Below are 60,948 nucleotides of genomic sequence, written 5' to 3'. Positions count from 1 at the left end.
CACCGCGGCGACCACCTCGACCGTTTTCGACCCGCGACCCCCTGAAATAGCAAAGTAATTAGTAACAAGTACAAGTGAGTTTCTCTGTTTCTGGGGTAGCAAAGTAATTAGTCAACAATATACCTTGGACCGACTCCTTAGTTTGAGTCGAGGGCGCTGGTCTTGGCCGGTCACCAAACACTTTACTCACCACGTCTTCGGCCGAGGCACCGAAGAAGTCACCAGTGTACTCGTCCCACCAGTCCCCAAATGTGTCGGTGCCCAAGGATTCCGGAACGGTTGGCCGAAGACGGAACTTCTTGCACCGATCCTGAAACTCTTGCTCCATCGACCGGCACTCCCTCTCGGAAGAACCAGAAAGACGTCCCCGGCTCAGGAGGGAACGAGAGACGATCAGGGGTACGGGGCAACCTTGGAGGTAGCCGAGCTGTCGGGCAACAAAGTGAGGCTGGTAGACCTCCCAACCGGCTCGGCGGGCATCGCAACCAAGGGGAAGGTCGCGAGCCAGTACGATTGACCCCCAGGACTGACGAAGGCCTGCGTCCTCGGCCGCGGCCCAAGTTGCCGTCGGGAGCCCGATTGAAGCAGGATACTCCTGGCGCCGGCACACTAGGAACTCGTCGTCCGAAAGGACGTCAAGGCCGAAAAAGTGCTTGAGGACCTCGTCAGCCCGGTGAGGAGGAGCCGGTCGAGAGGCAAGTTGGGGGCCGAGGGCGGCCGAGCGCTGAAAGGCGGGGACCTCAGGCCGAAGGGTGGAGAAATAGACCTGCAGCCAGAGTTGGAAAACCCAGAGGGGCCCATTCTGGTGCGGATCAATCTTGTTGATGGTCGTCTCGGCCAAGCAACGAAAGAGGTTGGCAAGAATAGCCGAGCTGAGCGCCAGAGAATGACCACTAGCCAGGGCCTGGGCCACCGGCATATTCTCGACCAAGCACTTGTTCGACTTGGTACAACAAATAAATTTGTTGTACCAATAGAAAAGGAAGGCTTCGTGTTCTCCCTTCTTGAGACTCTCCTCGCCTCGGCCGGCAAAGTGGAGAATCAGAGTGTTGTAGTTGAAGAAGTTCTTATGAAGCTTCTGAACTTCTTCTCTGGAAGGCTCTCGATCTCCTCGGCTGAGCGTTTCGACGGCCCGCTCGTCGAAAAGTGCCTTCAGGTCAAGAAGGGAGGGACATCCAGAAAGAGCAGCGTCAATTGGGAGGCCGGATGGTGGAGTCCCAAGAATAGCCGAGATGTCGAGGATAGTAGGGCCGAGGGGTCCGAATGGAAGGACCATGGTGTTGGTGGCCGAGCACCATAGAGTCAAGGCCGCCATAAGCAGCTCCTTATCCATGGTAATCTCCATGGTCGATAACAGGATGGCATCATAGATGCCGAGGGCTTTCCATTCCTCACCGAAGGTTGATCTCATTCGATCCACCCAGGCAGCCCAGGCTGTAGTGGTCGAGGGCCAAGCTCCTTGAGGCCGAGCCAAGCACCATTTGGACCAGTCGAACCCCTGGAGCAGGGGTGTTAGGCATTGCTCTTTGAGAAGATTGGTGATACACGACGGCACTGCATCCCTGAAGAGGGGGCCCAGAATCTGATGAGAGGTAGCCATGTCATTCTCAAAGCGTAGTGTTTTGATCGCATTCCGATCAATGAAATCTTTGCATTTGTTGATCTCGTCAGAGAGCTTCGAGATAAAGGAGGCCATTTGGAAAGGTGATAGGAGATAGTTTGGAAAACTGGTGAAGAAATCGCAGAAGGAAGAACGGGAAGGGTTTTGGCTTGAACAGGTCTGAGAGAATTGGGATTTTGGAGTTTCTGAAAGCGTAAGATGCGAATGGTGGAAAAGTGGGTATTTATAGGCTTTTCAGAATGAATATCAAACGTCTGAAATTCGGAAGGCGCTGGAATTAAAAAAGCACTGGTTTAATTTTGGGGGAAACTTAACCCGGAAAGATTCCAATCATTTCGGATATGTTGGGAACCTGCGAAGAGGGGATCGAGGAGTCGAAAATCCAGGACGCACGATCGCGTGCGGCGCCAGTTTCAAAGCATTAATGAGGATAAGACGTTCCAGTTAGGGCACGGTTTCGAGGCTCACGATTGAAAGTTTTAAGAGCAGCGGAGAATCGACACGTGGCCACGCGTTGGGGGCAACGAGGAAAGTGCAATCATGTCTCATAAATGCGCAGGAATAACGGTCATTAAGGAAGTAAAATCCAAAAAGCAATAAACGTTTTCGCTTCTTCAAGGTCGAGGCCCGACCAAGAGTTAACGGTCGGCGACCTCAGAAGCGAGGGGGCAATGTTTGGGCCTAAAATATTATTGCTGGGCCGAGCAGCAGGATGCGCTCGGCCCAAGGTGATGACAAATAATATGGGCCGAATAATAAGGCCCGGGCCAGCTGGCAGGGTCAGCCAAATCCTAAAAAGTCCAGATAAATAGAAAGGTCGAGGAAGTCCTGGTACAACTAGGATTCTCGACCAGCAAGGAATGAAGTCCCGAGAAGAAGGAAAATTCAGAATCCCAGTGGGAGTAGGTTTGTTCGAGGAAGAGGCGAAGTGGGACAAGGACTCCCAATCCAAATCGGAGTCGGATTCAAGGAATGGGGCACTATAAATACAAGAAATCATGCAAACGGAAGGGACCTTCAACTCAGCATACAATTGCCCTGCGCAAAACCTCTCAATCACCTTGAGATTTTTCCTTTTCTTTTTCCTGCCGACACACCTTCAGTTTGGATAAACAGCACTGTGGAAGCAACCGGCGAGCACCTTCAGTTTGGATAAACAGCACTGCTGCCGCAGGATCAGCCGACCAAGAAGCATCTTCAGTTTGGATAAACAGCACTGCGTCGAGGCCGACCGATTATCTATCCAAGTCTCGGTCGAGGAAGGTTTTCGAACCTTTGTTGGCAGAGGTCACCTTACTAAGCTTTCTCGGCATAGTTAGGTGTTACGAATTACATTGCTCGGCATACTGGTTGCCGAGTGGTTTTATGATTGGATACTCACAGGTGAGTTTCAGGGTTCGGCATTCCGACGGCCGAACTACGTTTACCATCAAGACATATATCACGTTCGAGTACCTGTGCCCATACACCTTGGTCTCGATTCGACGTGCTTATACTCTCACGAATATAATCACAGTGACCGAATCGGGCTCGGACGATTTGTGAACTCCGCAGAAGTAGCAGCCTTGTCTTCAGGCTGTAGAACCCAGAGACCGAGAGTGTTCCTTCCTCGGTCGCAATCGCAAGTTAAAGAAGTCCGCAACGCGCTCAAAGCTACATCAACAGATTTTACTCCTCGGCCAGGCTCGGCCGACGAGTTGGCACGCCCCGCATTCGACCGAATGACGTAGTTAGCTTATTAGTTACTCGGCCTGCGCGCCACGTAGGTTTTGTAATTTTTAGGATCAACAGATATTTTTGACATCTTATTTAAAAATAGAAATGGACTAAGTTACATTGGTTCAAATGCTATGGATGTTTTTATTTCCTGAGGTGGAGAGGAGAGCCACGAAGATTTGAGCAAATAGGTAATAATTGACGGTAGAGAAACATCGGCAGAGCAGACGAGACGGAGAGAGATCGAAGGCCAAGTTGCAAGTGCGTGATTGCAAGGAGCCAAAAATTATATTGAGTATCCCATTGGAAAATGTATAAGATACGTCAGGGCTCAGTAATAGACATTTCTATTCTCTCTTCACACATAATAAAAATGCATAGAACAACTGGCTTTCACCACTTCCAACTCTCTCTAATAATTATAATCCAAATCCCAATGCCTGTGTTTCTCCCACTGTGATGCCCTAATTTCTTGAAACTTCCCCTAGTTGACTGACCGAATGAGGATTCTCTTCGAATTTTTTTTGTGAGGATTTCGAAAATTTTCTAATTATATCTGTTCATTGTATATCGTGTGATTAATTTTTATCAGTTACTGTTTATATTTAATTTTAAATAAAAAATTTACAATAATTTCTAATCGTACAATATACGATAAACCAATATAATTGAAAGATTTCTGAAATCCTCGTACAGAGGACTCAGAGAGGATCCTCATTTGAGTTGACCAACCCAACTTAAAACTCCTAGTGACGAGCTTAAAATCTTCTACACTCAAAATTTGTGACTTTTTTGTGATCTATCTTATTTGTTGATACTTAATCTTTCATTTAAATCTTATTTAACAATGTTAATTTTTTTACTTATCTCCTCAATAAATATTTCAAACTAAAGATGACTTAAGTAAAAAAATAAAATAACACACATGTCGCTCAAATAAATAGAGCACAAGAGGCTACAAAGAGTTTTTGCTGCAGAAAGACCCAGCACATCATGTCAATCGTTTGGCTTATTTTAGGACAACACTTGTTTAAACTCTAATAACTTAAGTTCATGTAGTCATTTACATAATTAAATAAATTAACAGTTCATTATAATTATAATATTTATTATTAGAATTGTCGGTTTGTTCATTACGTATGAAAGATTAAACGAACTCAAATTAATTGATTATTTTATAAAGATAGTTCAACCACAAATGAGCCATTTTGATCATAATTTTTGTATGATATAAAAATACATTACTCACAAGTAAGAGTATGCTTCGACAAAAAAAAAAGTAGGCATAATATAAGTCCGAAGTATCGTCCTTTATTTTATTGCAGCTTAGCTCTTCTCGAATAATCCTAATTAAGTCCACTCTAATCAAACTTTTTTTTTTTGTTGGACAAAACTCTAACTAAAACTTACAAGCTTCCAATTCCAATTCAAAGATAACCACATAAGATGTAAAATCACAAGTGTGTTGCACTGAAAAAAATTCACGAAGACATTGTAACTGTAAATTATTTTGTACAGTAACATTTTAGAAGTGAAAGGTAAAAATGTATAACTTTTTAGAACTGAAAAATACATATATAGAAATATTCTTTTACCATGTTACACTATGTAACAAAACTCATGATCCCACATTATCTCATCCGACGATTTACTTTGTACTCTAGGAAAGTGGTAAAATATAATTAATACAAAAAAACAAATTAAAAATCGTAACCATAATTCATATAATATTTGATTCATGGAAAATATTTCTTTACGTTACATGCACCCCACAACCATACAAAAGACCTTAAATAACTTGATTTAATTCCATTGTCTTTCTTCTTAACTCGACATGTAAGTGGAAACTCAGTCTCCCAACTCCGCTGCACGTGCAGAAGATACAGCTTCAGCTAGTAGTCACATGACTTGTTGCTCGCAAAAGTGCAGCAACGTCGAACCTCCAGACCTGACAGAGAAAACAGCATTCCAGATCTCAGTGAAGACCCTGATGATAATGCCGTGGTTGCAGGGAGAGTTGAGCTGCAGGAAACAGTTGAGAAGCTCCCGGAGATCGTCTTTGGAGTATATCTCGTTCTCCAGTATCATCTGTAGCATGGAGTGTCGAAAATCCAAGTAAGGGTCGCCGGAGTCTTTCTCCACGGCCACGCTCTCGTTGCCGATTCTACCGAAGCCGTTGATTGGTCGCGTGCTCTTCGTGTCGGAGTCTGTGACAAAAAAAGGAGCGTGGTAGTTGTCTTTGTAGAGTTTATTGTAATTGTTGCGTGGGGTTGAAGAAGAAGAAGCAGGATGATGAAATTGGTTGTGTTTTACGGTTTTGGAGGAGGGTTTAGGTTTAGGGTTGAATATTTGGAAGAGCTTACTAGGTTTTCTGCAGCTGCCGCATCCTATGTCGACTGTGACTTTGCTCAGCCAGAGCTTTCTTCTGGTTGTTGTAGGCATTGTGTGTGTTTTAGAGAGAGAGAGAGAGAGAGAGAGAGAGGTTTTGAGTTGAGGGAGCAAGTGAGAGTTGGGATGAGGGGATTTGACTAAGTGGATTGGGAGAGGAGCTATCTCTCTCTCTCTCTATAAAGTCTGCACGTGAGCTCCTGAAGGATCACCTGTATGCTAAAATGACTGTCCTGTGATCTGTTTCTATGACAGTCTGATCTCAACCGCACGATTTGACTACCAGAAAGAATACACGGGTTGTGTACTTGATGTGTTGCTTCCTTGTCATCATGGTGTGGTACTAGATGCTTTCAAGTTATGGAAAGCTAATAATTAATTCACAGAGAGTGAGTAATACCTATAATGTAGAGCACTCAGATAAATCCTTCATAAATCTTATGCGAGGGAAATGCAATCAATAAATATTATATAATAGTTTTGTTGTTTCAACTAAAGACCTTATACAAAAATATAATCAACGGCTTGTCTCAATTGTTCACAATCATGTACCTTAAGTACATATATGTATCAGAGATAAAGAGAACGGATATACAACCGGTTACACGGAAGAATCTCTCGTTGTCCATAAGCAGGCAGCTCATCAAATTTATTCGTTGCTGCTAATAGTATAATTAATCAGGCAACAATCAAATCTCTGGATTTATTTTATTTATTGACTTATCCATCCAATTGAAAGTAATATTTGCAAATCCTAAAGACGAACATGGTGGGCTAGCTAGTGGCTACGGAAGGTATATCCATGACGCTTGATTGTTCTTGATCAAGCCTGCTACATGCTCAGCAACCCATATCGGCCTGCTTCAGTGCAACAAAAAGCATGAGTAAGGCCCCTCTCTTACAGTTGATAGAACAGCATCTGGGACCTGCTTGGAAATCTGGGACCCACAGAAATACAAAGTTGTAATGAGCCCAGTGCCAGCAGCAAAAGTAAAAGAATGCCTAAACCAAAGGGGAGTGCAATCTGCACGCCATTTTACACCTTCTACACACATGCATCCTTTTAAATATGAACTTCTGTTTCTCTTTTGATTTATTCAATCCAATAGTTAGAGAAAAAAAAAGTGTGGTGGAAGTGAAAAAAGGCGTTCAGAAATTGCAACACACATTTAACACTCAATAACATCAAGAACCGGAACCACTTTATCTCATTCGTACTATATCTTATATCTGCTTGGAAATAAAATTTTCTAAGAGAACCCAAATTTATTGGCCATTTAAGCATTCTCAATCAATGTTTATCGGGGACAAAACTGTGATCATACACTTTTCTCATATGAAAACCATAATAAGGAATCATCGCTAAAACATTACCCCACAGTTTAAACTTAAAAACAGGATAGGAAATGCTAAACCATTGGAGTCTCAAAAAAGTCTTATCTCCAATCAATTTATTATCTCATAGCAAAAAATTCCTCTTGTTAGCAGTGCATAGGTGACTACATTACTAAGCAGTTCTCCAAAAGATATCGATGACAAAAATCAAAATATATTCACTAAGCTTGAGCGAACAACGTATGTGCTAAAACCTTCCAGGCCCCTGATCTTCCTAGATTCCTACTCTTGGTGGAGTTGTAAGCTACTCTCTTGGTTATATTCTTTTCCAGATCGAAAAACGAAAACGAGAGTGGCTGCAAATTTCATGCAAGAAGCATACGCTAAAGGTATCTGGGAATCTCTGGGGTCCGGAAGGTCATGAGACTTCACATATGTTTTCTACCTATAGATGCATTCGCAACATATCCATTTGCACAAACAGGCGGGGACACGATATCCCTCTTAATTTCTTAAATCTCAATGACACTTGACTCCCAAACTCAACATTGATAAGAACTATTTAAATTACCTCTTCAAACATTTGCAGTGGACCCCAGTGATCATCAATGCCGAACAAAAATGCCATTTTGTGCTGCTTTTCCCTCATGCATGCCCAATCTGGTGTTTCTGAAAGCTGACAGTGTGGTCGTATGGTAAGCACAAAATGTGTTTATCACAGTTCTAACTTTCATAGATGAACCATGCAGCAAATTTGGTGTTTGTTGAAGCTGAAGATGCAAAACATGCAAAGAGAATATCATATCTTAACAAGGAAAATAGTGTCTAGAATAAATAGTCGAACACCGTCGTGGAAACTGGAAACTTTTCAGTCGAATGTATTAGTGCTACAACTTCCTTGTTAACATGAGGATAACAGATTTGAATGCATACATGAATACCAATTAGGAAAGAACTCATTCATCAAATCAGATCAAGGATGCACTCAGTAGATGCAGTAGCACAAAGCCAATACACATCCTCACAGCAGTAACTACAGTTTTTCAAAACACTATTAGTAACTTTCACAATCTATTACAATATCTTAAAATTTACAGAAAACCAAGAGTTTTACCCTTCTGAATTCTGTCATTGCCATAAAGAGGACATTCCGCATGGTATGGTACTGCAAGTACACGAATCAAATGTTGACGGAAAAGATTCAAAACACATGCATGTGAGCGTGCACACACTCACGAACAAAAAACATACTGCTTTATGGTGGCAAAATAGTAAAAGCAGTAGAACATTGGTATATAAGCTCCTTCATAATAAGAAATAACCAGAAAAGAAAAGATTTTACGACGTTTTTGAAAATATATATGACCTAAGAAGCGAACTTCATCAATCTATTACAAGAAAAACCTTTACCTTTACCAAGTGAGAGCAAGTAGCCTCAACTGCAGTAGCTGACCAGAGCTTCCCAAGGAATGTGGTCACAATTAACCTCAACAATCGGATAGGAAACAATCCCAACAGCGCAACAATTAAGCTCAAGACAACACTTATAATGCGGGACCTGAAACATAATATTCTGTGATATTATTCCTTCTGAATACCTTAATGTTAGACAGTCACAACCAATATCACTAGGATGAGTTTTAACAGAACCAGCCAATATACATTAGGACCAAGTGATAATTTCAATAAATGGTGAAAAACAGCGGGAGCTGTTATTGAAACTATAAATAAGTCATCCAGCACTCCGCCCACCTAAACACTAAACGAGAAACTAAACTTGGAGGAGTGGAGGATGACTTTTTGGAGTCAGTAACAGTTTCCCTACAATCATCAACTGTCAATATTCTCATTGAATGTTCAACTTTAATTGTCCCATAAGTGAAACCTACAAACCTTAAGAGACACCACGGAAAGTAGGCATGAAATAAAATAGTAAAACCGAAAGGTACTGCCACTTAGTACTACAGTCCAGTGGTATTCCTCTTCACTTGTAAGTGAGAGGTCTTAGGTTCGATTCTCGCCAAAGGCGAATTTGAACTACATTATTGCTAGCCCATTGTGAGGCTAAGCCCACCCCCTCCCCCTTAGTGTAGATAATATCGTTTGTTCAAAAAAAAAAAAAAAACGAAAGGTACCAGCAAAACAAGAAAACATTCTTTATAATAACTGTCTATTGCATTTGCATGTCCATCAAGCACAGAAGATCCCCCTAATGCATGGGACCAAATCAAAAGAATTCATAACAAAGAAAGAATTTTACGCTGCTAGCTTCCCGATGAAAGACTGCTGTATGGATTGTCTGTTTAAGGCCAAAAATGGATAGAGTCCAACACAAAATGTTACCTAAAATTCCATAAACAATGTTAAATAACAGGTTCTTTGTAGTAAAAAACCTATGGGTGGTAGTAATAGTATTACAAATGAGTAGTAGACAAAATTTTACAGGGTTGTTGTCACCTTCTCTGGAGATCTTTTAAACATTTCGAAAGATATATATGAACCAATAGAGTGCCCAACCTGCAGGAAACTAAACTCAGCTGTTTTATAAGAAGATAGTAAAAATCAGAAGCTGAAGAAAATCAATTTTTACAGTCTTTCAAATTCTTTCGTGTAATCCTGCGGATGAATTGGTGATCACAGAATTTGTTGAGATCACCACCTGAAGAACAACATTTGAACACAGAAAAATATGGTACACTAATAATCCTCGTTCAGAACCAGGAAATGCTGACAGATGTTCATCACCCAACTATTGATCGAAGATTAAAAACACACCCATTGAACAATTAAACCCCTTTATTTTCTACATAGGAGAAATACATTATGGATAACACCCAAATGAAATAAAAAAAAAACAGAGGAAGAGAGGGCACTCAATCACAATGCTTATGTTCATAAAAATATACTACTGTCAGTAAACAATCACACACAAAAACTGAAACAAGAGAACATTTTGTATTGACACTGGGAAATGCTTCTGATTAACGGGTGCTTGAGTGTTAAAGTAAAGGCAATGGATGTGTATTTGCAATGTTGCTGATGTATATGCTAGAAATAAAGTTTAGTGGATACAGCATTGCTGACAAGCAAATGCTACAGAACTCAAATGCAGAGATATCTAACTTGGTCCAACAATCTTAAGGTGATTTAGGAACAGATATTGCACGTATACACCCCTCTTCTCCACACAGCAGACATTAAACTGAAATTAGCAGCAGAAATTGGAGAGAGAAAATTATCGCACCAGTAATATTGGAACTTCATTATTTTGCAATTCCTGTTTGATGAAGTCCATCTGCACACAAATTTAAAACAAGTAAGCACTATATGTGACTCTAATATACCATTCATTAAGCCTGAGACACTGTTATAATTAATAAGTTCCAATATAGACAAATTAGCGAATGAGTGCCAATAGGAAAAGTATTGGAAAAGGAGAAATCGAATAGTGTTCTAAACAGAAGTCAGATCTGCAAGTCAAAGTTAGATTGCTGCCTTTAAAATAAAACAAACGCATGGAATGACATGAAAACTTATAATTTCAGATGCTAAATTCAGTAATTTGGATTTCACGGTTTGATATTATTAATACAAGCAGATCAACTGGAAGGCAATTGATTTCGGAAGAAATGACATTCAAAATGCTTCACTTCATTGTACAGGACATTAAACCACCACACAAACAACTTGAAGATGTATCACAGATCTCTGGTCTCCTTTGTCCGCCCGACCATTTAAACAAAACCATAAAGCAAGCACGGTTTACCTTATGATCAATTTGTTCTTGTAATGAGAACAGCCCTCTATGCTCCCAGTTCTAACAAGAAGAGAATATCATATAACAATCATGACCACGCCACAGACCACCGAAGCAGAGTGTCAAGCAAGATCAAATATCTTACATGGTAAATGATAGAAAGTCATCAAATAATTCTTCAACTAAACAAATGGGTGAAATGAGACTTGCAAGGACTACTATATATATAATGGAAGGTCAAAGTATGCACTTGCATGCATAATTGGTTGAAATTTACTCTTGCAACCATCTTAACAAAGTTTGTATCTTTCAGATTCAGAAACATTTGAACCTGAGGACCATAAGATGCCCACCACCCTTTTATTAACTACCGAAGGCATACATCATCGTGCCCTCTAAAATATAACTGATTCATAGACACTCCTACTCATTTTGGTTTAGCTTTTCTCTCCAAGGAAAAGGCAACAAGACCTGTTAGTGGCTTTCGGTTCTCACATCTGTGATCTGTCCATATGAATTACCTTCAAAAAGCAAAGATCAAAGAGCCCTTGAGTTGGTTCATGCACACCAACTGATAAAGTAATTTGATTTACAGATATTTTGAAGCTTAGGATACTTCAATGATTTACAATAATTGTCAGAACCCTAGTTTCCAGTTTCTTCACATTAGAAACCCAGGGTCAACCTCACTATTGGCATAATTTAACATATTCCCGAACATAATACTTGCCAATTCTAAAGGTGATTAGTTGGTTGGAAAGGAAACCAAAGTACAGTACCATGTACTGATAATCAACAAAGGGCACGTACTGAAAATTGATGCAAAGATCAATACAAGTATGACCGAACCTCGTATAAGAAAAATGTAATACCTTTTTGGTATGAGATATATGCCCAACAGCTGATGATAGACACAAGATTGAAAACAAATTAGCATGAACTTTACAACTTCCAAAATAGATAACCGAAAATGACATACAAAAAACACCCAATTCTTGCCTGTCACAGACGCAGCTCCACCCAGCAAATCATACGGCGACTCCACAAAGTCTTTGTAAAATGAAACAATACCTGCAATATACCGAAAATCCAAATAGTAAGTTCTGACAATTGAATCAATCCCAGCCAGATAAACACAAAAACCCACCTGGATTTCCAGGTATAACAAGAACATGCAATGTTGGATTGTCTGCAGGTATCTGCAGTACTTCAGTGGTGAAACTGAAAAAAATATCAAACAGCGAAAAAAAAAAAAAAAAACAAAACAAAAAAAAACATAAAAAAAAAAAAAAACCCAATTCACAAAATAATCGTCACGAAAACTATCACACATCACAAAGAATTTGTAGCCAAAAAGTAAGAACCTTGACAAATTGCACGGACGAAATGTGGCACGATTCTTCACTTGAATTACTTCAGATTCTGAATTTTCCTGCTCACCCATTTCTCTGCTTCCACAGTATAATCTGTAGCTTGCCCTTGGCCTTATATAACTACATAAGAATATCAATAACTCTTCACTCCACAATTATATGTTCGACAATACAAAAATCTCACATCGGAAAACAAAATCAAATATCAACTTATACAGTACTAATTACGCCAATGCCTTTTGTGATAAAATTCAACTTATCATGTTGTGTAAGTGGCAAGATACAAGTTACAGGACAATATCAGTGCAATAGAACTTAAAGTATCCTATTGCTAATTTGCTACTGCTAGCTAATTCTCTCTGAAAGGTGTATGAAATTATGAAAGCCTCGTACTTGTTTAGGACAATTAATTGTTAACGTGAAAACCAAAGTTAGGCTTTGTGGGTGGGTGGGTACTTAATACTTATTGCCGGTTAAAAGAGTTAATCCTGGATAATGGAAAGTAGAAATAAGGTGAGGAAAATGGAGACGTACGTGAAACCGGAGGAGAGTGAGAGAGGTGGGCTAATGGAAGGAAAGAGTCGAAGAAGCATCTCTGTTACTTTATATACTTCGAGAGTTTCTTATTGAATTTGTTATTTCTAAGTGGCAGGCTTTATTAGTTACTTTTGGATCTAGGACTTATATGTGACGTGTTTATCGTTAATTTCACGTATACATAATACTCGAGCATAGATTATTACACTCAACTTATTTATGTAGTTATTTTGTGCATGGGCTTATGTGTTTACATTTTAATGAGCATATTATGTACATTTGTAATATTTGTGGTTCACTCATATCTTTATAGAACTACTTTTATACTATTCGGATTGGTTTTTTATACTTATTTATTGTATGGTTTTATAAAACTACATGCGTTTTACAATGAGGGGTTACTATTGCGAAAAACAAAGATTATTTTTTGTAATTTCATTTTTTTTTTTACTTACACTTTTTGTTTTGCTCTCCTCTATGACTGTATGACATAGTAGTTGGATTTTGTGGTGAGCAAGAGTTTGTTGGCGGATGACAATCTACTTTTGACAATGTAGGAAATTTATTTCCTATTAGTTGTACAATATTTATCCTACCCAAGACGGGAATATCCTCTTTTCTGCTGTACTTTTATCTATGTTCCGATGTTGATGCATTGTAATAAGGGTTCTTACCGCAATGCACTCTCTTACTCCTGTATTAAATTTGTTCTAGATTTGGTTTTAATTTACTCATACTTTTTACACATCAATTGCATATTATGGTCTCGTCACATTTCTGGTGTTAGCCAACATGCCTCGATTTCGGTGTCCCCTTGGTTATCAGGGCCAGGTGTGTCAATTTGTGTATATAATACTTCTTCTTTTTTGTCAAATATAGATAATACTCGTTGCTTTGTTATAACTAGCAATTGCACACATACTAAGCATGTGATTATTAAAATTTTTAAAATAAAATTTATAAAAACCAAAGAAAATAGAAATGGTTTTCATCGCTAAAACTTTTTGTTTACGACCTTCAAACGGTTTTGGTCGCTATTGAAATTGTTCATAGTCCTTCAAAACATAACACCAAACAATGTTTTGCATGAAATTATGGATTATTATAAGGGAAATTTTATTTGAACCCATGTAACCTCTTTTTACATCCAACTTACTTTCTGCACCTATATTATTATTAACTAAACTATCAATATCTCTTTAAACTCAAATTTAATACCTAAACTACCCTCACACACCCAATTTAATATGTAAATTTATCTTTAGACCCATTTAGAAAACAAAAACTCTAAATCACTGTTCTGCAATTCATTCAAAGTGTGCTTTATCTGAATTGGATCCCATTGTTCATCCCATTGCCGCTTCACTCACTCCCATTGCCACAATAATTAAACTCTACTCCCTAACTCAAAATCATTTTATAAATACACACACAATAGTAATAATAATTATATAAAGACAAATTACATAGAATGATTACTATCTGGTTTGTAATGTTTATTAAGCTAGCCCCCTCATCTTTGTGAAGATGTTAATTGTTATTTTTTATTCTTCTGGAAAGTGGGTAGAAGTGGGCTAAGGCCGGCAAGAGCGATTTATCTAGCCGTTGAGATCTGTCTTCGGTTTTAACCTCATTGGCATTGTTTTGGTAGAAGAGAGAGTGATGATTTTAAGGTTGCGGGGAGTAGGAGGGGATGGTTTTATGCTTGTCCAAATTCTTAAATCCAAGTTCTTTATTCCTGATTCCCCAATTCGAAGGAGCCTTAAACCCTCAGTTGTCTTTAGAATCAACAATGAGTTTATTAATAAATTTTAGTTTTATTATTAATTTCACCTTGTATTTGATGGTAGATAAAAAAGATAATTCACATTTAAAATTTAAGGTGGGTGTAGAGAATGGTTATATGGGTTCAAATAAAATTTTCCTTATCATAATTATATTTAAGATCATTTAATTAACCCAATTAATAAAATAGAAAGGGGAAGAGTGGTGGAAAAAATGGACAAAAGGGAACTCTCATCGGTTCATCTTCAAGGAAGTTGCAGGAAATTGAAATCGTGGATTATTATAATTATATTTAAGACCATTTAATTAACCCAATTAATAAAATAGAAGGGGGAAGAGTAGTGGAAAGAAAGGACAAAAGGGAACTCTCATCGGTTCATCTTCAAGGAAGTTGCAGGAAATTGAAATGCACACCATACATCAACAATTGCTTCTTGGTTTCATTCACCTACATATAATATTATATTTATTTTTTATTTTATATACTATAAGTTGCTTGTGTTGAAGATACATATTTAGGAACAACTATAGTTAATAATTCCATTAATTTATATTACTCAGTCTTACACTGTGGGTTATGCACAAGCGCGACTGAATCGTATAACTAATGCATAATCATTTATATAAAAAACATTTATACAAATTTAGTTTATGAATCGTAATAATAATTTCCATTACTTAATAATATGTTGACTAGTAATAAGATTACTATTTCTTCAAAAAAACTATTAATTAGTTGTTGTCTTGTTGGCCTAATATAACAACTTTAATTAAGGGTCCACTTATCCATAATCCAATATCAATTTGATCACCTGAACTCATTCCAGCTGCAACCACTATAGGGTGATTCAGTGGTTGGGGACGATATCTAAGCTCGTAGCCTACACGGCATATTTTGGGTTTGATTCCTACTGTTAGTGAATCACACTATAGTAGCCAAGAGGAGACTAAAATGCCTCTGTAAGTTTTTCACGTCCTCAAAAAGATAAATTATCGTGACGAAACTATCAGCTGAAGATAATACCTTCAAATCTTAACTCCTCGAAATGACAAACTTGTTTTGAAATATTCTTCCTTCGTTTCAAACGTTTACTTATGTTTACTTACTTGGAATGGAGTTTAGACGGTCAACAGGTCATTAACCTTCATGCTTTGATCCCCAATTTAACTCCAAAAAATTATTTTTTTGTTGGTAAACTTCAAAGATTAGAACATATTGAAGAGAATTTTTTATTGTTTTAAGAAGGGAAATTGGTTGTTCTAATGATTATATAATATTTAAGTGCACAATTAACCAATTTAGAAAAAATGATACGTTTATACAAATGAAATGATGGGACTATAAAGATAATATAACAAATATATTAAAACGTCCGATCAGTTTGACAATCAAAAGAAAAGATAGACCGTAGATATTGTAAGTTTTCTTCCTCTCGTTAGTGTGGGATCATTGACCCAAGGCTTGGCGTGGGGAGCATTTTGTTGTAAACTTGTGATGTGGCGTGGATGTGACTAGTTCAAAGATAGTATTAGTTATTAGTCATGTTTTGAGTTTAGTATTATAGTATTACACGTTTAAAAAGATAGGTCAACCAAATGTTAAATGTCAAATACACCCTTGTTCCGTCTGATTTTTAAAGTTATTTGTCTGTCAGCTTCACTTTTGTTGTTTTGTTTTATCTTGTCTTTCGCTATTATGTTTATTTGCAGTATTTAGTTCTTTAATAATTCTTTTTTTTTTTTTAAACAAACGAGTTAGTAGTGTTTCATCCTCATCAGTCAATCATCGTGTAATTTAACAACGTTATAAATTAAATTTAGACTGTGTCACATAAAAATGTCTACTTTTTTTGTTTTTAACTTTTTATCGCAATGTATACATCTGTGTCAATAACCACTCTATGAAGATGCATTTTTTTTATGATTAAAACTGTTACGTTTATAAATACCAGAAGGTTATGCAATGTGATGCGGCAGAAGGAATAGGACGATAATATATATAGTATTTGGGATGGAATTGGATTGGATTGGATTTTGCAAAGGTCAAGGTGTATAAATTTAAGAGCATCTCTAATGACTCCCATCGCTAACTTTAAAGACTTATTTAGGCATTTGAAGGGAATATTAGGGTCCCTAAAAGAATATTGTCCGCAATGAAGGTCTTTATGGTATAATTCTTAAATATAAGGACTAAAAGAAAATTATTGTTCACTTCGTAGTAGTATTGTGGCCGTTAATAAAAACTAATAACCTATCCAACAGTTAAAAAAAATGAAGTTGTAGAAATCATTCACGTGGGTGGGTTCAAAAAAAAAAAAAAAACAAACAAACAAACAAAAAAGGAGTTGTCGTGCAACATTCATACATGAGTAGGTTTGTTTCCCACTCAAAATACATAGTGGGACTCACTCTTTGAGTCCCTATATATAGTCTTCACATTTGAGGATTTCTTTGAGATATTCGGCGAGTCCCTATATATGGGATAATTTGAGGACTTCTATTCCAACCCACTGGAGGTCTGTTGTCCCTATTTAGAGACTATACGGTTATTGAGGACTTCTATTCCAACCCACTGGAGGTCTGTTGTCCCTATTTAGAGACTATACGGTTATAGGAACTTGTATTTATTAAGCTAGCAAAATAGAAATACATTTATCTTGCTATTAATTAGATTTGGCAATTTTTGGTATGACTCATTAACTTGACATGAAATAACACAAAAACAACAGGCTTCGGGTCAACCTATTAGCAAGTCAAGTCGTTATCGAGTTACATGTTAAGAACACGTTAACGAATTGGGTCACCACTTAAGAACTTGTTAAGATAATGGGTATGATACATAACACGTTAACGAATTAGGTATAATAATTTCTTGCGTGACCCATAAACCCGACATGAAATGACATAACCCGTCACAAGTTGTGTCGTTGTTGGGTCACCTGTTAAGAACTAATTAAGATAAAAGATTTGACACAACACAATACATTAAGATAACGTGTATGACACGAAAACAATATGAATATTGAACACGAGAAACGCGACCCGTTTGCCAAAAATTAAGTCATCTTCTTCTAGAATTTGAATTAACAAAAAGACATTCTTACCACTTAGTACTATGGTCTGATGATATTCCTCTTCACTTGGAAGTGAGAAGTCTTAGGTTCAAATCTCGTGAATGGCAAATTTGATAACAAATTAGATTGCCTATTGTGTGACTTTGCTGAACTCCCCCTCTCCTTAATATAAAAATATCAATGTACTAAAAAAAAAAGAAAAAAGAAAAAACTTTCTTAACATATTTTGAATGTTTCTGTTGATCCTAAAAATTACAAAGCCTACATGGCGCGCAGGCCGAGTAACTAATAAACTAACTACGTCCTTCGGTTGAATGTGAGGCGTGCCAACTCGTCGGCCGAGCTCGGCCGAGGAGTAAAATTTGTTGATGTTGCGTTGAGTGCGCTGCTGACTTCTTGATCTTACGATTGCTGCCGAGGAAGGAAAAAATCTCGGCCTTTGGATTCTCGAGCCTGAAGACAAGGCTGCTAGTTCTGCGAAGTTCAATATCAAATTCGGCTCTCAGGGTGCCGAATGTAGTAACCTGGTAACACCTCACTTCGTCGAGAAGGTTAATGAGATGACCTCTGCCAATAAGGATTCGAAAATCCTTCTCAACCAAGACTTGGATAGATAACCAGTCGGCCTCGACGCCGTGCTGTTTATCCAAACTGAATGTGCTTCGGGAACGACTGATTCTACGACAACAGTGCTATTTATCCAAACTAAAGGTGTTCGCCAGTTGCCTTCATAGTGTTGTTTATCCAAACTGAAGGTGTGTCGGCGGAAAAAGAAAATAAAAAAAAATCTCAAGTTGTTTGAGAGGTTTGCGCTGGGCAATTGTGTATTGAATTGGAGGTCCTTTTTGTCGTTGCTACTGCCTCTATTTATAGATTTTGTAACACTCAGCCACTGAAATAAAGTATTCCAGTTCTATTCTAACTCTCAGCGTCCATATATTGTGATAAAGAACCTTTTTGATAATATCCCTCAAAGTCAAGATTCCTCGGAAGATTGGTTATAATATTTAAATGTCGTGGATCTCTGTCATCCAAATTCCATGTACCAATGACATTCCAATTTGCGTCATTATCTTGACTTCAACGTTATCCCAAAACCATGCATCTTGACTATTCAAACCTTATCCCAAGTCCATTTGAATTGTACTGCTTGCTCGGAAACTTACTTTGCATCTTATTATCTCGTATAAGAAAATATCAAGATAATTTGTTAAATGATAATTATTATGATAAAAATCATAATATTATCTTTCAATAATAACAAAATTATCGTCACTTTTCATCCGACGGTTGAGAGCTATGCTCACTCAATGGCTTGATTGCACGGGCTGATGGTGTAAATTTGGGTCCAAACATTGCCCCCCAATTTCCTTGAACTTCGGCTTGTAGGGCGAATGGTTAAGGAAATTAGCACAGTCGAAAAACTCTTGTATCGCCGATAATGAAACTTTTTACTCGGCAACAACATCTCTGCACTGTTAACGCTATGGTCTTCCTCAGCTGCCACAATTCTATACAAGGCCCGGCCACTTTAATAAATAACCTCTTCGACCATCTCGAAAAAAATTGGACTGAGGAAAACCGAACGCTGTCGAGGGCCTAGAAGAGTTAGGGATGAAGGGCCGAGGGAAAAATCTTCCTTGATAGCTCGTTCCTCGACCATCACACACAACCCATTGTCAGCAATCATGACTAAATAGGTAGCCTGATTGATGTGATGATACTATATATCCAATGTCAGCAACGCATGTGATTTTTGTTCCTGTGGCCAAAAGCATTCTTTCAGTCACTTCGGTCAAAATGATTCCTTCTGAGCCGGTTAAATAGGTTAATATCCTCGGCCTCTTTTGCGTTTTTTTTTTTTTTTTGACACCTTCGGCCAACAGTCGAATGACATTTTTTATACTCCTTCGGCCAAAAGTTTCTTCCCTTTTTTTTTTTTTTTTTTACGAGGTACAAAATTGGCTTCCCCCTTATTTTCTTATGCAGCATCGGCTCAAAAAGCCAGATGGATAAGAATATATAAAAAGAAAATGGAAATCTAACGTACGGGAATAAAAGTGGCCAATCCATGAAAATGAGGAAGCCAACAATGCTTTATTCCAAGTCGAGATCTTGGAACAACAAAATTTTCAATTTGCCTTTTTCTAGGGCCGAATAAAAAATCATTGCCAAATACTTTTGACTTGACGAAATATTTTTTATCATCGGCCGCCGAACGTATGGAACAATTATTATGCCCCCTAGGCATAATAATTTCGCCAACTTCGGCTCTTAACTCGAACAACTTAGCCAAACTAGGTTTCTCCATATAGGCTTTATTGCCAATAACCATATCGACTGTCATGGTTTCGACATCTAAGACCATGTCTTGGCCCTGTTCGTCATTGGAGCACTCCTCTGACGAATAATTTTCCAAGTTGATTTGTGGCTCAGAAACTGGAACTTTTTCTTCTAGGCCTACCACAATTTCAGTCTCGATCGAGAAAACAGGTGGCCTAGGTTCGTCTTCGGCCGTCTCGACAATCTTCTTAGGCCAAATTTTGATTGTGGCCGAAGTGGAAAATTGCCCCCCCCCCCCCCTCAGCCTTTAGATTTAACCATTTTTCAAGGGGAATTGATCGATAGTCAGAAACGTAAGGAAAACGTTCTTCATCTAGCTAGGCATTAAATCGAGCCCTGTCTTCGTTTACCCATTGCTCTTGTAGGGTAATAGGAGCTTTTATTCTCAACATATAAGTGAATGATTTTTGCCTGTCTCTCATGCCACGAAGAAGTTTGACCACTTCCCACGATTTTTTATCCTCCGCTAGGCGTTTTCTATTCTCTTCAAGGCGTTGTGTATTCTCCTCACTGGTTATTTTCAATTGCACAAGAAGCTCGTGCAATCGGCTAAATGGAGCTGGATTGACATCTTGATATATCATATGAATTTTGTAGTTTTAGCACTAGGTCCTACCGGGCGTGCCAAAATGTTGATCCTAAAAATTACAAAGCCTACGTGGCGCGCAGGCCGAGTAACTAATAAGCTAACTACGTCATTCGGTTCAATACGGGGCGTGCCAAATTGTCGGCCGAGCTTGGCCGAGGAGTAAAATGTGTTGATGTTGCATTGAGTGCGCTGCTGACTTCTTGATCTTGCGATCGCAACCAAGGAAGGAACAAATCTCGGCCTTTGGATTTTCGAGCCTAAAGACAAGGCTGCTAGTTCTGTGAAATTCAATATCAAATTCGGCTCTCAGGGTGCCGAATGTAGTAACCTGGTAACACCTCACTTCGCCGAGAAGGCTAATGAGATGACCTCTGCCAATAAGGATTCGAAAATCCTTCTCGACCGAGACTTGGATAGATAACCAGTCGGTCTTGACGCATTGCTGTTTATTCAACCTGAATGTGCTTCGGGAACGACTGATTCTACGGCAACAGTGCTATTTATCCAAACTGAATGTGTTTGCCGGTTGCCTTCACAGTGTTGTTTATCCAAACTGAAGGTGTGTCGGCGGAAAATGAAAATATAAAAAATCTCAAGTTGTTTGAGAGGTTTGCGCAGGGCAATTGTGTGTTGAATTGGAGGTCATTTTTGTCGTTGCCATTGCCTCTATTTATAGATTTTGTAATGCTCAACCACTGAAATAAAGTATTCCAGTTCCATTCTAACTCTCAGCGTCTATATATTGTGATAAAGAACCTTTTTGATAATATCCCTCAAAGTCAAGATTCCTCGGAAGATTGGTTATAATATTTAAATGTCGTGGATCTCTGTCATCCAAATTCCATATACCAATGACATTCCAATTTGCATCATTATCTTGACTTCAACGTTATCCCAAAACCATGCATCTTGACTATTGAAACCTCATCTTAATGCACCATCACCATCCTGCTTCGCAATCTGATAATAGGAGTCCCCAAGTCCATTTGAATTGTACTGCTTGCTCGGAAACTTACTTTGCATCTTATTATCCCGTATAAGAAAATATCAAGATAATTTGTTAAACAAAAATTATTATGATAAAAATCAAAATATGATCTTTCAATAATAACAAAATTATCTTTACTTTTCATCCGACGGTTGAGAGCTATGCTCACTCAATGGCTTGAATACACGGATCAATAGTGTAAATTTGGGTTCAAACAGTTTCACCAAACTCTTATTCCTCAATAATATACATAGATTATCTCATTTTCCTTTATAATTTCAATTTATTACAAAATTGTCTAAATAAATATTGTTTATATTAGAAATTATCTCAAATATGTGACTTTTTGCAATGTGATGCAACCTTTTACTTCTTTCCATACGAACCTCCTCCCTCCCTCTTTTTCTCTTTATTTTCATTTTAGTTACGTGGAATTTTATTTTCTTAATTAATTGTTAAAACAAAATATCTAACAGAAAAATCAAATTTTATTTTCGATGGAAATAAAAAAAGGAAAATTAATGAAATGGGTTTGAAAACTTTAAGTTTTAACGATAAGGACAAAATAAAGAGTAAAGTGAATAGTACCATGTTTGACTTTTTAGTGTAAAAATATGATTTTTCATTAAAGTGGACAATACTGCGATTTTTCGTCAAAACTTCCAATAAAAAAAAGGCAAAAGTAAAAAACAATTTCGCACCCTCTGGCGACTGGGTACATATGTCAAACGACAAAAATACCCCTAAGAAGAACCAACTGCCAAACGGTAATTGAGGAATCCCGAGAAATCCCTCCCTCCCTCCCCACAGAATTGCGTGTAAAATCGTAAGGAGGCGTCCATCGCAAGAAATCCTCCTTTTTTTTTTCTTTTCTTTTTTTCTTTTTTTTTTTAAATCCAAATCTCTGTTCATCTCTCATATATTAATTAAATTAATTAATTAATCTAAATCTGATCCTGTTGTGGATTAACAGCTTAACTCCCAAAACTCCATTGTGTATATATAGGAATCGATACATATACAAATATAGCATTTCTAGAAATTTGGCAATCCTTCCCGTCCCAAACTCCTGCGAATCTCTCTCTCTCTCTCTCTCTCTCTCCCCCCCTCTTGTTTCTCTCTCCTCGAAATACATTTTCCTTCACAGAATCAGAGTAAATAAAACCCCATTTTTTCTCAAAGAATAATATTAATCCCTTCCTTCTTGCTGTTTAATTGGAACTCCTCACTTGGTGGGCATTTGTGGTTCTATTTCTTCCTTTTTAACTTGTTCTCAACGAGAAGGTGAGTCGATCAACGCTGGCCCGTCTTTCTGAAATCTCGACGTTCTACGCGTTTCGGGGTTCGAAGTAATGCAACTGTGGGGTTGATTTAAAAGTTGGGTTTCGTGTTGCAGGGATATAATTTCTGTGTGTTGGTGTTTGATGTGAAGGGATTGAAAGATGTTGGGAAGCTTGCTAACCAGAATTCTTATGTATGTTAATGTTGTTTAATTAATGTTAATCCAGTTTTGAATCTTGATCTTCGACTTTACCTTTGGTTTTGTTTTTGGGTTGTTTTTTGACATGTTTTGTTGGGGGTGTGCAGATTGTTTCTTGGGTATGCATACCCAGCATTTGAGTGCTACAAAACAGTGGAGAAGAACAGAGTTGAGATTGAAGAACTCCGGTTTTGGTGCCAATACTGGTACGTAATTAAAAACCCAGTCGTTTTAGTCATATGCCAATATGGCAAGAGACTTACATGAAACGAAGATGTTAATATGACGATATTTCAAACCAACCATGTGACGTGGAAAAAAAATTAAAGCACAAGGCAACACGTGATAGGTTTGAGACACTATTGTTTTGCCATCTTCGATTTATGTTCTTCTTCCCCTTATAGGGTTGGTATGGTTGATGTTTGAAACTCATTTTGGTTACCTTTTGGAAGAGTATTTTCATGTTTTGGTTGTCATCTCATATTGGTTAAGTTCAGATCCTTGGTAGCAATTCGACCAATAATTTGTTGGTTTTTTTTTTTTTTTTTTTTTTTTTAATCTAAAAATGATCCATGAGATTGACATAACTCTTTATTTTGGTTTCCGAGTTTGTCCACTACAATCAATCATTTTGGTCATTCCGTGAAAAAGTTCCATTAAATAAAGATACAATGACAAAAATACCCCCAAATTTTGTCAAATCATTTTGGCCCATTGTTTACTAAATTGAGGGTATTTTTGTCAGTTTATCCTTATTGAAGGTTTTTTTGTCATTTTATCTTTATTTAACAGAGATTTTTCACGAAATAACCAAAATAATTTATGGTAGACAAACTCAGGGACCACTTCACTCAATTCCAAATCTCAGAGACCAAAGTAAGGAGTTATGCCAATTTCAGAAACAATTTTGACTAAAATGCCTAAAAAAATATAGAAGAAAAAGTAAAAAGAGAAAAAGTTACAGATTCAATTTTAACATAAAAATAAACTTTACCTTATCTAAATAATTATACGTATTTGAAGTTTACTTTTGATGAAATTAATGTTTTTATTTATCCGAGTTCCTTCTTTTTCTGAGTCCCTATCATTGTAAACATATCATTAGAGCATTTTGGTGACTTATGTGGATGTATAGTTACATGTTATGGGCATGTTTGATTGAGCTCTAAATTGGTAATGTCAAGTTGAATATGCAATAACGACATGTCGTTTTCACAGGATAATCGTGGCAATGCTCACAGTTCTTGAGAGGATTGGAGATGTATTCATCTCATGGTACAAGTCACTCTCTTACTATAAACTCATTTTACATACCACATTTTAAATTTAATTTGACATTTGAATTGTGAAAATTTGAAGGTTGCCTATGTATGGTGAAGGGAAGGTGGCACTTTTTATATACCTATGGTATCCAAAGACCAAGGTAAGAAACACATAACACCCTGCTAGACTTATGTTAGCAAACTGTGAATTTGAAGACAATCGACCATACATTCCATCAATATTTAGGCAATACTTATATTCATAGTCTGACAACATAACATGACAATTTGAAATGTGCAAACATTGTGCTAGACTTATGCTAGCAAACTATAAGTCCGACCGACTACACGAACATTAAGATAACAGTTAACCTGATTAGAGGTCCACATTCACAGTCTGACAACATAAAGACAGTTGCACGGATTTTCAATTTGACTCATTGGAATGGCGTTTGAAATGCGATTGCAGGGAACTTTCTTTGTGTACAAGACCTTCCTGAGGCCGTATGTAGCAAAGCATGAGACAGACATAGACAGGAAGTTACTGGAGATGAGAGCAAGAGCCTGGGATTTGACGGTACTCTACTGGCAGAACTTCGCCCAATATGGCCACGCTGCTTTCCTCCAAGCCCTTCGGTACATGGCTGCTAACTCCACAAAGTTCGCCACCAAACCCACCACCGAGGTACGCCGCATTCACAATGCAATACAATTAGTATGTATGCCCCAGAATCCTTGACCGCACGTTCAGTCGTTTATTTACCTGGTTCATGTTATGCGTGATCCCATAAAATTCTCAGCAAGAAACAATTTCGCGTACACGAAAACAAAGATTTGAATTCTCCTGGGAAACAAGTTACTGAAAATTCATTGTTTTTGTTTGTTTTTTTAAACCAACCTCGTAGTCCCAGACAGTCGATGATGATCAGCTGGATACAGCAGCGCCAGCACCGCCGCTACGTAAACCGAGCGGGAAGAACAAGTGGCAGCCAGAATACCCAACAGCAACACCAAATGGCAGAGCCACCACAATCAACCGCGCTATGTCTGAGACTCCGAGGTCCCCCAAGGTGGTTCATCCCCGACATCAAACGGATGGTGGGCAGGTTGACGAGTTGACTGAGAAGCTCCGGCTCAGGCGTTCTAAGCCAATCCAGTGAGAGAGATTAGATTGTAATCACAAAAAACAAGAACAAAAATTGTACAATTCCCAGAAACAGAAATCGATTGATTGATTCATCGAACTCCGAATTCAAATTCTTTCATTCAATCTTGTTTTCTTTTGAGTCAAAATATATACAGACGAACAAAAATGGCAGGCTGGGTTAGGTGGCGAGACCGATACAGAGGAGTGTGTGGCCGAGAGCTCGGGAGAGGAAGGGGACGACGCGGTTGGTGAAGAAGGAGAGGCAGGGGGACAGCTTTTGGCAGAGGCGGCGAAGGAAGTTTGGGCCCGATGGGTCGGAAGTGGAGGACATGGGCTGGAGGTAGGCCCAGGCGGCCTGCTTCACAAGGCGGTTACGGATGGAGATTTCGTAGCCGGAGTTGTTGGCGGAGGCGGCGGTGGGGGAGTTAACGGCGGGGGAGGGGAGCAGGTCTTTGAGAGAAGTGTAGGATTCGGAGGTCTTGAGTGAGAGGAACTCCAGGTCCAGTTGAGGCGGTGCTGGGGGCGAAACGTCACCGTTTGGGAAGGTGGAGCTGTGGAGGCGCTGGAGATGCTTGGTCGCTGAGGTAGGAGTGGTGGTGTCGGAGAGGAGGCTGAGCTTGGCGGGGACCACCACGGATGTGGAGATGGAGTTTCTGCGGCCGAGCTTGCTTGACGGGAGTAGTGGGCCCACCGGGTGTGAGCTGAGTAGGGTGGAATCGTCCATAGTAGAGCAGCTGAAAGCAAAGCAGAAGAAGCAACAACAAAATGAGAGAGAGAGAGAGGGAATGGAACGTGAAACGCGGGGTTGGGTTTCCGGCGGGGTGCGTTTTGGCAATAATTGGCCTAAAACAAACGTCGTTTTTGTCTCTACGCGCAGGACACTATCTTATCTTACTATTTGTTTTAAAAGATTGATGTTTGCGGTCCCGCCAATTTCTGGTTGGGGCCACCCGTATGCGCTCAAATCCTAGTTGCAACTTGAAAACAGAGGGAGGCTGCGCACACGACTAGTCAACAACTAAACTCGATGCTATGATGGAAGTGATGCTTGGAAACTAATCCAACAAGAGAAATGCTAACGAAACTCTCTTAAAATTAGATTTTTTATAGATATCGAAACTGATAATATAGCGAAAAAGTTTTTGAATATGAGTTTAAATTGTTGGAGTGTTAAAGTATTTATATTGATTAGTCATGTCATACAAGTCCTTTAACGTTAATTTCTGTTCGAATGCATTCTTGAAGTGACCTTGTAGTTCCTATGGGGTGGAGACGATGGGGTCTGTCCATAGATTTTCTTCTTTTGGCCGCATTTCTTTCAAACGGTTGAAGTGAGATAGTGCATCAAGTTGTTCGCAAGGGCTAGCTTGATCTTCTTCAGGGATTCCAAATGAGAGAACCCTAATAAAGAGTCAAAATTATAAAATATAATGTAGAAAACATAAGGTGGCAAAGCTCATAAAAAGTCTCACTTTTGAGAATATCTCTTTAGCATTTCTCATGAAACAATTCTTCACGTACAAGACGTCCATTGCATTTCTCTAAAAGAACTAGATATGAATCAGGGATGGTCAATGGGTGTCCACAAATACTCCAGTCCACATATCACCATTAGCACCATCACACGTACAAATATCACCACTAACTATCACAATTATCACAAATCTATACTTAAAATGTATCAATGTTTTTGAAAATTGTATATCAAGTTCTACAGCTATACCTTAGGGTTGTATCTCAAGGGTCTAAACACTTGACAAGATAACCGCGTATTGTTGGGACCTGTAAAAGCAGGTGCTGGTAGAGAAAAAATAGAGGCAGCATTGGTGCACGATGGATATAAACCGATTAGTGTTGGAATAAAGAGACACGAAATCCGGACAATAACATTCTTAAGAAAATAGAATCAGATTAAACTCGGGACTAGAAAATCTCTGCTGCCGTAACAATATCCAGCATGCCTGTCCTGCGACATGTTTAAAAGCACAGCATTTACAGACAAGGATTCCAAACAGAACCCCCCACGGTGTATGCATGCAGTAAACAATGAGCATGCATCGTACAACTAGATTATGCCATTTAGATTCAGCATTACTTTTCTCCCGCATGTAGCGCTGCCTACCGTTATTGGATGTGCCATCCCTCAATGTTTCGTTCCTTGCTGAACATCCGCCGCTTCTACAGTTTAACGATCAACTCTTTATTCCTACAACAGGGGTCTAAGACATACTGAACTGTACAGTATAACAATAACTCCCAGCTTGTCATCCATCAACTTCTTCCAAATGCATTGCCGGTGTTGCATCTCGCAATACTCGACAGTGATGGAAGGCAGCCGATGGGGTAGATACATGACATTTCTACGGATACTCCGTTACACAAACGAAGATTCACCTTTGAGCGAAGTTAACAGCATGAGATGGGACTTCAACAACCCTAGATGGCGGAGTTTGCGGCCTTGAAGTACTAACATCAGTCACTCCAAAGTCAGCATGAAGAATGTCTGTCCCATTCCATCCAACACCAGCTGAAGTTGTTATAGTGAAGGAACTGATCATTCACACAGTGAAGTATTAATTTAATTGAAAAGAAAACCGAAAGAGCGGGAAGAGAGTGAAAAGAAAAAGGGGAACAATTTTGAAAAAGGATACAATCCGTCCTCCACATATCTGTAATGCTAACTTCGGCATCAGACAAAAGCCAGTAGTCTGCATCATTCTGTAACAATAACAACAAAATATTTAGTATTAGCAAGACTCTAAATATTTTGTCTATGTATACGTTGTTGAGCGTATACATGGTTCTGAAAAATCTTTTACGGGAGCATATGGAACTCCGCTTGCTCTATTTTTCTGGCAAAGGTTGCACTAGGTCCGACAAAAGCATCCACGTAACAAGTCTTCCTATATTTTGCTCAGCTTTCTGATATCATCATACAAACAAATAAAAGCGTACGTCTTATGTTGTACCTTCATATAACTATATGATAAGTAGTCCAGTTAACAATCTTCAAATCTGAGACTTATACGGAAGCTACACTAATTCTCTTGTCATTGTCAATAGTTGACTTTCAGTCTTGGAATGATGTTTTTCTCTTTTACCTTTGCAAGTTACATAAGCAGACAAATCAGTCAGAACAACAATACTTACATTAACATCAGAAGGAACAATCTTCATCATTCCCCCAGCAAACTCCTGAGAAGCGTTCATGTCAGAGCACATGTGATGAGCCTGCTGCAGCCAAGGCTCAATTTCCTTCCCGCTGCTTTCCACAGTTACCACTTCTGTTGTTGGGTGTTCGTTGGACCCAGAACCAGAAGCAATTGGAAAGTTCACAGGTGGTTCAGCACCATGCACATCCTCGAACTTTTCCTCAAATTGACTAACACCAAATAATACACACAAAACAATACACAAAAAAATAAAAAGGGAGAGGAACTCAAATGTAAAACGATATTCGTCCACAAAAGAAAAAAAGGAAACCGTACCTGACAAGGTAGACATCAATGGGCCCCATTGTGCTTCTAAGTATTATCCTGTATCTCCTCTGCGGATAGTCAACAGCCTGGTGCATATTGAAGAAGAATTCAGTTATGTATCAAAGAGAAAAGGAATATAAAACATTTACCTTCAGAAAAATTTATGCTTGACTTACTTCATCAGGATCTGGGACTTCCAAGGTGGTTCCATGTGGAGCTTTAATTGCTATCAGGGTTTCATTCTGAAAAAGAAAAGGCGTAATTAACCTAATGGAAAACACTAAACCATCATAGAAATCAGTGTTAGATGTGATGTGTGGAACTCACATGAAAGCAAGGTAGGCCCTTAATGTCATCTTCAGTCACAAAAAGCCACCTAGAGTAAGAGTAGAAGATAAGAATGTATTTGTATACATAGAAGCAAGTGACTAACAATACAAACATAAAAAAGAAAGACAAATTATATGAGAAAATCAATGGACAAGATGATACTTTCGGTTGTTTTCATCTTCGCTCAAATCCCTCAACTTTTCTTGCATCTCTCTGCACAAAGGTGGAGGCGTCAGCACTTTTCAAAAGTCTCAAGACAGAAAATTGGTGTCCAAAACGAAAATTAACCGCATAAACCTTATTCGATCATCTAATCTGCGCTCTTGTGAGGATAGGTTTTCAACTTCTGCCTGCAGGACACACCACAACTTAGGCTTTCAACTTGCTTAAAGAAGCTACTAAATTGTCAAAGTTTCTTTTAACACCATGATTTTTGTAGCAATCTAAACAGTTGACATTGTTGGTCTATAAATTAAGAAACATTATGTGAACCTGAGTTCAGCAGTTTTTATGTACTACAGACAAATCCCTGCTCGTGACAATTCAAAGAACAACATAATTAATATATAAATAAATAAGTTCCTGACCTTTGCATTACAAGAACTTGCAACATTGAAATACCTGTAATATAGAGAGATCACCATCCAACTCCCCTGGCATTGAAGCATCAAATCCCCTAATCAATCATTTAACCCATCCTTGTGTAAGTTTCCATGTGTACCAAATCTTATTAGAACTTGAAAATGAAAGGAAATTTTTATAATAAACTATCAAAGATTACTTCCAACGTATCCTGTTCTTCAGCTTCTTTTCAATGAGACCTATTCCTTCCAAAACATTTGTAATGTCATATATCCGCCTCTTCTGAACCTGTTTCATTTGTAAAACCGTCAATCAGTACACCACCAAATGCAGAGAATTTGTGTTAGTGTGTATATATATACACCCAGACAGAAAATGATTACCTCCAAAGTTTCTGCTGCTTTATTTAGATCAAGAATTCCATCCTCTGCACGCTTAATCAAATTAATGAACTTTTTTGTCAACAGACCTGGACAATTTAAGCACAGTTATATCAAAGTGACATCATACGACAGCCTTGAGAACTCTAAAAACCACACATGTCAAAGAGAAGAAAACTCATTCTCCAATTACCTAGAGAACTGTCATAACGACAGCTTCCGGCTGGAGTAGAAGGGGAACCTGCATGTTATTGTTGACAGAAGCAATCCAATTAGATTCTTAATATCTCAGAACAAGATAAGTCGACAGTTCAAGGTGTATTTAATCCAGGGAGAAAGAAGACTTTGTTAATATCAATAATGCTACGCAAGCTCTTTCTCGTGGACGGCTCCATCTGAAGCTCATCTTGGTGATTCGTTCAAGTTAGGTCAAAACTGTAGAGGTCAAGCAAAAAACTTAAGAGATAAGAAGACTCACCAACAATTGACACAGGCGTCTGAGGTCCGGATCTACCGCCCTTGGAAGCCTTTGACCTGTTGTTTACCCTTCCTCCTTTTGCAGACACAGGAGTCTGAAGGGGACTCTGTATAACATTAGTATTTCCAGGACTGTTGGTCCAATCACTGTATCCTACTTCATTGTTGTCCTTCCGAGTAAGTTGCTGAAAAACACCAGCGAAGTCAAAGGATGCTCATTAAAAAAATAGGCACAAGGCGACTTAGCAACCATACTAGTTAAAATGCAAAACTGTAGTGGCTATGCGACATTATGATCTTGGTGAGATGAACACTGGAAATCAATCTAGATGAAATGGAGGATGGAGAATGGAACCGCTATCGTTGTCATTATACCCAATTACCCTAATATAATATTGATTTATACACCTGATCAAGAAACTAACACACCCCATGAGCAACAATTGATTCTAAAAAGGAGCCAAATACTACAACTTGAAAGTCTACTTCCAAATCAGTACCTTCACTCCAGATTAGGCAACACATTTAAGTGTGATGCACCTCAACACCATATCATTTCTCAGTCTGCCCCTCATCGCCAACATTTAGCACAATACTTCACCTTGACAAGTTGCATTATGCACTAGACTTACAATTGTCGTTTTTTCCGGTTGCGACTAACAATTGCAGTTTTGGGTTAGCCAAACTTACAAATTTACAAAATAATTATAAATATTTTTAGAAGTACCACCAATTTACAATATATCTTAAGAAGCACTACCTTAAGAGGTAAGTGAACAATATTAGCTTATGACCTAAAAATTAGCATTTATGAGCTAATCCAAATCTTCTAATTACAAATTGTTCCCAATCTCATACAAAACCCTAAACACAAAAATCAATCACAATCACAATCACCAGAATTACCCTCAATTCTTTGAACAATTACAACGCAATTCACCCAAACAAACCAACGCAGTGAGATTGACACAATGGTATCCATGGAAAAGACAACAACTCACAGGAGATCGAACAAGAATAGCTTCAGGTTCTTGGTCCCCAGCTCTGCGAGGACCGCCGGCGAATCGATGATAATTGTCGGAAGGGAACGGCTGCGGCTTCGTGGACTCGAACGCGAGGTGACGCCTCAACGGCGGCAGAATCTGGGAGCCGCCGCCACCGGTAGCTGCCGTCGCCGGCGGTGCTTGGCGGTTGGGAGCTCGAGCGAAGCCGGACATAGAGGGATCGACCGGCTCGAACTAGCGGCGCTCTCCGATTGCCGAGAGACGACCGGAGAAGGAGAGAGGTGGATCTTCAGGTTTGGGGAATCCGGATAGAATCGGAGGGAGGGCGGAGGAGGGCGGGGCTTTAGGGTTTATGGGGAGGCGAAATGGGATCCGAGAAGGGTAGAGAGAGAAAGAGAGAGGGGGTTTAGAGAGAGAAAGTGAGGGTTAGAGAGGGAAAGTGTGTTTATGGGGGTTAGGGGAAGAGCAAGCAGAAAACGAGGGAAGGGAGGGAATTTTTAGTTTCGGATAGATGTGGAGGGAACACGGCGAAAAAAATTAATTTGTTAACTTTTTTTCCTATTTTCCACCCCTGCAATTTTCGTATTTGTGTTGTTGCCCTAGGAGAATATATAATAAAATAGAATTAGAACAATTAAAGAAAATATCAAAACAATTAAAAGTTGACTTGTACAAAATTGTCACTAGGTCAATTTTTCTTCATCTGTATAGTTTTAGTTTGAAGTATAACTAAAGAAGATCCATGATATATGGTTAAAAAAATTATCAAATCGAGTGGTAGCTTGAACTCATTTGGTTAGTGGAATGAGCTCTTCGAGAATAAACTTCTCATGCTCATTCCTATGCGAGAAGGGAACACTTTCTTTTCAATGTTTAGAAATAATTGAAAAATGTAAACGAGGGAATACCATTTTTATTTCATTTCCACATCTAGTTTATGGGGCAAAAGAATCAAATGCGTATATTTTTTTCAATAAGAACGTTACGTTTCACATTCAAAAGTGGTATATTAAACAACTTGGATAATTACAAAAAAAAAAATGCTTTAAATGTCTTCCCAAGTCGTGGACAAAAAATTTCAAAAGATGGTCAAACGCATGAAATACCCTCTTTATAGGTATGTTGTAGGTTTTCTAATTTTATTGTTGATGTACCAAACATGGGATTTTTTCACATACTTATTCACAATCTTCTAGTCCGCAAAGCAAACGAAAGAGATATGACTAAAGTTAACGTGAATGCGATATTTACACTATAATAAGATACAAAAAACTACGTTTAGATATTATAGATTTATCAAGACCAACATAAACAAAGTAATCCAAAATATGTTATTCTAATTATAACTCGAATTTGCCACATCCTTCAATTTTAAAATAAAGATACAATTAGACAATAAGTTAGTTGATTAAGTCGAGGCACATACAGGGACACGAATGAGAAATAAAATGTAAAAAACACCAAAAGGGGAAAAATGGTATACAGGATGGCCATTTTCGAATTATCCCAAAAGGATGGGGCAAAAGTGCAACGTGCTAATAGAAAAGGCGACAAACGAAAACTACAAGAAGAATCGCCGATCCGCGCCTTTATTTGGCTTTAAATAATTTATTTTCTGATCACTTGACGGCTCATTTCTCATAGTCTCTCACATCTCCTCCAACCCTAACTTCCCCAACTAACTTCAGCTAACAACAACGTACATATACTTTTGTGAACTTACCATTTGACGGAAAGTTAAGGGCTTGTTTGGTATTTGATTTGAGTCTAGATTTTTTTTAACTAAAAAACAATTTTTAACTTTCAGAGTGAAGCAAATTATCAAACAAGTCTATTTTGCAAAATTGAACTTGAAAAATTTTAAAACAGCCCGTATTATTTGAGAACAACGAAAGTCAAGTTTTAGAGTTTTTTGTTAAATACTCTAATTTACGTATTATCAATTCGTATCTCTCATCTCTCATTTCTCACGTGGGATTCTCTCTCTACCTAATGTGCTTCTATCTTCGATCAAGGGTGATGTTGAGTTCCTCGGCTCGAGACGTGATAGATGAAGACGGTATGTCACGGTGTTTGCGTATCGTTAGTCATGGTGTTCCCCTACCGTTCGCCGGTAAAATCCTGACCGAATTTCTACAATCTCTCTTCTGATGTCATCACTTTACTCACTCTCCTTTGGCAGCTCCACCAAGGAATTGGAGTTGTTGGTAGGTCTTTTTTCAATTGTTCAAGATTTGAAAAAAAAAAATCAATTTCAAACCAAACAAGATTTTTAATCTTATAAAAATTGTTCCTAAGACATGATCTTAGGAAATATTTCTAAAAATAATTATAAAAAAATTAATAGAAGACCAAACACGTCTTAAGCATTGCTTTTGAGCCGAGAAAATCTTCAAACTTTCGCCCCAAATTAATAAATAAAGTAGTTGACGAAAATCATCGTTAGCAATCCAAAATAGTCATTCTGCACCGACTCCCGACCCTAATGACTAGAGTAAATTTGTAAAATTGGAAATAGACCTTATATATAATATATTTTCAATTTTCTAAATCATCGGAAACCGAATTTGTACACCACAAAGGAGAAGTGGTCAAAGGAATAGAAGAATTACAACAAAACTCCAACCTATCGCGAAACTTTGCCTCGCTCGTCTTTAACAACACCGGCAGCGGAAAACAAACCCCCTTCTCCACGCACCGCTGGTGCCGCGGCCGAATCCGATTCTCCAAGCTGAACGAGAAGTAGTGCGGAAACTCCCTCAGCTCCTTCATCTCCCTCCCCATCTCCACCACGAAGTAATTGAATTTCGGCTCGAAGTTTTGCTCGATGCTGTAGCAGAACAGCTGCGGGAACCGCCGGAACATCGACAGGGCGTCGCGGCGGGAGAAGCCGATCTTTTCGAGGTAGTCGATTCGGGGCAGGAGCTTGTCTTCCACGCTGCAGGAGAGGAGGGAGGTGTGTTTGTTGACTTGGGAAATGCCGATGCTCTGGAGGAATAACAGGGTGGGGCGGAGGCGGGTTTTGACGCTGCAGGCGAGGAGTCTGGGGCGGCGGTTGATGACGCGGCGGAGATCAGAGCCGTTGACGTGGGCTTCCCGAAGGAGGAAGGTGAGGATTGGGACGATTTCGGCGACGCGGGAGGAGAGGATTTCGGGGCACATGCCAATGAGGCGGCGGAACTCCGGGGAGGTGAAGCCGATGGAGGTGAGGAGAAAGTGGACGGTGGATTTGATGTGGGAGAGAGGCGAGGAGAGGATGGGAGGGTGGTGGTTGATTAGGGAGAAGAAGTCGAGGCCGATGGAGTCGAGGTAGAGGACTTTTTCTTGGAAGTCGGAGTGGGGGTTGGGGGTGGTTGGGGGTCTGAGGGAGTGGAGGGGGAGGGAGACGGTGGTTTTGGTGGCTGAGAGGATCGGGAAGTGGGGGGTTTTCTTCGGCGGCGGAAAGGAATGGGAAGAGTCATGGTGAGAGGAGGAGGGGGATTGGGGTTTGGGAACGGGAACGGGATTGGAAATGGAGGAGAAAAGGGGCTGTTTGGTGGCGGCGATGGCGGTGGAGAGGAAGTGGGTTTCTTGCATTTGGTTGGTTGGTAGTTGTTTTGGTGCAGCTGGTCATGGCGGAGGACTGAGGAGTGTTGTTTTGGGGGAAAAGAGGGAAGAAGAAGATAAGGCTTAATATTCTCCAAACAATATCATTGTGGAGAATGTGATTGGTCAGGGATAGAGGGAGAAATCAGTAATCTACCACGAATGGGCCGGGTTAATAAATTGGATATTACCCGAGTCCAGTCTAATCTAGTCAGCCACAGAGTAACTTTGCCTAAGAGGGATATTTTGGGCTTTTTATTCTTCATTGATAGACTGATGGTCATGATTGGATATTAAGGAAAGAGATCTCTTCCACTAAAGCTCACATATTAAGTGATCCGGAATTTTGAAATTCGATCCAACGGTTAAAATTATTATAATTTTTAAAAATGATCTTTGTTTTTAACTGTCGGATCAAATTTTAAGGGCCCGAATCACTTGATCCATAGGCTTTGATGAAAGAAATCATCTCTAGATCTCTTTCCGGATATTACAAAGGAAGGCTCTATATACGTCTCCAAAAAATCAGTAAGTTATTTGTGGTAATTTTATATATAGGTATAAGAGTTTTTTATTTCAAATAAATTTGATTGATGTCTTGAGACAAAATATAGGTGTACAAAGAACCACTAGTCTCGAAATAGGAGGCAGATTCTCTGCCCCTTCCACTTCCCGTGCCTTTATATTTGTGTGGTCACTGTTAAGTCATGTCAACATTTTATATTACTATTCCTTTTTATCTTATTATCTCTATAAAAAAACAATATAAAATGTTGACGTGGCTTAATCGTGACCACACAAAACGGGAGAGCATGAGAAGTGGGAGGGCAGAGAATTTGCCTCCCTCAAAATATGTTGAAGTAAAATGATAACTGCACTTTTTTTTTTCTTCCTGCATATTTTGCTAGTCAGGAAATGCTAAGGAGGCTCTTGCAAAAGTGAAACTCTCTATGGACTTTCCATCACTTCATGTAGTGGGCACAATTCCTATACAAACATATTAAAACATTCTGTAAAAAACATAAAAGAGTCTCAGTTTGAAATAGTCTCCTTAGCATTTCTCTTGCCAGTTTGCTTAATCTTGATTGATGTTTTTGTTTGATATGTTAAATTCGATAGTAAGAAATTTTAAAAAAATGTGGGTAGAAATAGAAAAATCAGTATTTAGATTGAATGAATTTAAAAAAAAAAATTAATGTATTATAACAAAGTGTGTAAGAGATAAAAAAGAGTATATGAAAAGTTGCACCCAAATTTTTATATGTATTATTACCTAGATTTCCGGTTGCCCCGGATGTATGGAGCCGGTTGGCCGGTTCAGTTGAAGACTACCAAACCTCCCTCTCCTACCGACCCCCCTACTACTTATCCTCTCACTGTCCCCCAACCCTTTTCTTCACCTCTCACCCCACATCACCCACTATTGGCCACTGACTGACTTGAGTGGCTGAGCTCTCCATAACCACCATGGCTGCCTCCACCGCCGCCCTCATCTCCTCCGCCCCCTCCCGCGCTTTCTCCTCCTCCAAATCCACCCCTCTCGTCGCCGCCTCCTCCAAACCCATCTCCCAAACCCTGAACTTCCCCAAATCCATCCACGGCCTCCACCTCCCCCGCGTCGCCCATTCCGCCTCCCTCTCCCGCGGCGGCTCTCACGCCCGGAAGTCCTTCGTCGTCAAAGCCTCCGCCCGTGAGCTTCCCCTCGTCGGAAATGTTGCTCCTGATTTCGAAGCCGAGGCTGTTTTCGACCAGGAATTCGTCAAGGTCCAATCTTTAATTTAATTCATCGTTTTTGTTTTGTTTTGCAATCGCATCTGTATTTTGATTTTCCGGTCTGTTTGGTATTTGCTTCTGAGAGATTTAAATTGATTCTGGTTCATACAAGTGCTTTCTAGAGAAGGACCTGCCGGATGCTTCGTCAAGAAGCACTTCTATGTTCTTTAAGGAAGCATTTGGACTTCGATAGAAACTTCAAACATGTTTCAAATAAAATAACTTCTAGCATAAGCTTCTGAGCAGAAGTGCTTCCTATAGAAGGGGTTCCAAATGACTAGTGAGCCCTTTGTTTCATTTCAATTGAATTGAAGATTTGGTTTTGGATTTCAGGTCAAGCTCTCTGAGTACATTGGGAAGAAGTATGTGATTCTCTTTTTCTACCCATTGGACTTCACGTTTGTTTGTCCTACAGGTAAGCATGGTTTCGCAATCAACATTTCTGCATACAAATTTTTAATCTTTATTGGATTCTGGATGAATCTAACTGAATCTGATTGATTTGTTCAAAATTTTATAAACCCGTCTTGCAGAGATCACCGCATTCAGCGACCGCCATGCTGAGTTTGCAGAGCTCAACACAGAAATCTTGGGTGTTTCAGTTGACAGTGTGGTATGTTGCCCTGCTCCCCACTTTCTTCAATACCACAATTTGCCACACATACCACAAAAAGTCAATATTCTGCCTATATACCACGAAAAAGTTCGGCCTAGAAATGTTGTAGCCGTGTTCTCTTGCAAAGGTCAATAGCTGCATAACGCACATGCGATGATATGCTAAGTTGCACCTTGAACTATATGCATGCTTAGTTCTTTTGATGAGTAAACAAATAAGTACCGTAACATGAGTTCTAAAAGTGTCAATTTTATGCATTGGGATTTTTGACTTCGAAATGAAACTGGACTCGTGGTATGGGTCGTAGACAATGCATGTGGTTTTGGTTGAGCCAAAAGATCAATTCCCGTTGTTGGTGGAGAAAGAATACTTAATAGACAAGGAGGATATTCAACCAAGAAAAATAATAGCAAAGTTTAAATAGAAATTGAATCATCTGGAATACTATAATTGAGGTTAATCAAACAGAGTTACTAAGATTGGCGACATTGGAGAGTTGTGTTCTAGCTGATGGTTGATGAATGATGTGAATCTACGTATTTTCTGCTTTTTTTTCTTTATGTACATCTACCTTGTGTGTCTGTGTGTCTCTCTTCGATGTAAAATAGTTTTAAAATTGCTGTTCCTTAGACTGGTAAGATGAAATTATGTTGGCCTTATACATTTTTTTTCTTTTTTTCGTTTTTTTTTTTTTTTGTAGTTTTCCCACCTTGCCTGGGTCCAAACTGATAGGAAATCTGGCGGTCTTGGAGACTTGAAATATCCACTGATCTCTGATGTCACCAAATCAATTTCAAAATCTTATGATGTGCTGATCCCAGACCAGGTATGATATGTAATTATAATTGATTCTGAAATTAATGAATCATAAACTTGTGAAATACTCAGTGCTGTGATATTCTGGATTATTTAGATGTTCGGTTTCTCTGTGATAGGGAATTGCTTTGAGAGGACTCTTCATTATTGACAAGGAAGGCGTCATTCAACACTCCACCATCAACAATCTTGCCATTGGCCGTAGTGTAGATGAGACTAAGAGAACGCTCCAGGTAAACATATTCATCAAGTCCAAATTAGAAATAGGATGCTTTAGTTTCCAAGATCTGCCATACATCTGAGAATTTCCTCGTCATGTTTCCTATTACATTTTATAATCGGTTTTTGTTGCTTCCTTTCGTTGCCTTTGTTGGATTCCGCAGGCCTTGCAGTACGTGCAGGACAACCCGGATGAAGTTTGCCCTGCTGGGTGGAAGCCTGGGGAGAAGTCCATGAAGCCAGACCCCAAGGGCAGCAAAGAGTACTTCTCGGCAATATAAAGCTAGTACATTGCATATCATTATCCATGTCGGATTCAAATAGGGAGGTGTAAACGAGTTTTGTATTTGTGTAATCTCTTTTTTCAGTCCTTTGTTATTTTGAGCATCAGCATGTCACAATAAAACCCAATCGATGGGGGTTGCACGACACGTTTGTTCAGCGTATTCAAGCAGCATACAATTTCGTTCATCACTTTCTCTTTTATCATGGAAAGAGGCCAAGCCTACGTAACTTTGTGATCTGAAACTTGTAAGATGGAATAATCATCATTCCTCTTCTATTTTGCATTTTCCGGGCAAAGGTTGGTGCGGTCTGACTAATCTTCAAATCGTCATCTTATTCAGCATTTGAAGGGAGGACAAGATAATACAAGCTGAATAGTCATTGAATACGATCAACCGGTTACTTTTAGTATCGTTGTGCAATTTGATTACTCAAGTAGTTAGTTCAGTATGGAGTTCCGCTGTAAAGCCAGTCGCAAAAATGCGGAGCAACTTAAATCTTTATAAGCGCATGTAAGGTCCTTTAGTTCTGAGATGTGTGATTCATACTTTCAAACAATTGAGATTTGGCGTTGTTTCAACCTTACCCTGGTTTCTATACCTAGTGAGTTAAGTAGCACACGAAATTCGAATTTACGACTTCTGGTGGAGTCTAAACTTTTGAGGAATATCACATGACTGCTTAGTATAGCAGCAGTGCTAAAGACTTTGAGCAAGTAAATTGTATCCACCAAAGAGAAGTGACCATTATCCATTTCTCTACTAATCCCTGTAGCTCGTCTTTGGAGTTTGGAAGGCAAATTGAAGGAAAAGCTTTTGGAATGGAAGGAGTCCTGCATTCTTCAACACTAACCCTTCCCATTACTTGTCATCAAATCTCCAAAACCCAAATCCTGAAAACAGCAAACCACAACCACAAACAAAGCCCAAGGCTAAGGATCTCCACGTTCCCAGCAACACAGGGAACCAAAACTGGCAAGAAATTCCCAACAATATCGGCAGCAGCAGTGGTTGAGCCTTCGCAGCCTCTTGATCTAACAGAAGACAACATTTGAAAGGTCTTAGCCGATGCAAGGGTTGAATTCGGGCGGCTCTTCGACACTTCAGTTGGCATGACAAGTTGAACTCTTTATCTTCTATGTATTTTGTTTAGTTTCTGGTGGTGGGAAATCAGTTAAGATAAGGAGATGACTTGCAGGACAAGTAGAAACTGGACGGACCCATTGTGAAGATCAGTCTTAAAGGCCGGTTTTGGCACCAACGGAGCGTGGTTCTGGCTAGACTGGCCAATTATCTGAAGCAGAGGATCCCTGTGAGTTAGTTAACCCCAACTGATCAGGATCACTTTATTTTTTACACTTGAACATTACTGTCTTAGTCTTTCAGTGATGAAAATCTTGTTCTTGTTCGATCTCAGGAAATTTTGGAGGTTGATATAGAAGATGAGAAACAATTGGATGACAGCCCTGCAAACTTTTAGAGGTACTCACTGCAGCTTACACAAAACAGCAGCAACTTGTACTATGCTAAATTACCTTAAATTTGGTTTCCAGCAGATGTGGACTCGGCCAGTTGGTTAGGTTTGTGCATGCACGCTCCCTGACAACCCAAAGTTTGAATTCCCTTCCTTGCAAATTAGAGTAGATTATATTATCGTTATGTCTATGGTTCCCCAAACACTAGAAAAACAGCTTTGGGCAGAAATCATATGTATTTTTAAGTCAACAGTTGTATCAAATTTTTCCAAGGAGAGTAGTGTGTGTGTGTGTTTTTCTTTTTTTACCACATACGATCAAATTAGAGTAGTCTATGTTTCTCAGAGAGAAATTTAAGCTAGATATAGAAGGTACAACTTTATATGTCAGTCCAACTGTAATAGTTAGGGATTAGTTGTTTAAGTAGTTAAGAGCGTTTATCCACGCATTTAAAATTCTGTGTTTATATCTAAATATTTGGATCCAATGTAGAAGTGGTTAAAAAGTACTTTAGGTCAGTAGATAAATTTCAAGCTGATATCATGATTATGATTTTGAATTTTTCTAATGTGGATTCCCTTTATATAATAAGTGCGAAACAATGCAAACGCGAAGAAATACAAAAATAAACCAATCCCACAAACACAAGGACTTAAGATGTTCACTCAATATGAGCTTTGTTGTCAAGTTGCCACAAGATTCCCACCATCAAAGAAGAAGAACAAACTCAAGTGTTTCCTCACACTCACTAGATCGATCACGATTATACTTTTAACACAATTTAATACACGTTAAGTGTCTATGCATCCATGCGCAAGTGATTAACAATCGTTGATTGGTAGGAACCAAGCATCAATCAAATCTCTTTATAGTTATGTTAAATTTCAAGTCTCTTACGAAGATCAAGTACACCCTTGAATTAGCACATAAGCAAGCAACTTACATTTTCTTGAACTCGTCATTCTTTTTATTAAATAAAATGAACATGTTTCGCATTTTCCCACTTTCTTTTTTGGTATTTTTTCCAGTTGTATTAGAAATTTAGAAGCCACCAAAGTATCTAAGAACTTGAGCAAAAGATTTGCAGATAACCTTTTTTTTTTAGGAAAATTAATGAAAAAAGCTTGAAAACTTTGAGTTTTAACGGTAAGAACAAAATAAAGAGTAAAGTGAATAGTATCATATTTGACTTTTTAGTGTAAAAATATAATTTTTGGTTAAAATGAACAGTACCACAGACTTTTCGTTAAAACTCCATTCCCCACCCCCTCCCCCCTCTCTCGTACTACCAACAACAAGGGAAGCCTTAAGATTTATTGACTATTGAGTTGACCTTTGAGGGTGAGGATCTTATTCTGATTCAATTAGATCTATACCTTATCTTAAAGCCTTAATCAATTGCAATTTGGACATTAATAAACTTCATGTGCCTCACATGCTGACACCACCTGGCTTTTAGAACCTAGTCAACAAACTGTCCTCAAGTTTCATGACAAACTATTTTTAATTAGAAAATGTCTAAGAGATCATATTTTATAAAATCACATTATGTGACGATTAATAATTGAATTCTTTATTTAAATCATTAAAGAAAGAATTCAACTATCAACCGTCATATCTCTTATTTGTTTGTTGTAAATTCAAACTCAAAATTATGAATTGAATTGGTTAAGTGGTCTTCTGTCAATTCAGTTGTCATGTTGCTTAAGCTGCTGTAACAAGAAGTCTGCTTAATACGCTATATATGCATGAAACAAAAGCCCTTTTCTTAATGATTAATACGTAATCGGTCAAATATTTTTCTTATTTTTTCATATGGTGGGAAGAGTGAATGCTCCTAGTCAATTGAGCTACAAATCTCTAGTAATCGAATATTTTACCGAAAATAAAATAGTTATTCAGTCTCTTGTGACATGTATTCATGTCAACTTCAAAAACAACAATATCCACTTTTGAACTTTTGAGGACCATATGACAAGTTTGCAACACATCTTTTCGTATATTCTCCTGACATTGTCCTCACAAATTTAAAGAAACTGTAGATGCCCAGAAGACATCGTCACAAAAGAATCGACACGGTAGAACAACCATGTAGCTAGCCAAGAAGAAACTTGAATTGATTCCTTCAGAGTTTTACAAAAAGGGCAAGCATTTCCTTCATTTTCTAATTTTTTTTTCCTCTTTTCCTTCGAACTAAATATATTATAAGAGGACTTTGAGAGAGTTTCTGGCTTAAGCTACAAAAACAAAAACCCTGAGAGAGTTTCTGGCTTCAGCTACAAAAACAAAAACCCAAAGTTCCTATGCTGCTGCTGCTGCCGCTGATGATGTACGGTGTCATACCATATATTAACCGTATATACTGTGAAACCAAAACGCAAAAAATAAAAAGACTTCTGCATGATCAATCGAGCAAACACATCACGTGGCCACTCCTGGTTCAGATACATAGCTTATTCTGTCCATCTCTTCCCACACCAACTTTGATGTTACTTCATCGAGCTCTGGTACATATTCCTGGGGCCAAAAAACCAAAACATATCATTAAGTAAATTTGTAAATTACAGTGTAAATTAAGGTGTAGTTAAATAACAAAAAGGGTTAGTTCGTACTAATCTTCCCTGACGAAACTATACGAAAATACATTTTCTTTCGGTAACGTGGAAGGCTCAAGCACAACTTACAAAAACTAAGCAACAACTCTTTCCGACAAACCCTTGGTAAATCTTCTAACAAATCTAAACCTAGGTATTGATAATAGCCAACTTTAGTTGAGAAACCCAAATGCATGCAACCGGTGACAAGAACGCCTTTTCCCCAACCCAGCATTGTCGCCAAGGTTAGCTGGATAGGGTTGGGAAGGACCCAAATTTTCAACCAGATTGAACCGGACCAACCCATAAGCATGATGTTATAGTGTGTAAAAAAATGGTTCTCATTTTATTGTACAAAGGAAATTTCTCCATTTTTGGTTACATAAAAAATCCAAGCTTAAAGTCTACTTTGTCCAGACCATCCTTATATTACTGAAACTTCAGCACATGCATAGGATCAGTGGGAAATCCATGAGCATCAATGTGGCATAGTTTGAACACTACAAGGACTTGGAGTGTACAATCCGTAACACATGAATCAGGTCCGTTAATATTTATCTTGATGATCATATTCTGTTCTATGATGCATATGATATGATGAAAAGAGGCACCAAGCATACCTCCAGTTGTCTGACCAATTGCTTGGCTGTTGGAGCAGACACGATAATGTGACGTGCAGTAGGAGAAATAAAGCCTTCATCAACGGCCTTATCGATGAAACACAGCAACGAATTGTAGTAACCGTCCACATTCAAAAGCCCCACCTACAAAAAACAAGTAATTCTCACTTAATTATTTAATCAATCAACCAATTAATTAATAATATCCAACTTCAAACATCCATTTAATCTCCATATTATATGAATGTTGTTCATATGTCCTCATTGTCTTGTGACCAACAACACCCTTCTTTGACCAACAACCTCTCTTTTTTTAAACCTAAAAAGATAAGAAATGCGAGGCTTTCTCCCATTCAAAAGGAGATCCTCCAAATAATCAAACCACCTAATCTTATGCTATCTTTCCATGTGAATTAGAATTAAGTACCACATGCATTGATTCTCTATATCAAACTTCCTCATACATCCATACCACACAATTAGATTGACTCACATCATCACAATATCATCTCCCTTCAGCTTTGCTAGCTTAATTTGTATGGAATTATAGATGAGAGAGAGAGAGAGAGAGAGAGAGAGAGAGAGAGAGAGAGAGTCGTGTACTTAGAAACATGATAAATTAACTAATCATAGACACATGATAGACTTATTTAGTCATGGAGACAAGAGACATGATAAAATATTCTTTAATATGAAGAAAATGATTGTTAATTAGTGTTTAATAGAAAATTTGAGGATATCAACAACAACCATCTACAACATCATAACCACATTTGAACAAACAAGAAACATGGCATCATGTGAGGGATTGCTTTCTTGTAAAGTTTTGAATGCTTTATAAAATTATTTTTGACATTCAAAACCCCTGTATAGAAAGGGGTGCATAAATATTAAGAGTATTTCTTACAGGTTTGCGGTGGATTCCAAGCTGAGCCCAGGTAATGACTTCCAGCAATTCTTCCAGGGTACCATAGCCACCTGAACATAATAATTGCAATTAAAGGGTTTTACAAAACAATTGAGAGTTGATTTGGATAATGGTTCACAACTTCACATGCACATGGATGGCTTTCAACCCTTGATCCATGTAAAATCAGAGTAGGATCAACATACATCAACATTTAACAATCACCTATGCACACGAGGAAGACCAACTTTAACATTCATTAACATTAATAATGACATTTGTGACATGTCCGGTTCATGGATCAAAACCATACCAGGGAGGGCAATAAAAGCATCAGCTTGACGGGCCATCTCGGCCTTCCTTTGGTGCATATCTGAGACAGTTCTCACTTCTCCAACAGTTTCACCAGTTATCTACAATAATTTAATCAAATCACATTATTAATTAATCATTTAGAGATCGGCAAAGCCCCAAATGATCACTTCAAATCACATTTAAGTTTTTAAATGTACCTCTCTAGGCATTAGGGTCCTTGGAATAACTCTGCAAAAATACCACATCAACATATATTTACGAGCAAACTGCTATATATTAACAAAAGAATTTACAAAATGTTTCACATGGGCGAATAGACATATACTTGAAAATTAACTGATCAAATATTTGGCAAGAGGCATTGACCATACTAATTTTCTGCGGTTGTGTAAGACCAAGAGCTCTTACATAACAGGGAAAGCAGGCTTTTCACAAAATGCAGTGTCACTTCCTCTAAAAGTTTCCATACTTTTACTAAATAGCTTTTCAAGTTCTATAAATCTTTCTAACTGGGAACTCCAGAGGGAACTGACATTGTAAGAACTTAAAAGGAGGTTAACTTTTAGGCTTACTTTAGATCACATTAATTTAAGTGGTTTCGAACCATGTTCACAATATCTAGAAGACACAATAATTTTCCATAAATATGTGAACCTTTTTGTCCCAATAAGAAAAATAAAGGGCAAGGGAATGCACAAATTTCATTATATAATATGGGGGAGCATTTGATCCTAGATTCCTATGTTGTCTGCCTTTGTGAACCCAGTTAATTAACATATAACTGGGACTAATTTTGCATGGTATGGTTCAATTCAATAAAAAATAAGAATGTAACCAATTTGGCCAATCATTTCATTAGGGTAACCTATGCGTGTGGTGTGTGTACGAGTGAGAGAGGAGAGAGAGAGAGAGAGAGAACAACAAACCCTAGGACATGGCGCCCGCCATCATGAACTGCCTGAGAAACAAGACCCATCAATCCCACGCTTCCACCACCATAGACCAGATCAATCCTTCTCTCCACCTTCAAAACACATCGAAATTCAAAACCCATCAACACGTGTCAGAAACCGAGTTCATCATAAAATACAAAAAAAAGAAGTGCATGATTTGATTGAAACAAACTAGAAGAGATGGCAACAACAATAAGTAATAGTATGTTTCAGTGGATGGAATGAATGAATGAATAAAACCCTAGCTAGCTAAAATAGGCTATTGAGTGAAAATTATTTATTTAAAATTTTTAAATCATGTGTGTGTGTGTCTATATATATATATTTCTTGTCATGGAAACCCATAAACAAAAATCATGGAGATGAGGTTCAGTCATGGAAGCTTGTGAACACGCTTAAAAGAGTCATGATACCGAGAGAGCACGTTTGGTTCCCTCCTGGCCTGGAGAGAAAGAATTAATTAAAATCAAAACTCAGATCATGCAAGAAAGCTGCTTAACTGACAGCCAGTTTACAGCTTGCACTCTCCTTCCTCCCTCTCTGTCTCTCTCTCTCTCTCTCTCTCTCTCTCTCTCATGCCAAACGTAAACCCTAATCAGGATCAATGCTAGCTAGCTCCAGGTCTTGAACAATCATAAGCCCACGTTGAACGCCTGTTTGGTTGCAACACGCAGCCCTCCACACCCCCCACACTACTTGAGAAATAGAAGCAAACCTTAGACCTGAAATCAACCAAGTTGGCCAGAGCAGTGTCCTTCCGCTCTGAACCCACGTTCGTATCCCCATTCCCTTAGTTTGCTTCTGTTTCTTGTTATAAAAATCAAAGAAAATATGGCTTTTCTGAATCCCAAGAGTAGAATCGTTTGCAGAAAACCAACATAGATTAATTTGGCATATATGCACATATATACGATTAAACAATTTCTAGGAAACATTCTTTTGGTGATGAAACGTTCCAATTTGTGCAGGAATTTTGGAACCCGAACGGATGAATATATAGGACGAACAAAAAATAGGAAAGAAATTGAAAGATAAATTATAAAATGAATTGAACGTTGTTTACCAGCTCCTTCCCAAGTTCAACAGCAGATTCTTGGTAGCTGGCTTTCTTCCCTGAACTGCTACCACAAAAAACACAAATCCTATTGAATCTGGACTTTGTCTCTTCCATCTCTCTCTCTCTCTCTCTCTCTCTCTCTCTCTCTCTCTCTCTCTGTGATCTCAGAGAGAATAATGATAATGATATTCTGAGCAACTGAGGGAGCGGGATGGATGGTTGGGAATGAAAACAAAGTGAGTATTTGTTTATATGGGAAGAATATGTAACGCCTTGGCCAAGTAATTGACATTTATATTTGTATGTATATAGGCATAGGGCTCTGTAGAGTCCAGAGCACTCAAGTTCTTATTTGGAAGGTTGAATAAATATTAAATGTATTGAGGAATATTTTAATAGAATTGTAGAAAGTTGTTTTTCCAAGGGAGGAAAAAAAATTTCAATCCGATGGGAATTTAGTAATAAGTTGGAGTAGTGATTCCATGCTTCGCATCGTCAGTTGGGGCATTACGGTTTTGGGTAAATTAGGCGTGCCATATGATCAGCACTTTGGACCTTTGGGTTTCCGGTGCATTATTATAAATATAATGGTTACTATGTGAAAAAAAAAAAAGCTAAATTGTTTTATGATATTGGAATAAAGTGTCACTTTAGTATTTTATTTTGAAAATTGATAGAAATGATCTCTAAATTTATTTACTATAAATTATTTTAATCATTCCATAAAAAATCTTTCTTGAATTGAGAGTATTTTTGTTTAATTAACCCCTTTACTTGTTTTTTCATTTAACTGAGATTTTTCTCGGAATAAATAAAATGTTTGAGAGTGTACAAATCTAGTGACCACTTGTATCAATTTTCAATGTTAGAGATCAAAATAAAGAGTTATGTTAATTTCATGGACTATTTTTGTTAAAAAAGCCAAAAGAGAATGTGAAAAAATAAAAGGCAAATTCCAATTAAATACTAACTCTAATAAAAGTTTTAACGAAAACTACTATTTTTCCATCTATTTCGATTAAGAATAAATTTTGTCCCCATTGCACATGACTCATACTTCTAAAAACGTGTTTTTTTTCTCAAAGCATAGTAATCAATGTCAATGTAATGAAATTTTTAAATAGAAAGTATAGCCCCCATGTATTATTCTCTTTGAAAATTATTATATCACATTAAAGACCATATTATTTTTAGTCATTTAACATATTCACAACAATTTATATAAAAGTTTACCAAACACTCAAACATTTTTTTTTGTAAAAGTTTTTTTTTTTTGTTAAAAGCAGTTTTACAAAAAAAAAAAATTACCAAACACTCAAAAACTTTAGTTTACAATTATTTATTCTCACAACACAGCAGAAACGGTTTTTTTTTTTAAAAGCACAATAATACCAAACTAGCCCTTAATAAATCCTCATTTTCTATAGGGTAGTGCTATTCCCACGCTTAGTTTTACCTCCCACACACCTTTGTTAATTTTTGTTTATTGATCTTCTTCATTCATTCAATTTTAACAATAAAAAATTGAAAGAAATGCTTGAAAAGTAAAAATGAAAGTGTGAATAGCACAATCCTTTTTGTACCAACCAAACAAAGAGAGACAAATTGTTTTCTGATATTGCATAATGTGTCACTTTAGTATTTTATTTTGAAAATCGATAGAAATGGTCCCTGAGTTTATTTACCATAAATTATTTTAGTCATTTCATAAAAAATCGCCCTTAAATTGAAGGTATTTTTGTCTAATCAACCCCTCTACTTGTTTTTTCATTTAACGGAGATTTTTTATGGAATGAATAAAATGTTTGACGGTGTACAAATATAGTGACCATTTGTATCAATTTTCAACGTTAGAGATCAACCACAAGCTGGTGGTCCAGTGATAAATGACGGATTATGAGGCTTCCTTAAAACTAAAAACTGGAGGTCTTAGGTTCCAAACCAACTGTTTGTGTGGAAGCCAGACTTGTGGCCAGGGGTAAGATGAAATGCCTATGGGTCTTCCCGGCCCCCGAAATGGGTGGATAACCATGGCTTGCCACCAATTGTCCCTTCTTTTGAAAAAAAAAATGTTAAACATCAAAGTGAAGAGTTATGTTAATCTCATGGACTATTTTTGTTAAAAAAAGCCAAAAAAGAACGTGATAAAAGAAAAGGCAAATTCAAGTTAAATACTAACTCTAATAATTTTTTTTGAACGAAAACTACTATTTTTCTATCTATTTGGATTAAGAATAAATTTTGTCCCCATTGCACATGACTCATACTTCTAAAAACGTGTTTTTTTTCAAAAAAAATAAATAAATAAACATAATAATTAATGTCAACTTAATGAAATTTCTAAATGGAAAGTATAGCCGTCATGTATTTTACATAATTACAATTATTACCTCTATATATATTTTTTTTTTTTACAATTATTATATCACATATTCACAACAATTTATATAAAAGTTTACCAAATATTCAGACACTTTTTTTGTTTTGTTAAAAGCAGTTTTACAAAAACAAGTTTACCAAACACTCAAAAACTTTAGTTTACATCTGTTTATTCTCATAGCACAGCAGTTGTCTCCCTTTTGAAAAAAAAATGTTGGAGGTTAAAGTGAAGAATTATATTCTATTTTTGTTAAAAAGCCAAAAGAGAATGTGATAAAAGAAAAGGCAAATTCAAATTAGATACTAACTCTAATAAAAGTTTTAACGAAAATTACTATTTTTCCATCTATTTGGATTAAGAATAAATTTTGTCCCCATTGCACATGACTCGTACTTCTAAAAACGTATTTTTATTTTTTAAAGCATAGTAATCAATGTCAATTTAATAAAATTTTTAAATGAAAAGTATAGCCCCCTTGCATTTTACATAATTACAATCATTACTTCTATATTATTCTCTTTGACAATTATTATATCACATTAAAGACCATATATTTTTTAGTCATTTAACATATTGACAGCAATTTATATAAAAGTTTACCAAACACTCAACATTTTTTCTTGTAAAAGTTTTTTTTTGTTAAAAGCAATTTTACAAAAAAAAAGTTTACCAAACACTCAAAAACTTTAGTTTAGCAGTTTTTTTTTTTAAAGCATAACAATACCAAACTAGCCTTTAATAAATTCTCCTTTTCTATAGGGTAGTGTTATTTCCACACTCAATTTTACTTTCCACACACCTTTGTTAATTTTTTTTTATTGATCTTCTTTATTCATTCGATTCGACGATCAAAAATTGAAAAAAATGCATGAAAAGTGAAAATGAAAGTGTGAATAGCACAATCCTTTTTGTACCGACCAAACAAAGAGAGACTAATTTACTCGCGAGAGTAGTAGGATGATGACTTCTGCTTCCGTTGTTATCCGGCATGCAGTTTCACGTGTAAAACCCTATTTCTTTTGTGTGCGGCAGCCACTTGAGAGTTGAGAGCATGAAAAACAATATAATTGCTAAATTGGAATATACAATTCAACATCGTGCAACCCTCCATTTATTTTCTATTAACGTCAATTGCTTCTACATTCTAATTCATGGTTTCTGTTATTTTGTAGACTTCTTTGTTGTGATGTTGCAGTTTTATCTATAAAAATTTGTTATGAGGATAAAAAAATAGGAACTTGGGATTTTGCTTTGGCCGGTGGATTGGTTTAAAAGAATTTAACTTCTAATTATATTTCGGCAGTTTATTTCGATTAGACAAACATAATTTTTATCGTTCAAAATAAGTTAGTGTTAAAAGGAAAATTTGTATGGTGAGGGTAGTGAGGAACGGCAAGAAAGAGAAAGAAAAAGCTCAATTGTTGTGAAATTGCACAACGTCTTTGCAATCTTTTGTCTTTATTTATACTGCTTAGATAAGTTTTACTTACTTCACAAGTAATACGAGTAATAAACATATTAGATTTCTCAAATCCTATTGAAATCATATTTTTAAATTTACACAATCATGTTCGAAACAAATATTACTATAACAATTAGAAAAGTATCCCCCATTATCTGGTTTTTATTTTTTAACATCATCAATTAGATCGTTGAAGTCATCATAATAATTTAGTTCACATGCAAGTATGCAAGTACATTTGATTATATCTTTGGTCAGAGGAGGAAAAGAGTATTAAGGATTGATAAGAACTTCCGTATCTAGTTCTTTATAGTTTATGGAGATCGTATGAAGTCATTTTATCCCCTCCACAAGTCTCTCCGCAATGGGTTTTTTTTTTTTTTTTTTTTCTTGGGTCAATTTACATTATTATTTTGAAAAATAAAATCGGGATGCTTCCAAAGGCCTAAACATTATTGTGTTTTCGTATTACTGATATTTTAAACAAAATTCATTTTATGGGAAGAGAAAGTTAAACTTAAGTATAAAGATGATATGTAAATGGTGGATTATCCTGATAGTTAGGTTTTCTACTTTCTCATCTCTCTGTTAGTGTAGAATATCTACTAAAAAATAGAGCGTTGTAGACATATTCTTCTTACTAAATTGACGAAATTCAAACACCTAGAAAATTCACATAACATAAATAACAAATGAGATGTGATTTTCACATAGCTTTTTCAGTTCTCACACACTTCTTTTAATTAAGGCAATGAAATCGAATAAGTCAACCAAAAAGAGTGGACAACATTAAGAAAAAGTGTGTGAAGAAGCTAAAAATTTAGTTCACATGCAACAATCTGAATAAAAAATTATTATAAATTTTGAAATTCTTACATGCCACGAACTTTCAATGACCTAAATTGATTTAAATTAATTTTTTTATTGTCGCTCTGTAAATTTAGATTATTCTCTTCTTTTTTTTTGTCAAGTAAATTCAGATTATTCAACATTCTTATATTTTGTCGTACATAGCATAAACGTAAGGGTGCGTTTGTTGAGTTGGACTATTTTGGACTAGATTAACTTTGGGGACTAAGTTGGACTAGTTTAGACTAACTTAATGAAACGTTTGGTGTAGTGTCGGACTAAAAACTAAAAACAATAATAAATTATAATATTATAGTATTTAATTCACTATAATTATTTTATATTATTAATTCAGGTTTATTATTATTTTATTCTTACTTTTCTCTATATTTTTCCTCTCTAGAAACCTGGTAGTGCTTTCCTTTTTCTTTTTTGTTCATTTCTCTCACCCTTCATAAGTTTCTACGTCCCTAATCCCTCTTTTTCTTTGTCCCTCTCCCCTTTCATCTCCACCTTTTTCTTCCTATTTTTCTCCATTCATCTCCCTTATTTCTTTTTCTAATTTTTTTAAGACGCAATTGGCAAATCAGAACCCATATCAGAGTTTGAGTCATATGGGTACTCAGCTTCTCCAGCATCAACGACGAAGGTATGTGATTAGGGAGTCTGGAGTGTATGTGTAATTAGAATGACTCTTGTGCATGTGTGAATGGACGACTGCTATGCATTTCATATGCACAACGATTTTGTTTGTTTTTTTTTTTTTTGTATCGAATTTTGGGTTTAGATCTAGTTTTGAGAATGGAAAGAGTGCATAATTTTTTTCCTTTTTTTGTTTTCGAATTTTGAGGGATTTAGGTTTGAAAATGGTATACGAGAGGGGGCGAAGCATATTAGAGTTGGTAAATGGGATATGGGTTTCGAATTTTGCGAGGAACAAGTAGGAAGAGGAGGGGGCAAAGTAAGGAGTTGGCCTGAGTTGGCCTTAGCAATCCAGTCGATTTCGGGGGGTCTCGCTAAGATCCTAAGCCATTAGTCTTAGTTAGTCGAGGCAAGTCTCATTGAAGCTTGGCCTGGCGTAGAACAAACACGGTACTGCATTCCCACTTAATCTAATTGGGTCTAATGAATGCTAGCTAGTGCAAACAAATGCATCCTAAAAGAACAAAAGATGAATGAGAAAAAGAAATTGCAAATCTCGAGACAAGAGTTCCATCAGTCAAAGAACATGCCTTTGTCACAATGTCTTTTCTCTTATTTTCTTTCCATCTTTTCTCTTGTTTTTGTTCCATCAGCAATCCTCTCCCTTCTGCAGCCGCAGTCGGTTGCTTGCCGGCGGCCTGCCGCACGTGTTCTTTCCTGCTTTCTGTTGTCTTTCGTAAATGCATCTTACGTCATGGTATGTACATCCTTCGGCCCGCATACATCCACGTGTAATTTCAGTGAAAAAAGCTGATAAGTAGTTTACTGCTGATCAACAGTTGAAGACCGAACTTTTTTGGGAAATTGATGGCCCCACAGTTGAATACTACGATACTCTTCACAGTTAACGTTAATTATTGTATAAACAATGTTAAAAAATTTATAAATAGTCTCACTTTTGAAAGAATTTCATTAGCTTCTAAAAACAGAAATGCTAAGGGCACTCTTTCTCAAAAGTGTAATTTTTTATGGATTCTTTATCATAACATAATTTAACGTCAATTTTTGTGCAAAAAACATGAGATGACAGAGAATCCTGAGAAAGTTCATTTTTTAAGAGAGTCTCGTAGAAATGTTAAGGAGACTCTCCAAAAAATAAGATTTTATGAACTATCTACTATCTTATATTCTTTGTACAATATTTTATAATATTAACATAAAAAATTAACGTTAAACTGTGAGGAGTATCCTAGTATTCATGTTATCAGAGGTGGATTGTTTACCCTTCCATTTCCATACTTTCCCTATACCCTCCTATGATGTATGATCACGGTTAAACCACGTCAACATTTTATATTAATTTTTTATAGAAGTAATAAAACAAAATGTAATAAAATTTTAATGTTGACGTGACTTAACTGTGACCACACAAACCGAACAATATAAGAAGAGTATGAAAATAAGAGGATAGACAATCCACCTCTCGTGTTATCATTGATTCATTAAATAAAGTACAATTGTCTCATTTAATTTCCAGACACATCAAATTCAATCAATCAAAGAGTAATGATTATGATGGTGGAAAAAGAAGGAATTGGACCTTAAAGTCTAGAAACTAAGAATCAACTAATTTGGATCGCACAAATTAAATTTAACGATCTGCATTAATTCATTTTTCTGATCTATCATATATAAATCAACAATTTTAATTTTTTTTTACACATCAATCAATAGTTCAAATAAATTGGTCATTGGACTCTAGACGCTAAGTTCTGTAGCGGATTCTATTCCGAAAAAGAATGGGATCATCTCCAGACAAAGTTGAACTGCAATGCACCTTGTCACCTTCACTCTTTAATGCACCACTCCAGGTACTCTACTTCATGGTTGGAAGTTGTGCGTCGGTGAGTCTGTGACACGTTTAGCTAAGCAAAAATTTGACCTTCAGTCCAAGCTAAAACGAACTTTTAAAAATTTATGGAGTTTCGATAGAGTGATGAAGAAATAGATCACAAAAAATTAAGTGAAGGGAATTAAAAATAGAGGCAGATTGTCTGCCTTACTAATATGGTTCCTTTTTCATTTCTTCTATTTTATATGATCACGGTTAAACCACGTCAATATTTTATATTGATTTTTTTTATAGAGATAATAAGATAAAAAACAATAGGAATATAAAATGTTAACATGATTTAACCGTAACCGCACAAATAGAAAGACATGAGTAGGGCAGACAATCTGCCTCCATTAAAAATATGCTCTATAAACATTACGGTTATATGTACGAGGAATTTATAAATAACTCAATTAGTAGATATTTGTAAATTTTTCATGTCTTTTATAATGCTTATGTGACAAATTTGTAACCTCTCATATCTAACTTTTTGTGATCAGTTTATCATTACTATGCCAAAATCCCATGAAATTTGGAAACTTACCACCGAAACATACCCTAAAGAAAGAAGAAAAAGATCGATTTTTGCATATATGTATTACAATGGCCTTGTAGCCAAAATAGTCACTGAGATTGACATAACCCCTCACTTTGATCATTGAAATTGAAAATCGATATACGTGGCCCTTGAGTTTTTCCATTGTCAATCATTTTAGTCATTTTGTGGAAAATCTCCGTTAAATTGATGATATTTTTATCCATTCACCCCTTTACTTGCTTTTCTATTTAATGGGGATTTTTTACGAAAATACCAAAATGATTGACGGCTTACAAACTCAGAGACTACTTTTATCGATTTTCAATATCAAAGATCAAATGAAGGGTTATGCCAATCTATTTTAGCTAAAAAGTTTAACATTTTCTCTTTTTGAAAATGGATGATAAACTTAGTCACTCAAGCGCGCAAATATATGTGACTAATTGCTTGATCAGTCATCAGAGAAAATAAATCTAGTTATACATTGATTAATGTTAGTTTTTCTTCTTCTTCTTCTTTTTTTTTTTTTTTTTTTAATTATTATTATTTTTTTATACAGCATTACTCCATTTCGTGACCGAAATGTGAAGGTTTGACGTAAATTTATGTTATGGACTTTAGTTATAAAGGAAGTAATATAAACCAGTTTAAAAGTGACTAGAAACAAGCGAAATCGCCAATCAAGATACGTTTTCACAAACAAAGATATAGTGGCATATGCAATGATTTGGAAGTTGGAACAATCTTCTTTTCTCCACGTTATAGTATTTATCTTTTGACCAACATTAAGTTATTAACGACTTAAACAGACAACTTCGATCGAGATTTCAAACACGCATAGTAGATAGATAAGTTGGAAATAAATAAATAATTTCGGGATCAACTTTAGAATTTTAATTCATTGATCAAAAAGCGATTATTTGTCAGTTGTATACAAAAGATAGTGGTTAATATTCTTAGCTAAACATGTCAATGCCTTAAACTTGGTCGGGCAAAACTTAATCTAAAGTATTTTATATGTAAAACGATTTGATTATATATGTCACATCCCTGCAGTAGCGGATCTAGAATTCAAACCTTGGAGAATTCAAGTGTTAAAGTTTCAAACTTTTTAGATAGAAATAGAGTACGAAGCGCGCAAGAAAATTCAATTTTATTCACTAGAGCATTTCGTTGAACACTTATTCGGCTTGTTATAGTCAGCCGAACCAAGTTACGCACATATCTTAACATATGCCAAAGCAATCTCATAAGTGCTATTGACAGAATTTGTCGAGTGTTTTCGACGCAACTTGTGAGTAGAATTTCGTTAAACACTTAGTGGGCACTAAAATGACATGTACTAAACATTCGAATGATCCTCATAAAACTTTCATATATATATATATATATATATATATTTCTCAAACTTCGAATGATCTTGAAACCATCTTGATCTCAACGTACATCTGCAACTGCATACATGATACATCTAACCTAATCTACTCTATCAAACTCAACCCATAACATATATTCAAAAGTGTATATATTATAGTTCTTCAAAAAAAAAAGCGTATATATTATATTATATATTTGGACTTTGGAGGAAAAGTGAGAAAGGGTACGCGAATAATGTTCCCGGACGTGCATTAATTGGCGGCACAATTTTAGTGGCCAGTGAGATCCTAAATCTTGATCATTCAACGGTACTCAAAGAGAAACTAACATGTTTCTGCAATATGACACATGGTTTTGGTTTATAAGTTATTGTTTTGATTTGCTAAATAATATGAAAACTAATACAGAATATGATTATAAGAGCTATATCTTTTTCAATGTGTCTGATCATAAAAAAATAAGATTACCTGTAGAATGTCTATATAGTGTCAATGGAATGAGAATTTATTCCACTCTAAATAGTTTTCTAGAAAATATACAATACGATGAAAGTCTATAGAACGAGAATTCATTCTTCAAGACTCAATGCTTCAACGTTAAAAAAATTTCTCTTATTTCCTATTGTAAAGTATTAGTAAATAGATTCACACATTATAACGAGAGATGATTGGTAATACCACGTGTTAATATAACATCATCGATGTGATGTTGTCTAATGTTATTATAACACGTTAAACACTATGTGACTTGACCCTATAAAAATTTCTTAAAAGTACAATGGAGAGTTTTATTAAATAAAGAAAAAGATAATACTTGTATCTCTTATGAGGAAATGCACATATCTCACCCCTTACTAATAACGTATCTTCACAGTTTAAATTTTATAATCATAACCGTTAAATAATCAAGATCATTCATACAAAAATATATAATTTGAATAAGAGATCATTTAGTTATCCGAACGTATCAAACAAATGGACAGTTAGATATTAATATATTACTTGGTATTCACACCATCAATTTGTTCCAAAGGTTTGCGTGGAGATTTAAATGATTTTTTGCAGGAATGATCTTTACATGAAAATTAAGAAATTAAATGCTTCCGCGTATGAAATTTATACGGTGAATATACGTTCTTTGTAAGAAGTGAGATGTGCATTCCCCATGAAAAAATGCAAGTATAATCCAATAAAAAAAGAAGTAAAAGAAGATAAAAAGCCTCTCACTACATTGGGCCATTGTTGAAGCAGGTAATGGGCCGTGCACTCTTTTTGGTTGTATGATCCCCATTTTCATGGGCTTATTGGCCGACTTTACAAACGTGATCATAGTTCGAAAGAGACTGCAAATAAACCAGACAAATATGACCAATTCCATCGTAGTTGTAACTATGATATCTCAGAGATAGTTGCACTGAAATACTTTATGTAATTTAAATAAACAAAATTAACAAACTGGATAAAACTTTTCAGAATGCTGTGTTTGGTAAAACTTAATGTTTGGAGGAATTGATTATGGTTCAAAATTTTCAGAATACTACTATGTAAAACTTGCATCGCAAGAAAACATGGTTTATGTGGCTACAATCAATCATCACATAAATATGTAAACTTGTAAACTCAAAATCCTAAGCCTATTTATAGCTCTTGATGAAAATGAAAGTACACAGAACATACGAACAAATGGATTAGCAAACTATGAATAATTCTTAACTAAGTAAAACAAAGCAACATTACAAAATTGTCAAGAAGGCCACATAACCCAAAGTGACTATATCTTGTTAGACTTACGTCCTCCAAAGTTACAAAACATCATATTTGTACATAACTAAATCCTAATCCTAATCGGCAAGGAATCCAAATCCTTATTATGCAAGATAACCTTAAGACATAAAATACCGAAAAAACAACATAATAATAAGCCAAGCAGGGGTTCGTTTGGAAGTGCTTTTAAATGATTGAAACCTTTTTTAGAAGGAAAAAAAAAACGTTTTGGTTTCCAAAACACTTGAAGTTCCTGTAAGAAATACCAATTATGTGATTTTTCATAATCCACGTGCATTTTTACTAAAAATTAGTTCCAAAAACACTTTCAACTATTTTAAAAACACTTCAAAAGTATCAAACCCTAACTTTTCCAACACTTGAATGTGAAGGAAATGGTGGGACTATAACTGAAATTGGGGCACCCTTCACATTCATGGAGTTTGACCAAAAAGAGAGAGAATGGAGGAGTCCATTTTCTTTGAGAGTTAAATGGTTGATCATGAGAGACCTGGTGCATGGCATTTTGGGGGCCTTGTTCCCAACAATTAAGCTTGATATTTTAATGGTGGGACAAAAACGGAGTTGCCAATGTCATATTATCTTTCTAATTAATGATACCTCCCATGCTGTCTGTTCTTCAATTGTCACAATTAACTTGGACAACGTGGGCTTGAATGTTCAATTGAGTGGTGGACCAATGTGAGCGTATTCAATACAGACAAGTATTGTTTGTCCTTCCACTTCCGGTGTCCTTCCGTGTGCTTCTGTTTTGTGTAGTCACAGTTAAATCACGTCAACATTTTATATTACTATTCATTTTTATCTTATTATCTCTATAAAAAAATAATATAAAATATTGACGTGGTTTAACCGTGACCATACAAATAGGAGGGCACAGAAAGATATCGAAAGTGGAAGGAAAGACAATCCTTGTCCTTCAATATAGACGTTGATTTGACAAATTTGAAAAAATAATCAAAATTTAAATCTAAAATTATAGCCACTCTTTCCTTTTTTAAAAAGAGAATCATAATAAAAAATTTATCTGAAAATACTAATATACCCTTACTACTCTTAATAACAACTCTAAACTTCTCATATGCGCTTTGACCGTCGAAAACTTTCACTCTGCTTCTCCTCTCCTCTCCTCTCCCACAGAAAATGGTTATGGCTTCTTCTGCAACTTCCAATCTATTCAAGACCATATCAATGGCAGACGCATGCCTAGTCTACCTCCCTAACCTCTCTGCCGCCAAAACCACCAACCCATTTCTCTCAATTCCCTCCAAACCCATAAAGCTCCACCTCTCCTACACTCCCTCTTTGCTCTTCTTGTCGCAGCGGTCCCTTTGGAACAAAACTCACTCCCGTCGTCGCTTTCGTTGCCCAGACCTCGGACTGGGTTCAAGAGGACAACGCGCTTACAACTGATGGAGCGGAGGGCAGCGAGGAAGAAGGGGTCTTTGAGGAGAGTGAGGAGGAGTTGAATGTCGAGCCATCGGAGGAGGTCAAGGTGTTTGCTGGAAATTTAGCTTTTGGTGTTGATAATCAGAAATTGGCTGAGCTATTTGAGAGGCTGGAACTGTCGATGTTGCTGACGTGAGGTTTTGAATTTCTTTGGATTTGTTTTGTAAAAAGCTTTAGTCATGAAGGGGGTTTTCGTATTTTCATTTTTTATTTATTATATAATGATTATAATTCAATATGTAGTTCAATTTTTGATTATTTTTCTAAATTTCCTCGGCAAATAGGAGATTAGGATGTGATGATGGACTTATGGTTCAGGGTCGGGAATATACCAAATTAGAAGACGTTTATTTGATCGTATGGTATGCATGTTGTTTGCTTCAGAGTTCAGATGTGCCCTCGACATCGAGCCACATCAGTGGCGAATCTAAGATTCGAACACAAAGAGTTTCAGGATTAAATATTTAAGTTTTTTTAATAGAAACCTAATGCAAAGCGCACATAAAAAATTTCAGTTTATTCACTAAGGTATTTCGTCGAACATTTTGTAGGCTTATTATCATCAACCTAATCATGTTGCACACATGTCAACGGATATCGGCATATGCTGAAGCAATCTGATGAGTGCCATCTAGAGAATTTGTCGAGTGCACTCGACGGAGCCTGTTAAATACTATCGTGATATGTCTAGCACATTACGTCAAACATTTGATTGGCACAAAAAAAATCCATACCAATAGTCAAAAGTCCTCAAAAAACCTTCACATGTGTATCCTGGGGCTCAGTGTGGTGGTCCAATGTAATTGACTAATTTGTGGACTTAGGGCGTGTTTGTTTGCCTTCATTAAAGTTCACTGGATCGGACTACTTTGCTAAGACTATTAATCCCATGTTTGGTGCAAGCTGGACAAAACTTAAATGGGATTAAGTCGGACTCGTTCTGACTTAGAGCTTCGCTAAGTCGTCCTAGTGAGACCCCACAAAAACCACGGGAATGCTAATCCCGTCTCCAACATCGTTTGCACACCTTTGTCATCTGCAACTCCTACTCCCTTGCCCCTGTCCAGATCTGAAACCCATCCCCACCTACTGCCTAAATCTCAAAATTCAACATCTAAAATTCCCCTAAAAGCACATGCAGACGAATCTCCCGAACAAATTCAAAACAAAAACGAAAAATCACCAGAAAATCTCGAGATTTTCCGAGAAAATCAGAGGAGGGGTTGGGTGGTGAGCTCTGATGAATCCTCTGCATAAGGAAAAAAGGGAGAGGTTAGGGAGAGAGTGGATAGTGAAAAAGAGGGGATGGGAGGGAGATGGATGGAGGAAAATATAGAGAAGTATACGGAGAGTGAAAGAGAATTCTAGAAAATGGTGAACCAGATGAAAAGAGGGAGAGGGGAGGGAGAGAGCAGCGGAGGAAAGAGGAATGGGTTAGAGTGATATGCTTGAAAAAAAATGATGGGCATTAGATAGGTGTTTCTAGAAACAAGTAAAATGATAGATTAATAATAAAATATTAATAGTTATTCTGCTTCTTAGTTCGACACTGCACCAAACGCTTCACTAAGTCAGTCCAGCTTAGTCTAGTTTAAGCCAGTATAGCTTAGTCCCTGAAGCTAGTCCAGTCCGAGATAGTCCGGTGTAACAAACGCACCCTTAAGGTTTTCATATAAATTGGAAAATAAGATTTCCTCTGCAGATTGTTGCAA

The 60,948-nt window shown here is 37.2% G+C and overlaps 6 protein-coding genes and 3 pseudogenes across 9 annotated transcripts; 3 read left to right on the top strand and 6 right to left on the bottom strand.

Annotated features, from left to right (window-relative positions):
• Nucleotides 1-5,042: 5,042 nt before the first annotated feature.
• On the bottom strand, nucleotides 5,043-5,968 carry LOC137712052 (transcription repressor OFP6-like; annotated as a pseudogene).
• Nucleotides 5,969-6,399: 431 nt separating this feature from the next.
• Nucleotides 6,400-12,338, bottom strand: LOC137713374 (uncharacterized; annotated as a pseudogene). Its single transcript, XR_015955478.1, has 12 exons — nucleotides 12,182-12,338; nucleotides 11,965-12,038; nucleotides 11,817-11,888; nucleotides 11,690-11,718; nucleotides 10,827-10,877; nucleotides 10,305-10,355; nucleotides 9,518-9,577; nucleotides 9,321-9,403; nucleotides 8,471-8,618; nucleotides 8,175-8,225; nucleotides 7,632-7,736; nucleotides 6,400-6,663 (listed from the first exon to the last, which is right to left on the bottom strand). The product of XR_015955478.1 is annotated as an uncharacterized LOC137713374 (transcript).
• A 10,199-nt stretch (nucleotides 12,339-22,537) lies between these two features.
• LOC137713008 (putative HVA22-like protein g) lies at nucleotides 22,538-25,492 on the top strand. Its single transcript, XM_068452236.2, has 7 exons — nucleotides 22,538-22,790; nucleotides 22,903-22,980; nucleotides 23,094-23,192; nucleotides 24,205-24,261; nucleotides 24,346-24,409; nucleotides 24,718-24,933; nucleotides 25,154-25,492. The coding sequence occupies exons 2-7, from the start codon at nucleotides 22,949-22,951 to the stop codon at nucleotides 25,406-25,408; spliced, it is 723 nt and encodes a 240-aa protein (XP_068308337.2). The 5' UTR covers nucleotides 22,538-22,790; nucleotides 22,903-22,948; the 3' UTR covers nucleotides 25,409-25,492.
• Nucleotides 24,476-26,255, bottom strand: LOC148691442 (uncharacterized). Its single transcript, XM_088684244.1, has 2 exons — nucleotides 25,147-26,255; nucleotides 24,476-25,011 (listed from the first exon to the last, which is right to left on the bottom strand). The coding sequence occupies exon 1, from the start codon at nucleotides 26,117-26,119 to the stop codon at nucleotides 25,574-25,576; it is 546 nt and encodes a 181-aa protein (XP_088540370.1). The 5' UTR covers nucleotides 26,120-26,255; the 3' UTR covers nucleotides 24,476-25,011; nucleotides 25,147-25,573.
• A 1,029-nt stretch (nucleotides 26,256-27,284) lies between these two features.
• Nucleotides 27,285-32,162, bottom strand: LOC137713216 (transcription factor E2FA). Of its 2 annotated transcripts, XM_088684243.1 has the most exons (15): nucleotides 31,645-32,162; nucleotides 30,645-30,828; nucleotides 30,360-30,407; nucleotides 30,170-30,255; nucleotides 29,986-30,074; nucleotides 29,826-29,880; nucleotides 29,502-29,554; nucleotides 29,367-29,417; nucleotides 29,202-29,250; nucleotides 29,051-29,116; nucleotides 28,884-28,960; nucleotides 28,546-28,777; nucleotides 28,047-28,113; nucleotides 27,790-27,922; nucleotides 27,285-27,573 (listed from the first exon to the last, which is right to left on the bottom strand). In XM_088684243.1, the coding sequence occupies exons 1-15, from the start codon at nucleotides 31,858-31,860 to the stop codon at nucleotides 27,288-27,290; spliced, it is 1,692 nt and encodes a 563-aa protein (XP_088540369.1). In that variant the 5' UTR covers nucleotides 31,861-32,162; the 3' UTR covers nucleotides 27,285-27,287. The 2 variants fall into 2 exon arrangements, with proteins under 2 accessions (XP_088540369.1, XP_068308595.2); XM_068452494.2 differs by lacking the exon at nucleotides 27,285-27,573 and having other exon boundaries at nucleotides 27,649-27,922.
• A 2,006-nt stretch (nucleotides 32,163-34,168) lies between these two features.
• Nucleotides 34,169-35,326, bottom strand: LOC137713683 (protein SEEDLING LETHAL 1, chloroplastic). Its single transcript, XM_068453016.2, has one exon. The coding sequence runs from the start codon at nucleotides 35,221-35,223 to the stop codon at nucleotides 34,186-34,188; it is 1,038 nt and encodes a 345-aa protein (XP_068309117.2). The 5' UTR covers nucleotides 35,224-35,326; the 3' UTR covers nucleotides 34,169-34,185.
• Nucleotides 35,327-36,547: 1,221 nt separating this feature from the next.
• Nucleotides 36,548-39,085, top strand: LOC137712850 (2-Cys peroxiredoxin BAS1, chloroplastic). Its single transcript, XM_068452024.2, has 6 exons — nucleotides 36,548-36,996; nucleotides 37,339-37,420; nucleotides 37,539-37,618; nucleotides 38,322-38,447; nucleotides 38,557-38,670; nucleotides 38,821-39,085. The coding sequence occupies exons 1-6, from the start codon at nucleotides 36,700-36,702 to the stop codon at nucleotides 38,935-38,937; spliced, it is 816 nt and encodes a 271-aa protein (XP_068308125.1). The 5' UTR covers nucleotides 36,548-36,699; the 3' UTR covers nucleotides 38,938-39,085.
• Nucleotides 39,086-39,231: 146 nt separating this feature from the next.
• On the top strand, nucleotides 39,232-40,853 carry LOC148691441 (uncharacterized; annotated as a pseudogene). The gene is made up of 3 exons (XR_015955769.1): nucleotides 39,232-40,059; nucleotides 40,128-40,252; nucleotides 40,358-40,853. The product of XR_015955769.1 is annotated as an uncharacterized LOC148691441 (transcript).
• Nucleotides 40,854-42,407: 1,554 nt separating this feature from the next.
• Nucleotides 42,408-47,078, bottom strand: LOC137713861 (cytokinin riboside 5'-monophosphate phosphoribohydrolase LOG7-like). Its single transcript, XM_068453213.2, has 7 exons — nucleotides 46,868-47,078; nucleotides 45,778-45,875; nucleotides 45,049-45,079; nucleotides 44,850-44,949; nucleotides 44,537-44,607; nucleotides 43,630-43,773; nucleotides 42,408-42,932 (listed from the first exon to the last, which is right to left on the bottom strand). Exons 1-7 carry the CDS (start codon nucleotides 46,973-46,975, stop codon nucleotides 42,837-42,839), a joined length of 648 nt encoding a protein of 215 aa, XP_068309314.1. The 5' UTR covers nucleotides 46,976-47,078; the 3' UTR covers nucleotides 42,408-42,836.
• Nucleotides 47,079-60,948: the final 13,870 nt, after the last annotated feature.

Source organism: Pyrus communis, chromosome 14 (assembly GCF_041283825.1).
Source record: "Pyrus communis isolate YQ-2024b chromosome 14, ASM4128382v1, whole genome shotgun sequence".
NCBI lineage: Eukaryota > Viridiplantae > Streptophyta > Magnoliopsida > Rosales > Rosaceae > Pyrus > Pyrus communis.
The sequence above is the reverse complement of the archived record's forward strand: the minus strand, read 5'-3'. Positions and strand labels throughout refer to the sequence as shown.

What these genes read in the sequence shown, in the direction of transcription:
- LOC137712850 (XM_068452024.2), top strand. Translation starts at nt 36,700, where the DNA reads ATGGCTGCCTCCACCGCCGCCCTCATCTCCTCCGCCCCCTCCCGCGCT. An exon ending in TCGACCAGGAATTCGTCAAG is followed by an intron (nt 36,997 to 37,338) that starts GTCCAATCTTTA and finishes TTTGGATTTCAG; the next exon opens with GTCAAGCTCTCTGAGTACAT. An exon ending in GTGTTTCAGTTGACAGTGTG is followed by an intron (nt 37,619 to 38,321) that starts GTATGTTGCCCT and finishes TTTTTTTTGTAG; the next exon opens with TTTTCCCACCTTGCCTGGGT.
- LOC137713861 (XM_068453213.2), bottom strand. Translation starts at nt 46,975, where the DNA reads ATGGAAGAGACAAAGTCCAGATTCAATAGGATTTGTGTTTTTTGTGGT. An exon ending in GGCGGGCGCCATGTCCTAGG is followed by an intron (nt 45,080 to 45,777) that starts GTTTGTTGTTCT and finishes GTATTTTTGCAG; the next exon opens with AGTTATTCCAAGGACCCTAA. An exon ending in TTGGAATCCACCGCAAACCT is followed by an intron (nt 43,774 to 44,536) that starts GTAAGAAATACT and finishes TGTTTTTTGTAG; the next exon opens with GTGGGGCTTTTGAATGTGGA.
- LOC137713683 (XM_068453016.2), bottom strand. Translation starts at nt 35,223, where the DNA reads ATGCAAGAAACCCACTTCCTCTCCACCGCCATCGCCGCCACCAAACAG.
- LOC148691442 (XM_088684244.1), bottom strand. Translation starts at nt 26,119, where the DNA reads ATGGACGATTCCACCCTACTCAGCTCACACCCGGTGGGCCCACTACTC.
- LOC137713008 (XM_068452236.2), top strand. Translation starts at nt 22,949, where the DNA reads ATGTTGGGAAGCTTGCTAACCAGAATTCTTAT. An exon ending in CGGTTTTGGTGCCAATACTG is followed by an intron (nt 23,193 to 24,204) that starts GTACGTAATTAA and finishes TCGTTTTCACAG; the next exon opens with GATAATCGTGGCAATGCTCA. An exon ending in GGAGATGTATTCATCTCATG is followed by an intron (nt 24,262 to 24,345) that starts GTACAAGTCACT and finishes GAAAATTTGAAG; the next exon opens with GTTGCCTATGTATGGTGAAG.
- LOC137713216 (XM_088684243.1), bottom strand. Translation starts at nt 31,860, where the DNA reads ATGTCCGGCTTCGCTCGAGCTCCCAACCGCCAAGCACCGCCGGCGACG. An exon ending in TCGTTATGACAGTTCTCTAG is followed by an intron (nt 30,256 to 30,359) that starts GTAATTGGAGAA and finishes TAAATTGTCCAG; the next exon opens with GTCTGTTGACAAAAAAGTTC. An exon ending in TTGTTCCTTCTGATGTTAAT is followed by an intron (nt 28,114 to 28,545) that starts GTAAGTATTGTT and finishes TTATTGTTACAG; the next exon opens with AATGATGCAGACTACTGGCT.